General features: G+C 41.0%; 1 protein-coding gene across 4 annotated transcripts; it reads left to right on the top strand.

Annotated features, from left to right (window-relative positions):
* Nucleotides 1–4,143: 4,143 nt before the first annotated feature.
* On the top strand, nucleotides 4,144–39,887 carry THUMPD2 (THUMP domain containing 2). 4 transcript variants are annotated; one of them, XM_006930344.5, is made up of 10 exons: nucleotides 4,145–4,307; nucleotides 12,551–12,686; nucleotides 14,322–14,749; nucleotides 15,906–15,983; nucleotides 18,290–18,342; nucleotides 20,111–20,198; nucleotides 26,983–27,054; nucleotides 27,569–27,683; nucleotides 35,550–35,658; nucleotides 38,624–39,887. In XM_006930344.5, the coding sequence occupies exons 1-10, from the start codon at nucleotides 4,182–4,184 to the stop codon at nucleotides 38,946–38,948; spliced, it is 1,530 nt and encodes a 509-aa protein (XP_006930406.2). In that variant the 5' UTR covers nucleotides 4,145–4,181; the 3' UTR covers nucleotides 38,949–39,887. The 4 variants fall into 4 exon arrangements, with proteins under 4 accessions (XP_019683205.2, XP_006930406.2, XP_006930407.2 ...); XM_003984301.6 differs by having other exon boundaries at nucleotides 4,146–4,307; nucleotides 14,322–14,731; XM_019827646.3 differs by lacking the exon at nucleotides 27,569–27,683 and having other exon boundaries at nucleotides 4,144–4,307; nucleotides 14,322–14,731; nucleotides 38,624–38,761.
* Nucleotides 39,888–59,186: the final 19,299 nt, after the last annotated feature.

Consider the following 59,186-nt stretch of genomic DNA (forward strand, 5'->3'; position numbering starts at 1 on the left):
GTAAATTAAAGAAAATTGTATATTCAGTCATTTGTTCAGTCAGCAAATGTATCAAAGAAATAACTTCCATACCCCCTTCCAGATGGGATGTTATAAAGGTCTATCAGATGTGAATACAGTTTTATGAGCTCAAAATATATTTAAACAAATAAAATCACATCAAAACCCCTAGTGTTTTGAAATATGCGTTAAATGCACGTCACATTTTTCCAAAAAAGCACTGGATACCTAGACTCTATTTGGACATCAAAATAATAATGAAATAATAAGTTCATGCATAACTAAAGCAAGATAATACATATAAAGGAATTTTCCCTCTAGATCACAACACGGAGATTACACTTTTTGAATTTTGATGTTACATTAAAACTACAGTGACATAAACACTAATGAATAAATAATGCTCCACAGGCAGTATTGATATACACAAGGCATTAATGTTCTGCTAAATTTTCTCTTTTCTGACTATGTATCTCAAGGAAGCACCACTCCAGGTGGTTACCGTGTGCACGTAAGTGACTACTATACGGCCCATAGCTTGTTCTCACACTGCGTTTGCAGTTGCCGCCGTAAAAATATGTTGTTTCCTTCTTTCACAATCCGCACTGACTTGGTTGGAACGTGTGTGTCCAACAGACTTCTGTGCCTGTATCTGAGGTTTTACCACAATGCCACAACTCCATTGACTTCTAAAAAAATCGTAAGATCCTAAAGTTACTACGCTGGGTTGTGTGAGCAAAATCCACTGTATCTCCACCATATGCACAAACCTTGGGCAGGGAGCTTCAGAAGACAGAGAATGTCCTGATTTGGCAAAGATGCTCAGAGGGAGATGAGAAACCACAAACATAACAAACGTTCACTGGACTTCAGGATAAGTTCACTTATTCAACTTCATTTACTTACTAAGTGCCTACCATGTGCCAGGCTCAGCTGCTTTCTTTTGCTCACCATATATCACATTTTATTGTCATTCTTTGTATGTCTCTCTCAGCAATCCAGCACCATCACCATTACCACCCATTAAACTGAACGTTTCTCACAGGCTGGAACCTTGTCGTATTAACAGACATACTGACATGGAATCAATAAATATTTATGAATGAATAAATAATAAAGGTATAAAATATTATGTAAACGGAAGCATGCTAGAAAGGCAGGAGAGAGCATTCTGGAAGAAGTGGCATTCTGCCTCAGCCTTAAAGAAAATAAATGGAAGAGAGAATTCTAGACAAAGGGAGCAGTGGAAGCAAAAGCCTGGGAGGAGGGAAAGAGTGGGTGTTTCAAAGAAGTTGGCAATCGAATCCATTTGGGATACAGCAATGGTTCCTGTTCTCCTTAGGAGAGGGGCCTGGCTCAACACCAAACCCACTCAACTGTACCAGAATACAGGGGTAGGGGGCAAATATGACATCGAAAAGACCCCTAAGGTCATTCTGACAAGTATTCCTTGTTAAGTGATATTATTTATAAATTGTGTGGGGAGGGATAGAGAGAACGGGGTCCCTCTATCCCCTCAGTGCCCTCCATTGGCCTTAGTCCTCCACCCTTATCCCCATATGGCACTCACAAAGGCCCCTGCTGGTGTGGTGGTTATTGCAATCCCTGCCAGCTGAAGAGGACGTCTTTAGTGAGTGGGTTTCCAACTAGTTACATTCCATCCAATTCAGCACACATTGATGGAGAGCCTACCATAGGCAAGCCAGTGTGCTCTTTACGGATGCCTAGATCAATGAGATCATCCCATCCTCAAGGATCTCACAACCTAAAGCATTTGCATTTTAATATCTAAGTACATGCATCAAACGCTTTTAAGAATGAAAGGAAATGCCAATTGCACCAAAACATGGAGCTCTTGAAGCAAATAATCAAGCCCTAAATTCCTTAAACACTCCCACTTAAAAGTATATCTGTTGTAAAATTGTTTCTGCCAACCACCAGCTTCCTACCCGATGAATATGCGATATTGAAACTGCAAAGCTCAGCTGGATATGCAAAGCGTCTATAGGGATCAGTGGTTCTTTTCCAGTAGAGACATTTTTTTAATGAGAAGCAGAAATGATGGAGGAAAGAGTATTTGAGTCACACAGAGAGAATTCCAGGCAACTCTCCTCTCAGGGAACCAATTATTTTCTCCCTAAAGAGGCAAAACTCCACCTATTTCCTCTCATCTCCAATACTGTATGATGAAAGGCATTCCCGGAAGCGCTGTGCTACAGCAAGGCCCAAAGATGAGCAAATGCACTTGACTCCCCGACCCCAACTGAAACAAGAGTAGCTCCAGACTGATAGTGCTGACCAAAGGTTCTGGGTGGGGGAAAGACCACAGAAGAAGAGAAAAGAGGATATAAGGGGGAGATTGGCTCTGCAGGACTGAGCCTCAGCTCAGCAGTGGTTTGGCAGGAGAGCATGTTGCTAGCCAGCCCTACACTGGAGAAGTCATTTCTTCATCCTCCATGGGCAGTGTTACCATAACATTAGCCCTACCACCTGTCTACCTTGATCTCCATCAACTTCCCAACTCGTGTAATTATGCTCTAATAGCACCTAACTGCTGATGGGGCCTTCCTGTCTGCCCCCCCCACCCCCCCCCCACACACACACACTCAAATACTCACTTACATCTGCATCTGAGTCTGGCAGAGAGTTGGTATCCAGTATTTGTTGAACTATATGTCTGGGTGCTTACTATCTTGGGTACAGAATGTAGGAAGTACTAAGGAGGTTTCCTGGGTGTCCCCAGACATACTAGAGTACCAGGAATCACAAAGCATAAAGCTAAGTCAACTGCCAAAAGAATGAAAACATAAATATGGAGGCAAAAAAAAAAAAAGAATGAAGGAAACTAAAGAATGTGCCAACATGAAAGGTTCTGAAAAGAAGTTTTAGGACTGAAACTTTGATACAGTCATGTTACATGATTCCATAAGAATTTTCATAATACTGTCCAAGTAGACCATGAGCTGGGGTGAGGTGGGGAGGAAGAGAGGTAGTATCTGCCATTCATCTAGGTATCCCATTGAACCACGTAAGAGGCACTTGCCAGAAAGATAGCCAGCCATTCATTTAATAGTTTCTATACACTGTCTCTTCATATAACTACATGTCAACTTCTATACAACAACAGAGCTTATGTAATGCTGTCCACTTTGTCATATGGATTCTATTCCCCCCAAGTAATATTTTCATTGCCAATTCAAAATTCAAAATTGGGCACCTGGGTGGCTTAGTTGGTTAAGCATCCCACTCTTGACTTGGGCTCAGGTCATGATCTTGCGGTTTGTGAGATTGAGCCCCAAAAAGGGCTCTTTGCTGCCAGGGCAGAATCTACTTGGGATTCTTTCTCCCTCTCTCTCTCTCTCTCTCTCTCTGCCCCTCCCCTGCTCTTTCTCTCAAAATAAATAAATAAACATTAAAAAGAAAGAAAATTCAAAATTAGAGTAGTCCCTTCAAATACTGTTAAGACAGCCAATTAAACCAGGTGGCCCAAACTAGACAGTGCATTCATTACCTTCATGGTGAATGAACGTAGAAGTGCAAGAAATGTGAACATAAAAGCATTCCACTGGAGAGTGACAATTTCTGCTCTTGGTCCTGAGGATTCCCAACTTTGGCCCAATTCTTGGTGAAGACAGAATAGGGCTCCTTATGTCAGGAGAGTAATGGCGAGTGATAAAGAAGAGGGGAGGAGAAATTTGGGAGAAACAGAAGCTCGTTATACTGGCTATCAAGACAAACCTCAGCTATATGCCACTTGTCCCTTGGCCTGTTTAGGAATCAACTTCCTCAATCTCAAAAATAAGACAAATGGATTAGATGATATATAGCGTTTATATAGATTCCAACTCCAGATCCCAACTGTATGCCTTCCATGTGTGACTCCAAATAGTTCCAAATACCTAATCAGGGAAATTCCGAGCAGTTAACCAAGGAGCCCCACAGCCACCCCTCCGAGCTGACCCGCTCCCCCGCCCCCCCCACCCCCCCACCGGCCCCACCGGCCCCACCGACCCCCACCGGCCCCCACCGGCCCCCACCGTCACCCTGGGTCTCCCTGACAACCCTAGCCTCTGACTCCACCCTGCCCCGCGGCCCCAGTGCCCGCCTCCGGGAGAGCCGGGACTCGCCGCGCGCGCCCCAGGCCACGTGACCCCGAGCGGCGGGGCCGCGCCCGAGCCGCCATGGCGGCTGTTCCTACAGATTCCGGTTCGCGGCCTGCAGCGGGCGCCCGGTTTTTCTGCACCGCGGGCCGCGGCCTGGAGCCCTTCCTGATGCGGGAGGTGCGGGCGCGGCTGGCGGCCACGCAGGTGAGTCGGCCTCGCTGCGCGCCCGGGCGGGAAGGAGGGCGGCCCTGCCCCCGTCCGCGCCGGGTCTCCCTCCCAGCCAGGGTCCGTGTAGACCCTGGAAAGCAAGAGCCTCGAGCCCCCCAGCTCTCAAGCCCCCCAGCTCACAAGCCCCAGGCCTCGGAGTTCTGACACGTCCTTTAATTACTGCAGGAAAGAATCGCCAGTCGTTCTCCCTTCCACATTACCGCGTATCTCTCATGCCTGTTATTTTTTTTTTTAAGGCGGGAAGGAGTTTGAGGCAAGGTATTTCCTAGATTCTTTACAAGAAGGTACTGGATAGTGCCAATAGTTAGACCCATCACAGAAGCCTTTCTCCAGCCTTTAAATACAAGTACAGCCTTCAGGTTGTTACTGGACTTGTCAGTTTCCTGACAATGATGGTATTTACCCCATGGGATTGATACAAGGTGCGTAAACTACACCTTAAACACCGAGTAAATAGTAGCTAGAAAAATAATAGTCTTGGAGGCTTCGTAGTCCAGCTTCTGGAGGGAAGTAACAATTCCTGGTGTTAATTTCAATGACATGAACAAGGTTTTAAACTTGAGTTTAGGTTCTAGAACATGCTGAGCTGGCTTCTTGAAAGCAGAGGGAAAAGATGTAATAGAAACAGACTCCACTGACTTGATGGGCTGTATATGACAGTGTGAATCATGTGTTTTTGGAAAAGGAAAGCTTACTAAATGAAATTGACCACGTCAGTCTTGCAGCCCCTATAGTGTTGGAAGCCACAAAAGGATTTTCTGCAATGAGGGAGTTGGGGGCATGGGGGATAGAGGGGGGTCACGAAAAATGACATCAGCTTTATTAGATTACCAGCCACTTGTGGTTTTGGTCGCAGAATTTAATAGAGCGCTGAATACGGCTAATCTAAAAAAGTAACAATGTAAGAATTGCCCACATTGATTAAGCATGTTCTTAGGTCCTCAATCTGTACTCACCTGCTTAATTTTTACAACACTGTGAGGTAGGCTCTACATGTAACAGAAAAGGAAAATGAAGCACAGGTTAAGTCCAAGAAATTATTCAAGTCATGTAAAACGGCAGACCTGGGATTCAAACCCAAGCTGTGAAATCAGGCATGAGTACATAATCGTGTTTAACCCAGGCAGGCCAGTACCCAGGTCCAGTTCCTTCCATTACATCATGCTACACTGGTTTTTTGTTTTTGTTTTTGTTTTTGTTTTTTAATATTAACCTAGAGCTCTTAGTATGAAAAATAGAAGCCTTCACCCAACTGCAATACGTCAAATTACCAAAATTATCTTCTCTGCTTGTCCTCCATCTTCTCTAAAGACAAAGTGAGATGTGAGGGGAGGGGGTCTCCTCACAGCAAAAAAGTTCAATTAATTATAGGGACAAACTTCTTGGCAATGAGAGGAATCAACCACAAGATTTGGGGATTTCCATGTTTTGATTGTGCCTGTTTTAAGGACAGATATGCTTGGAAATGGGATCTGAACAAATAACTTCTGAAATGTCATCTCTAGTTTGCTCTCAAAGTTAAAGCAATCCCGAAAGAACAATGATAGCATCTAACATTTATAAAGCACTTAAAATGTGTCCGACACTTTTATGTACATGATATGATTTAATCCACAGAAGAATCCTATGGGAGACGTCATTTCCCCCATCTGTTTTACGAAGAAATAAAGAGAAAACTGATGCTCTGTGGTGGAGCTGGGACTTGCATCTGGATCTTTATTGCTTTGAAGCCCAGGTGCTTTACTAGTACACTAAATTATAGTGCGAACTTCCCCGAAGCTTGTAAGTTATTTCTGTGACAGCGTGGAAAAGAGTATATGTAGATCTCAGAGGCAAAAAACGTGTGTTCAAATTTTAATCTTCCTTTCATAGATTTTTGAATTTGGGGTAAATACTCGAATTTCTGAGCCTCACTTTCCTTGGATAGAAAATGGAGAAGATTGTACCTACTTTAAAGGATTAAAGCAAACCTTGAGATAAAAATTGATAGCACGTGTAGCACAATGTCTTGCAATTAGTAGGTGATCAATGAATGTTCCCAAAGAATGAGTTGCACAGGAATACTTGAAACCATTCGTGCAGTAATAAGAGTGTTAGAAACTTTGATTTGCTTCAAGAAAATTAATATTGTAAAGTCCGCATTTATAAAATGAATTTAGAAGTGATTGTTTCCTTTTACAGATTAGTCACGCCTTTCTAATCGGTGTTTTAGTGGAGGTAAGAATCACGCAGGGAGCTTGTTGAAAATGTGTGTCCCTACTTGCCACCCCCCAAAACTTTTCTTTTGGTAGGAATGTACGTAGCTCAATCGTTTGCATTTTAACTTGCAAACTCTCCCTCCTTGGAGGACTGATGCAGGTGCTTCCTCCAACATGCAGCTTGCAATAGAAAGTGTCCTGTGTATTCTGTTAAGCTTTTTATCACGGAGAATTTCAAACATACACGAAGTAGAATAGTGTGGTGAATCTCACGTGCTCACAGACCCGCTGCAACACCGATCCCACGGTGAATTCTGCTCCATTAATGCCCCTCCCGCTCCACCGATGTTAGTTTGAGGCAAGGCCAAGATATCACTTCATCTGTAAATGTTTGCCTGTATAGTAGTCGTTCTTATCCATGGGAGATACATATTCCAGGACCCCCAGTGGATGCCTGAGAGCATGGATAGTACCAACCCTATATATACTGTGTTTTGCTATATATACATACCCATAATAAAGTTTAATTTTTAAATTAAGCACAGTAAGAGGTTAACAATAACTGAATAGGACATTATAAAAATATACTGTCATAAAACTTACGTGAACAAACATGTTTTCTTGCTCACTCTCCCTCTGCCCCTCTCTCCCTCTCAAAATATCTTATTTGTACTGTACTCACCCTTCTTGTGATGATGTGAGATGACAAAATGATGAGACGAAGCGTGGCGCATGACGTTAGGCTACTATTGACCTTCTGACAATACTTCAGAAGGAGGATTGTGCTTGACGTAGCCTTAGGCTGTTGATCTTACGGGGCGGGGTCATCTGCTTGGGAACCGCGCAGTTAAATGCAGTGACTGGTTAAATGCAGTGACGGCAGGAGGCTATACTGTGGATAAGGGGGCTACTGTATATCTATAATGAGAGGACTCACAGCATAATATATATAGTATAATATAGAAGACATCATACAATGGCTGTTTTTAAAAATATAGACCACAGGGGCGCCTGGGTGGCTCAGGCTCACAGCGCGCGGAGCCTGCTTCAGATCCTCTGTCTCCCTCTCTGTGCCTCTCTCCCGCGCTTGCGCGTGCGCGTGTGTATGCGTGTGCGCGCGCTTGCGCGCTGTCTCCCTCTCGCAAAAAAATTTAAATTAAAAAAATATAAACCACAATATCATCACATCTAAAAATAATTCCTTATAAAATATCTAGTAAGTGTTTAAATCTCAACTTTCTCATAAATGTCACTTTTCTTTTTAAGTTTGTGTATTTGAATGAGGATTCAAATAAGGACCATGTATTGGGATTGATATTCTTTTAAATCTCGTTTGTTATAAAAAAAATTTTTAAGTCTCTTTTAATCTGTAGATTTCCCCTCCATCTCTCCCCTGCCCCCCCCCACCAGCAATTTATTATTTGTTAAAGAAGCAGGGTTGTTTGTTTATCCCATAGTCTAGAGCAGGGGTTGGCCAATTTTTTCTCTAAAGAGCCAGATTGGGGTGCCTAGGTGGCTCAGTCGGTTAAGCTTCCGACTCTTGATCTGGCTCCACTCTTGATCTCAAGGTGTGAGTTTGAGTCCCATGTTGGGCTCTGCACTGTGCATGGAGTCTACGTGTAAAATAAAGGCCAGATAATAAGTATTTTATGCTTTGTAGTTCACATGTGGATCACTTGTTGTTCATCTTTGTTGTTATTGTTTGTTTTTACATCCCTTTAAAAATGTAAAAACCATTCTTAGCTCACCAGGCCTCATTTTCTGAGCCCTAGTCTAGAGCTGTGGTGTCCAAAAGGGTATGGTGGCTATTTTAATTAAAATATATGACAAAAAAATTCACTTTCTTAGGCACATTAGTCACATTTCAAATGCTCAGAAGCCATATGTGCTGGTGTTGACTGCATTGGACAGCACAGGTTATGGAATATTTTCCTCATCACTGAAAGTTGTTGGACAGCACTGCTAGAAGTTCCCCTGATCTAAATATTGCCAATTGCATCTCCATGGTGTAGTTTAACATGTTTCTCTGTCCTCTCTATCTCCTATCAATTGGAATCTTGTAAGTTGTATCTAGAGTTTGGTCAGAGTCAGATTAGATTTTTTTTCCACTTGGTGGTAGGGCAAACTTATTTATAGGTTCCTGGGTATTTTTAAATATTCAATTTATATTGTATAATTACGTATTTTTATATGTATAAACTATTTTATATACATACATATGTTTATTTTACCTAGATTGCTTTAAAATTAAGAAAAATTAAGCTATAACAATGTATAATGTATTAAATACTGCTATTATAACAATAATAGCAAGAACAGTTATTTTTAAGATAAAATTCAGTATAATAGAGGTGTGCCTAATACCAGCTAGCCAGAAAGGCCCTGTCAATGGATTAATTGGTCTTTATAAACCCACATAGCAAAGACTTTTAACCCAGGACCTGAACTTGAATAAGCCAACCAATTTTTAATTTTTTGGTAGGGTCATGGTGATAGAAGGTAGTGGGGTAGAGCTAACCAGATAATTGGATTATTTCATAATTATTTTATTTAAAGGAGTAAATTGCGTAGGTTGATTTTTTTAATATCCTATGCATTTCTTGCAGATTGAATGCTTTTTTAAAAATCAATTAAAATATATTTTTTAATCCTTTCTTCTAAAATGAACCAAAAAAGCTCATGTACCACCTCAGCTCTTCACTTAGCAATGTATAATTAATTCTAAAACTAAATGGCATTTGTAGAATTAGGAGAACTTTGGTATCTCCATATCTTCCTATGCATTTTGCCAAGACTTAAACTTGTAATTTTTGTGTTAGACTTGAATGCCTGAATTTTAAAAGAAAGGCAAAAATGCTAACTGCTTAGATATTCTAGCTGATAACAGAAGTGTTTTTACTTTAATAAAGGCTGTTATTTCATCTTCGAAAGTGTTAGACATAAAACCAGCTGGTTTTAGACACTTCGTTATGATTTCATTCCAAATGGAAAAAACAGATTGTATATATAAATAAATTTTCAAGTAACAAATATTAGGGTGAAGTATTCTAAAATGCCACATTTCTCCCCTAAGTATTATAATTGAATATGATCAGTTACAAGCAACAAAGAAAAAGGTTAACACCAGCTTCAGCAGTTTTTGAAGTCATAAGCACCAAAATTCACTCTCCCCACTGCTTTGAGATATCATACTTCATCTTCACAAAGGGTACAACGTTATAGTGCTTTCATGTATATGATTATTTGATTCTCATAGTGACTGTCTAGCAATTTAGTAAACTACTTTTGATTACATGCTTATTACTTGTAAAAGGAATGTAGGCCTTACATTAATTTTTAAAGAAAGAAAATGTTGCTTTTGGTTTTGAGAGTATATTTAGCATTTTAATGCTTCAAGACATTATTCTTATGATTTGATTCCCCCAATAAATTAAACCTTTTAGGTCCTCTCAATTAACTTGATTTTCAATCATGTTCTTTATTTGTTCTTCCCACCACCCCCAAATGATGATATTTTTAAAGGAAGTTTGCTGTGTAAATTGTTTCCCTTCATATTTCAAATAAGTAAGAAAAGATCTTTGTACAGTTAAATAACTATAAATTAATATCTAGATCATTGACTACTTAGATTAAAATCACTGGTCCAGATGTTTGCATCAGTTTGTTTATAGGACTTGAATCTTAAAACCATACATCTTCAGTAAAATACTTATTTCAATTACCCCATAATCTTGGCAATGTATTTCATGTCTGTTAACTTGTTTTGTGATGGCTTTAATATCAGCTATATTTTTATGTCAGGTAACATAAAATCTAAATTTTTTAAAAGTTACTTTTTAAGGGGAGCCTGGCTGGCTCAGTTGGGTAAGTGGCCAACTTCGCCCCAGGTCATGGTCTTGCGGTTCACGAGTTCAAGCCCCATGTCAGGCTCTGTACTGTCAGCTCAGAGCCTGGAGCCTGCTTCAAAATCTGTCTCCCTCTCTCTCTGCCTGCTCTCATTCTGTCTGTCTGTCTGTCTGTCTGTCTCTCTCTCTCAGAATAAACATTGAAAAAAAATTTTTAATAAAAGTTACTTTTGAATATTTTGTTTTCAAGTTCTAAGCATTTTGAGGTATGTATTTAGTTTTGACTTCATGGGAAAACGTCACCTTTGTAATGAGAAAGAAATAAATTCTAGAAGCCAAAAGTTCTTATTTTGGTTACTTCCTTATGACCTTAAATATTGATTCCTAAACATTCTTCTCATTCCCTGCTTTCTCCATCTATCTTGGTCAGATGCATTGCTGGGGCTTTTATTTTTATTTGTTTCTCTGGCATTACTGAGATATAATTGACATATACCATTATGTAAGTTTAAGGTGTACAACATGTTGATTTGATACATTTATAAATTGCAAATGATTACCACCAGAGCATTAACTAACACCCCTATCCAGTCACATAATTACCATTTACTTTTTTGTGGTAAAAACATTTAAGATCTATTAGTAGCTTTCAATTATATAATATAGTATGAGCTATAATCACCATGCTGTACATTAGATCCCCAAAACTTGTTAATCTTATAATGAAGTATCTGGGCTTTAATTGGTGTCAACCTAGGGCTTCCTCTACAGATTCTTCTTCATCAAACTAGAATGGTAACCCCAGAAATTACCATCCCCAGAGCTTAATTAGACCATGTCAGATCAAAAATACAAAAACACTTGGAGTTCAAGCTCCCATTGGACGGGAGCTGCCTAAACACATGGGAAACCCCAAATTCCCCATTACCTCAGTTCTAGGAGATAACTGAGAACCATATTAATCAGCTGATGGCCACTGCTAAAAGGAAAACTTTAAGGCATTCCACATCCATCCTGAGCTTGAGAGGGTTGGGTTGACTCCAAAAGTTTTAGGACTCCATTGGTTTTGAGATCCATTTCCCATACCTCACTAGACTCTATAGTTAGTGCATTTTTCATTTTCTTTCTTCGCTGGCTTTTACCACATATCCATCTTGCCTCCAAAACCTCTTTCTGGTGATGCATATTTCTTGCTCTTATCCCTTTTCCAGTTCCACAGCCAAGTTTCATTATTTCTACCTTGGTAGTCTCCTTCTTCCTCTGACATCACATTCTACACTCAGTACTTTATGCCTCTTCCAAAGTAATTTTTTCTGCTAGCTAATTCAGTGCTGTCATAGCTTTCATCAAAAGTCTATAATGGTTGACCATTACCATCTGGGGTACTCAAATTTTCACGACCATTTATCAAGCTGGTCTGAGCTACACCATCCATCCACCTGACACTATCAATCAGTGTAAACAGCAAATTTTGCCATGCTGACTTACACTTTACTTCAGCCAGGCTGTCACTCCCAGCTCTGCAGCTTGCCCTTTGTTCTTCTGTTAGAATCTCTCTTCTCAAATCTTACAGAGTTCTTTCCCAAGACTTTTACTAATGATGGTTCCATATTCAGTGCTACTTATTGTACATACAGCTTATCAATGCATTTACATATTAACTTTTTTATTTTGGGTTTAATTCAAGTTATTTTCTTGTAAATATTATATTTTAATTTGTATGTCAATATGTACGTGTTACATTATTATTCATCTTTAGGATTTATGTTGCATGTTTCCTGGTAGACCACAAGGTAGGTGTTTAATAAGTCCCTACTGATGATGTTAACCTTGGACTAGACGCCTGATTTGTCCTAGAAGTGTACTTTACAAATGGTAACATGGCACAGATTATGATCTTAGTCACTTTGTGACTTCATACCGGTTATTTAACCTATCCAAGCCTCAGTTTCATAATCTGAGAAATGGGGGTGATAAAATCTACCATAGGAGTTTGTTATAAGGATGAGGGGGAAAATGTATTCTGAGTGCCTAGTAGCATGTCTGACAAGTAGTACATCTTTCAGAAATGGTTGTTTATTGTTAAAATAGATGCTATGTTTTAATTCATTTAGAGGGGAAAAGGGAAATGATTCTTACTCTGACACAGGACTACATTAATCTTTTCTGTCTCTAGGTTGAATATATTTCAGGAAAAGTTTTCTTCACCACCTGTTCTGACTTAAATATGCTGAAAAAATTAAAATCTGCAGAAAGATTATTTTTGCTGATTAAAAAGCAGTTTCCACTTAATGTTTCTTCTGTAAGTAAAGGTACAGTATATGCCTATTGCTTTTACCCACATGATATATTGTACTCCAAAGTTTTCTGCTTGATAATTAATTTGTATCCATTTCATATTTTTAAGATTCATTCATACCTGTGGAATCATCAATTATGTATTTTTCTGTATTTCCTGAATATTATCACCATATTAATCATGTTATCACCTAATTGTGTCTCTTTGCAACCTGCTACCTATTTTCTGAGTCACATTTCTTCTGTTTTAATTATGATCAGACACCTTCTCTAAAGATACATGTGATCAGTTGCTTCTGTTTAGATTTAGAGGTGTATAATAACCCGGAATGCATGGTTTTAGTAAGTTGATCAAAACTATCACTTCGTACTTTTTAACTGATGAATTATATAATTGGAAAAAATACTATGTTATAAAATTTCCTGTTTGGGTGACCTTAAATTTAAAGTTTTGAATAAACTTATGCCCATTAATAAAGCATTACAGCTTAAGGGAGTTAAGAGATTCCCTCTTCGCTCTCTAATTTTATACACATGCTGCTAAAATAATTTAAGGATCTTAATAGAAGCACCAAAAATAGTCAGATACTGCTAGACTAAACATTGCCTTAAACTTCATTTTAATTGCTGATCGTGCACAAGAGATCATGTAATATTACAGTCTGCACTAAACTGTGTCAGTAAAGATATAAATGGTAAGAAATCAAGACAGGGCAGAAATGTGGTTTTAAAGCAAATCCTAAGGTGTTATACCATGGGGTCGATATAATTTCATCCCAGCATTCTACATTCTCATCTTTAGAGAACACTGTAATTATTGTTGGGTCATCTTGATGACCCTTCTTCATCGAAAAAAGATTACATTGTGTTGCGCGTGCTGACAGTCCCTAACTTATGAATGGGTTGTGTATCTGAAATGTTGCTTTATGAAAACTCATTTTATGATGTATGCTAATAGTGTATGGTTTAAGATAGTCTCAAGATTCATTTGCTCTTGTTTCAGAGCTTTGTTTTGTACTTTATTCTGTTTTTTAACTTAGTTTTTATAGGCAAGATCTGCATTATTTCAAAGATCAATACATACTCTAGGCCTATGCTTATATTGAAGATATAGATATATATTATCATAAGACAACTGATCTTGCTAAAATACATGATAATTCTATAGGATTTTAAAATAATTTGATATTAATTATGAAATATAAGAATGAACTTTAGTGCCACCTGGGTGGCTTAGTCGGTTAAGCGTCCGACTCTTGGTTTCGGCTCAGGTCATAACCTCACAGTTTGTGATTTGGAGCCCCACGTCGGGCTCTGTGCTGCCAGTGCTGGGCTCTGTGCTGCTGGTGTGGAGTCTGCTTGTGATTCTCTCTCTCTCCCCCTCTCTCTCTGCCCCTCCCCGCTCACGCGCTGACTTGCTCTCTCTCAAAATAATAAACTTTGTTTAAAAAAAAAGAATGAACTTTATCCTGCACAATATTTTTATGTTAAATTATATAAACTCCAGGTGAAGGTGAATTCACTATTCATGTAGCAGTTTAATAAAACTGATTTTAAAGAAATAAAGGTAATGGAATTTGGGGGTGATGGATGTAATGGACTGTCTTTAAAGCTTCAATAGAGGATTAACTGACATCTTACTTATTTAGGAAAAATATTAAGTGAGATACAGAGACTTATAAATGATGATCCAGAAAGTTGGTTGAATGCCATCTCAACTTGGAAAAGTCTTCTTGAACTTGATGCAAAAAAGGACAAACTTTTTCAAAGAGCTGCTAACCCACCAAAAAGAAAAGTGGAGGAAAATGACATCATCAATGCTAAGAAATTAAAAACAGAACAATTGCAAGAGTTACAAGAGAGTGGGGAATGCCCGCTGGAAAAGCAAACGGAAGAAGAAACACAGGAGCAAGGAGATTTTTTCACTGAAAGAGAAAAATCTCAAGAAGCATTTCAAAACGATGTAGTAAAAGCAGCTGATGCCAAAAACCAGAGCAACCTGACGTTCAGAGTTTCCTGTCGCTGCAGTGGAGCTATTGCAAAGACCTTTACTGCACAGGTACACTTGCCTCCCAAGGTGGGGTTCCCTCAAAGAATTAACTACTCCTTAGCTTTAAAATGAGATGACAGCCTTTCACGGAACAGTTAAGTAGGCCGAGGCACATCACTAGGCCTAATGTCATATAATTAAATCTCTTTAAAAAATGCATTCTTTTTTTTTTAATTTTTAATGTTTATTTATTTTGAGAGAGAGCGCGGGAAAGGGGCAGAGAGAGAGAGAGAGAGAGGGAGGGAGAATGCTAAGCAGGCTCTACGCTGCCAACACAGAACCCAGTGCAGCGTTCAAGCTCTCAGAAGGTGAGGTCGTGACCTGAGCGGAGATCACGAGTCAGACACTTAACCGACTGAGCCACCCAGGCGCCCCTAAAAATGCATTTGCCTTTTTAACTTCACCTCAGATGCTTTAAGGGTAATAGTATGCCATTCCATGTAATCACCTCCGTTTTTTCCTTTCTCGCTCAAAGTTTCCCTTAAACTCATAGGTATTCTTGACGTTTGGAAATCCTGTGTTGTTGTCCTAACCTTTTGGGTTTTCTCTTCAGTTCAGTCCTGTGTTTATTAAATGGCTGCTCTGCGCTCTGCCTTGTGTGTGTGATTGTCACCAGGACCCAGACTGCAAATACACAAATACACAAGACACTCGAGGTCTCCGTGAGAGCGAATACCACGGTTTCCTTCAAAACACTTTGTTACTCGGCCCTTACAAAGTTCAGTGATGTCAGGGGGCAAAGGTCTGAGTCCTTTCACCAGCCTTAAAATCAGATAAACCCTAAAGTTTGAGTCTAATGCTACTGTTCTGGTAATTTGTAAACATACAGGATTGTAGTTGCTGAAATAGTTCATCTTTCACTTTGCATTTGTTTGCTAAAACCCACAATGACCATTTTTATCAATTCACAATCTGGTTATTTCAGCTCTCTAAAGTTACAAGAAGACAGATTACACATGAGGAAGCATCAGTGCCATAAGATATTTTGGGGGGTGAAGAGGTCAAATGCAGCCTGCTTGCCTTGAACAGAAAATGCTTTAGTGTCATATTCTTATATTGCAGCCCTAAGTTACCATCAAATAGTCTGACCTGATTTTTCTGCATGCTCTCTTAGTTTTTGCTTACATTTAAACATAAAATTTTCAGTTTTAGTGCTCCTTTCTGTAACTTTCTGCTTTTCCAGGAGGTAGGAAGAATAACTGGAATTGCTCTTATGAAACAGTTTGGATGGAAAGCAGATTTGAGGAATCCAAATTTAGAGGTACTGCATGTTCATTTTATCCTCTGTGCCTATAACCTAATTGTTTAAAGACCACGTCAGCTATCCTTATTGTACTTTTCAGTTTTTCTTCGAGTTTTTAAAAAGCATGTCTGCGTGGATCCAGCAGTCTCTTTTCTCTTTAATAGTGGAGTAGTGCAGATAATTTTCCTAGTATTTTTCACTGTAAAAATGTCTTATCCAAATAAGATGTTTGGGGTTGGAATTACTTTGCCACAGTTGAATTTTAGAGATGACCTCTACAATCACTAGAATATGTAACAAATCTCTAAAATAGAAAATTCTATAAATAAATAAATAAATCTAGCTAATGTTAAAAAAAAAAGGAAAATGAATAGAAAACAAAAATGCCCACTCAAAATTCAATAGTATGTTAATATGGCTTTGTTAGGATTCTGGGATTATGTTTTTCTTTTTTTTCTCTATTTTCAAAATTAATTTAATTAGGTTTCACTGCTTTTCATTGGAAGAAAGTAAAACACTTATATGGGGAAACCAATGCTAGCCATAAAAAATATTCTTCACTTTTTTGAAAACTATCTGATAAATTTGACAGGTGGTTTAGTCCTTTTCATGATTCATTGATTCATAAATTTATTCTTATATAGCTTTAAATAGAATAATAGCTGGCCATATTAGAACATTTTGTGTTGTTTCATTTTTTAATGTTTCTATTTGGTATTTTCACTTTTACAAAGTAATGCCTGGTGTATGTCCTTCATTACTGTCATGAAAAATATTTTGACCCCAAGAATGTTGTAACATGAGGGGGTCCTCCTCCCAGTTCCCCTCACCAGTTCCCTTATCTTGTGCTTTGCCAGTTTCAGTCTCCCCATTTCCCCTTGGCCCCATCTCACTGTCTGAGAATTAGTTTCCTCATAGTTTTAGCTCCTAAATAAATATAGCTAATTTAATTCCTATCAGTATTTAATGTAATTAATAATAGCTATTATTGGTAGAAATAACACAGAGCAAAATTGACAACAGTAAAAATCACACAGTAAAATTTGTGAACAAAATTAACAGAAGAATCAAATCTTAACAGATTTTATTTGATAAAATTAATAGAAAAATTATAGTGGGAGAAGCTATTCTCAATAATATTTGATATATAAAAATATCAGTATATCTTACCTTTAGTATCAATTTTAAATAGAAAAGAATCCTAATAAATACTTTTGCCAAAATGAATAATGCATAACATTGGAAAGTTTACTTTGCTGATCAAGGATTTAATGGACTAACTGGAGTCCACTCCAGATCATTCGGTATGTAATAAAAATTTGTCAATATTGGAGTAATTCTAATTAAACTATAGAGTAAAAATAACTTTAGGGTGAAAGTATCAGGGATCAAATGCTCTTGAGATCAAACAACGAAGTTAGAATATTCCATAAACTTCATCAAACTATACAAAAGTAAGATTCTAACTTTTAAAATTTAATTGGGCTACTAATTATAACTTGAGACATTTAAATCCTCTTTGTGGCCTAACAGAGGAAGGGTAATGGAGAGAAAGAAACTCACCCACGGATAGCAGAGAGAGAAAAGATTACCCTTGCTATAATATCTTTGGCCTGAAGAAAATTTTGTTACCCTGGAAATATGTGTAGCCTATGATGATCCTGTGTGACCTCAAGTCTCAATTTGAAGTTAAAATTAAGGTGGGAAGAATTAAGGTTAGAAAGTCTTCTCTAACCCCAAATGCTGAAAAGTCTGACCCAGTCATAGTTCAGAGAACCCCAGGGAAGAAAGAACCCAAGATGTCTTCAGAACATGATTCTCCATATATAATACCTCGTATACTGAACTATCCTCAGAATCTTCCTATGGAATGTACTGAAAATTTACTTTGCCTCTGCCCAAGAAAAAATATTATAGTGGGGCACCTGGGTGGCTCAGTTGGTTAAGGATCTGACTTCGGCTCAGGTCACGATCTCACAGTTTGTGAGTTTGAGCCCCGCATCGGGCTCTGCACTGGCAATGCAGAGCCTGCTTGGGATTCTCTCTCCCTCTTTCTCTCTGCCCCTCCCCGACTTGTGCTCTCTCTCTTAGAATGAATGAAAAAATAAAAAAATTTAAAATATATATATATATAATGGGACATTTTTCCATATATTATAAACAAGGCCTTAGAATTTTTTAATATAGATTATTTAAAAAATTAAAAGTAAAATAAAAGATAACATTTAGATTATATACAGCTTCAGAATAGAAGTTTTCAAATTGTCAGTGCATTTGGTAATGCATTTCCTGTTCTGTTCTAACTTCTCTATTTGTTCTTTCAGATCTTCATACATCTAAATGACATTTACTCTGTGGTGGGAATCCCTGTGTTCAGGTAGATACTGTTCTGTAAGCTTCTGGTTTGTCCCTTAGAGTTTGTGAAAATAAGAACTTTATGCTCTTATTTATAGTATAAGACATCGATGTAACAGAGCGGGGCTAAGGACAAAGCATTGGAGTTCTCTACTTGAGCCAGTAAAGTGTTTTCTTAGTACGTAACGCATATGATTTAATCTGGCCAGTTAGAGCTCTAAAAGATTTGATTATAATCATGCACTGATTACATGATTCGTACTGAAAAATTATATCTAATTATTTCTATTATTAAATGATTTTCACAGGCCCTTCGTCTGTTGGCATCTGGAGTTTTTATTAAAATAGAAAACACAGCACATTTCTTAAAATTCACGTTTACACATTCTACAAATTTTATTGCCATTATTCTTTTATCGTGGGAGAGTATTTCCAACTTTTATTTTTATTTTTTAATTATTTTTTTAATGTTTATTTTTGAGAGAGAGAGAGTGAGTGGGGGAGGGGCAGAGAGAGAGGGAGACACAGAATCCGAAGCAGGCTCCAGGCTCGGAGCTGTCAGCACAGAGCCCGATGTGGGGCTCGAACTCATGAACTGTCAGATCGTGACCTGAGCAAAGTCAGACGCTTAACCAACTGAGCCACCCAGGCACCCCTGTTTCCAGTTTTTAAAATCTACTGCAGGTATCTCTCTAATCTTGCAGGGTACTATATAATAATAAATGCAAATGATTCATTTCCTTATTTCAAAATATCTGTTGAACACTTACATAACAGGTATTTTTCTAGATGCTTTAAGAAGAGAGAGCTAGTTGGATGAAAACAGTGATTTCCAGTTCCTTGGAAGCATGTAGATATTGTTGGCATCTTAATGAAAAACATTTTATATGCACATCCCTGTTTACGTAGTATAATGTGATTTAGATACCCTTTTTCTAGATTCTAGGCATGGAGTATTTTCAAAGATTATAAAAATTCTATAGGAATACCCCATTTTCCCTAAGCTCACATTTATGCATCTGTAAGCCCAAAGCAGGATGTAAAAAAAGAATGCTTAAGGTTATTGTAATAGCTTTTATCAAGCTTGCTTTTTCATTACATTGGAAAGATAGAAATAATATTTTGAAAACCTCCATCAAATCTGGAAACATTGATAGTAGCAGTAATGAAGCAAAGGATAAAGTATGCAGTGGTACATAATGGAGGCCAGTGAACTCATCTGGGAGATGTCTGCTTCAGCCCTTCATTCCATAAATTATTTTAGACAATGCAATGTCATGCTTCATTTCATCTTTTGAGAAAGATGCAAATGAGCAAAAAGCAAACTTACAAAAGGGATTTTTTTCTAGAAAACAGATTTCAAGGGTTAGCATCCATTCAGCCCTACTTCCCATACCGCATCTCTATCACAGTATGTTCTTCTTGATGACTCCAGCAAGAAAAGGTCTATTCCACATGGGAAGACAGGGAAGTATATTAACACTTGAGAAATACTTCCCTCATATGTGATTAGATTTTTCTAAGTTAAATACCTAAGAGTTTAAATTTCAGTTGTCTTACAAATGTACCTTTCTGAAATACCACACTGGCTGGTCAGACGAGGTGCCAATGAAAAAAGGGATTTTTGTCGTAAGGTTAAAATATTCTGTAACTTAGGGCAACTTAGTGTATGTTAGATGAATATATAAGGAGGAGGTCACAGATACAACAGGTTAATCAGTTTGTTTATATCACACTTTTCTTTAACATACATTAATATTGGGTACGTCATCAGGTTCTTTTCTTTGTAGGGTTCCTTTGGCCAGCCGAGCTTACATCAAGACAGCAGGCCTGAGGTCTACCATAGCATGGGCACTGGCCTCCCTGGCTGAAATTCAGGTGAGGAAGTGTTTTCATCTTATGATAGCAAGGTCCTTTCTGTAATCAACTGATTGATGGGCATCTTGGTTGCTCTTTGTTTTTCCCTTCTTTTCATTTCTCTTTTTCTTCTACCCTTCTCTTTCTCTTGCCATTACACTTCTGAACTGCTACAGCGATATTTTTATATATTGTTGAACTTCTGAGAGTGTTCTGGCTATGAAAATGCTGAGTCCAAAGATAGCTGCGTTTTTATGATTCCTAATCTCTTATGTCACAATCATGTGGTCTGTAAATCCTCCACTTCTTAAAATTTAAGTTTTTCTCTGTGACCAAGATCTTGATAATTTTTGTAAATGTTCTGTGGACATAAGAAAGTAATTTTATTTTTTAGTCAACAAATGTCTGCTATATTAATGTTTTACTATCTGCACAATTCTGAAAGAGGTATTTCAAAATCTCATCATGTTAACCGTATTTGCATTTTTGTTAGTCGTCAGCTGTGGTCTAGTTTGGTATATGCACATTTATGACTTACTGCTTCATCAGGAATGGTGCCTTTTCATTGTAACATAAAGTTCTCTTTATCTTGATTAGTGAGTTTCAACTTAAATTTCATTGTGTCTTATTAATAGTTTTTTAGTCCTTTCTTTTTCTTTGCATTTGCTGCATTTCTCTGCCATTGCTTTATTTTCAGCTTTGCTTTCAGTATGTTTTTTTGTTTGTTTGTTTTTTGTTTTGTTTTTTATACGGATACCCAGCTCTGTTTTTATCCCATTCGATGGTCCCTGTCCTCCAGGGAGGGAATTCAGTGTTTATGACACACACTTGATTGTGTTCCTCCTATTTTACTCTGTTTACAACTTCTGACACTGTTTGTTTTTACTGGTTTGATCAAGTTACTTGATAATCATTTCATTGCTCTCCTTGAGGTTGGAAATTATACTTTATTGTTCTGTTCCACTAATGGTTCAGGTTGCCAGCTCTCTTAATTAGACACGTGGGACTCTGCTGTTGCTTTAAAACAAGATATCAACTCTTTCCTGTGTCAGGACACTGTTTTTACCACCCAAATCCTCTAAGCTTACCCTCTTCCCTAGCACAGTATGAGGCCTCTCGAGTGCTTTTCTTCTCTTCTCCTGACCCCCCTTTACTCCTCCCTACAATGAGACCTTTGAAACGTTTTTGCACCCTTCCACTATCAGCCCCCAACTACTAGATTGTAGTAAATTATTTATCATGTGTAAGAATTTTCCTTGCAATACACCCCTTGTGTTTCAAAAGTTCTTATTTAGCACTTATATTACACAGCCTGTCCTTAGTCATTAAGGTATCACTGTGCGCGCGCGCACACACACACACACACACACACACACACACACACACACACTTTTTCGTATAAGCAAAGACGTGTTGCAAGGTGTATCATTCCTCCCCACTGTTCTTCCCTGTTTGAGGTCTCTGCTCTGGTTTATTTGTCACTTGGTCAAAGTCTTTTCTTAGGCAATTTCTTCAAGTGTGGTGTCCAAGTAGTACATAGTCAGAAATTCCTATACAGCCTCAAATTTGTGTTTCATCCTGGGGTACAGACCCATCTCGGCTGGCTTTAAGAGTTGTGTCAGTCCCCTGCCCTCAGAGGTCTGTAGACGCTGTCCCTTTGTCATTTAGTTTCCTGTGTTCCAGGTGAGCGGTATGTGCCAGTAGGATTTCCTTTTCCTTTAGAGCTGCTTAGGGGCTTGTAAGACTTTTCTCTTTAATCCTCCAAAGTGTGGGAATATTAGCAGGATATACTTACATATGTGTGTTTTCTATTCAGCCCAAGCTGAGTTCTAATTCTGGTTACACCACTTCCTGGAAAACTTTGGGCAAGATATTTATATTTAACATCTGCGTGCCTCAGTTTCTCATTTGCAAGATGAAAATAACAGTCTCCTAGGATCATGCGAGGATTAAGTGAATTAGCATGAATTAAATGGTTTAGAACAGTGTGTGATATATAGGAGGTGTTTAAGTATTCGCTGCTGCTATGCCAGTAGTAAGTGTAATAATTACAAAAGTTATTGTTACTATTTCTCTGGCTCAGGCACTCTTTCTTTCATTATTTAATTATTATTGTCCCGGCTGTTTTGCTTTAGTGGCTTTTACCTTAAACTACTTTCTTTTCCTGCTTCCGAAATTATAAACACATTAAGCCTCCTGGAGCTAGTCTCCCAAGTTGCCTATCCTCTCTCCAGAACATGGTTTCCGTGTTTCCATAGTTTGAGTCGACGTTTTGACTTATTCTTGAATGTTATCTTCCAGGCTATAACAGGAGTCATAGAATTATGTTCTCCTTTATTCATTGGAATGTTTTAGCTTGAAAATCATTGTTTTTTGGCTTTGAAAAGTTTTGTGTGTGTACTACATCTGAATATCTCCAGAAGCCCTTACCTCTTTTCTTCAGATACTTACCTATGTCCTGCAGGAGTTCTGTTTCATTAGATGTGTGTTCAGATTGTTCTGCCTGTCTACTCTCTCACTACTGGTAGACGCCTACCCTTTAGATTTACCTTTTTTTTTTTTTTGGCTCACTGGGAGTCAATTGTGGTTACTAAAATATTTGAAATGGCTAACATCCTAAAAGTGCTACAAGGCAAGTGGATCTGTGGCACTACCGGGCTTGGCAGTGGAAGGAGAATCTGTCAGCCGTGCTGAAAACTTTTTCTAGGTGAACACTTTTCTGTTCACTGGTCTCCCGGCAGATCTGTAGATCGCCGAAGACCGGGTTCTCCCCGGTTGCAGTGATTTCCCCGTCTGGGCTCCAGCGCTCGTCTCTAATCCCCCATCCAGCCTTGGCAAAGAGGCCTCATGGAGTTCCTTCTTCCAGGACCCAAACCAAGCCCAGGGCTTCTCTTGGCATTAGTTGCCTCTAGGTCTGAGCATCACTTGGGCTCAGGGGAAGTAAAGAGCTTGGAGGTGAGAGAAAAGAAGAAAGCTGCTTTAAGATTATCATGTTCCCAGAATCCATGATTTTCTTTGTTATTTGATTTTAATCTTTAGTCCAAATCTCTTTTAGTCTAAGGAGAGAGTTACCAAAACGCCAGTGATCTCACCACAGTTTATATAACAACATGTATATGTGTGTGTGTGTATTATATAAATATAAATTTATATAACCACCTACAAATTTGAAATGTTACCTTTATCTTGATATAAACATCCATTTGTCCGAAAAGTAGAAAAGTAAATTAAATATATCCAAAGATGATGCTTGTTAAAACTTTCCCTTACTGTCAGTTTGCCTTGCCAGAACCGAGAGTAAGGAATGTTTCTCTAAATGTGACCACCAGCATCGGAATGTTAAAACATGTAAGAAGTTGCACAGCACAGTTGTTTTGGAGGAGTTTAGTCAAGACCCACAGTGTAAACGATCCCAGTACTCAGCCTTGATCCAGTCCCCTCTAGGGAGCATGGTACCCAGAGCAGCGCGTAGACAGCTCAACCTTGGGTAAGCCAGTGCTGTTAGCAGTGGGATCTAAACATGAGGATGTTAGATATTTTTCATGTTTACCACACACTGTCCTCCTTCCTACATATCCTCAAAAGGAAGGGGCCCCTGGGTGGCTCAGTCAATTAAGCGTCCAACTCTTGATTTCAGCTCAGGTCATGATCTCGTGGTTTGTGGGTTTAAGCCCCACATCAGGCTCTGAGCTGGCAGTGTAGAGCCTGCTTGGGATTCCCTCTCTCTCGCTGCCCCTTCCCCACTTGTGCTTTCTCTCTCAAAATAAATAAATAAAACAAAAAAAAAATCCTCATAAGGAAAACCAAGTTCTGTAAGTTTTAGTTACTAATATCAGAAATGCTTGTCTGCTTCTGCCTGTGTACCCAAATGTCACAGCAAGACAAGGTCCTATGATAACGTAAAGACATTTATAGATACTAAGGTCAGATTACCTCATTCAGCGAGAACCATGTTGGAGAGGGGAAGAGCACAGTGTTTGACACACATCAAAATCTTAACAAAAATTAGTTCTCATACCATTGTTATTTTTGACTAAATTTTAACTAAATTCTTTCTACTTGCCGCCCCTTCGTGGGGGCATCCATAGGATACTCTCCTTAGAATTTCCTGCTGGAGCTTTCCCTCTCCTGAACGACATTGTGCTTCTTTCCATTAGGTGTCCTCTGGCTCTGACCGAAACCTGGCTGTCCATTGAGGGCTCTGCTTCCTCTATAGACCTATCAAGGGACCAAGGGCCTGGAGGTGGTAGGTGTCCTGCTTGAGCCTCTCTGCTCTTCTGCCCAGAACCTCTCTGTGCCTTTGAAGCACGTGCCGGGAAGTTATCCCAGTCGTAGGCAGACCTCTCTTCTATCATTTCTAACAGAGTATGGGCCACTATGCCTGTCATAGTTCTTCATGATTTCAGAATCCGCTCTGTAACCTGACCCTTTAGTCTCTTGGCTTCCCTACCTCTGACGATCTGCCCTGCTCAGATCCTGTACCTCATCGTGCCCAGAGGCTGAATCTCAATTTCAAGAATCCTGCTCTTAGCACCTTCCTCCTTCCCGTTCAGCAACTCTGGTGTCCTGCCACACAGTTCCTTAGCCCCCGCAGGGGGTTAGTCATTTGCCCTCACCACCCTCCATCGCTCCTCACCCGTCCTCATCGCTGCTTCACGGCTTGGATTCTGCGTTCTACCATGACAGTCATTTCCTTGCCCACGCTTTTCACTCTCCCGCTCCTTATTTAACTTAAATACTGGAATCAGCAGAGAACGTCAGCGGGTTCTCCTCGCCGAATCTACCAGCATGCTGGAACCTGCACCCACATGCTTTGCCTCATCGCCATCACAACAAGGGAGCTGTCCTTGTTTCACTCCAGTGCTTGGGGGCCGGACTCCATCGCCTCGTGCCCACTCGAGGACTTTCTCTCTGCTGCGCATGCCCATCAGCACATATACTTGATTTAGTATCTTGTAATTTAAGAAAATAGCCCTTTCCTGAACCCACATGCTCCTTCTCTGCTTCCCTTTACAGAAAAACTCTTAAAAATAGTTGTCCATATTTGGTGTCGCCACTTCCTCCCATCCCCTGTCTCCTGGGCCCGCTGCCGTCAGGCTGTCATCACCAACACGCCACTGACACTGCTCATCACACTTACCTGCTAGCACTTTGATACTGTCATCACTCTCCTTGTTGAAACATGTTTCTCCACTTTTTTTGGAACACCGCTCTGGCTCTCCTCCTACATCAGTATGTGCTGCTGTCAGTATGCAAGGCTGAATCTTCATCTACCAACATCTATACTTAGGAGATCACCAGGGTCCAACCCATAGACTTTTCTTTTTTAACTTCTCTCACATTCTCGATGACTCATGTAGTTCTGATGCTTTAAATATCGTTTATGACTAACACAGAGTGTTCCCAACTTCATGTCTGTAGCCTGAACCTCTCCCCTGAACTCCAGACCCATATGTTCAACAAATCACTTGACATCCATACTTGCTCTAAGAGGCATCTCAAAATTTAACTTGTCCGGAGCCATACTCCTGTCTCCTTCAAAGCTTCTCCTCCCCATCTCTTCCCATCTCAGTAACAGGGAAGTCCATTCTTCCAGTTGCTCAGGTCAAAACCTTTAGTCATTTCCAACTATTGTCATTCTTTAACATTCCACATCCAGTCCATCCCATTGGCTCCACCTTTAAAATATATCTAGAATGTAACCACTTCTCATCACTTGTACCAATACCACTCTTAATTCAAGTCACCATCATCTCTTGCTGGTGTCCCCTAACTAGCCTCCCTTTTAACACTCTTACCCTTCTCTGGTCCATTCTCAGCAGAGCAGCCAGAGTGAGCCCTTTGAAGTGTAATGTCCTGTTACTCCTCTGCTCAGATCCTTCCAGTCGTTTCCCATTCTTCAGAAGGCAACCAGAATCCTTACGGTACCTACAAGATGTGACGTAATGAGACATCCCTCCCCCAGAACAGGAAAAATTAGTTTTTTCTCCAAATTTCCTGTTTTCCCAGGCACAAGTAGGATTACACTTTCTTCGCCCCTTCAAACTGCGTGTGTCATGTGACTGACATGCTTTAGCCCATTAAATGTTGGTGGAAGTAATGTGTCTCATTTCTAGATGGCACCTTTAGGAAAGTACACGATTTGTCATGCTTCTTTTTCCCCTCTGATGGCAGTGCTCTGGATGGTGACCACTTCATGAGTTTGGCTTCCAGAAGCCCAGATGTCCTTCTGTGGAGATGTAGCATTAGCTATGTGTTGTTTTCAACCTCTGAGATTTGGGGATTGTTACTACATGCAGCATAACCCAGTCCATCTTTTTTATATATATATATTTATTTTTGAGAGAGAGAGACAGAATGTGAGCGGGACAGGGGCAGAGAGAGAGAGAGAGAGAGAGACAGAATCCGAATCAGGCTCCAGTCTCTGAGCCTTCTGCACAGAGCCTGACACGGGGCTCAAACCTACAGACCACAAGATCATGACCTGAGCTGAAGTCGCGACACTTAAACGACTGAGCCACCCGGGTGCCCCATAACCCAGTCCATCTGGACGGAATAGCCTATCTCTAATGTGAACACCACATTTTCCATCTCACTCACTGTGCTTTGGCCACACCAGTGACCTTCCTAATCTTCATACATGTGGAGCGTACACCTACCTTATGGCTTTGACCACCTGAAATTCCTAATGAAGTGTAAAAAGGAATCTCTGCTCTTGAAATGTTGATTCCTCAAGTTTTAGGTTTCTTTTATAATATATATTATGATAGACTAAATAATAACAAATCAGTATTTCTGTCTGCAGGCTGGTGCATTTGTTTTAGATCCAATGTGTGGACTCGGAACAATACTTTTGGAAGCTGCTAAAGAATGGCCCGTAAGTACTCACGTTTGGTAAATCAAGCAGTACATTTACTTTAATCATTATATATATTTTCACTGACCAGTTATTTATAAGTAGATTGTCTATTCAGGACTATTGGTTTTGACTACATGAGTTGCTATGTACTATTGTCAAAATGGATTATGAAGGGTTAATTAAATCACTGTTTCATTTCTTAAACAACTATTTAGGAAATCGTATTTTAGGGAATTTAGGAAAATGTGAGCAATTTCAATAACTAGTCATGGCAGATTATGATAATCCCCAAATTCTTTAGGCATTTGTTACTGGAAAATATACTAATAGTTTCTAAAAATTAACAAAAACTTCTAATTTTTTACTATTGAATATCATTTTAAAGAAATACTACAAATTTGTTTTAACCTGAATTAAGAAATCTATTAAATTCATTTTCATTTATTTGAGAAAAAGCAAGTAGGTTTTCTTAACTATGTAAAATGTCTGATAGTCTTATTTACACTTAAAATATGAATTTCTTTCCTCATAGGATGTATATTATGTGGGTGCTGATGTCAGTGACTCACAGTTACTAGGTGCATATGACAATCTGAAAGCTGCAGGCCTTAAGAATAAAATTGAGTTACTTCAAGTTTCTGTTATAGGTAAGATATAAAAAATGCAAACATTTGGGAATATGAACATATGTAAATATACTTAGAATCATAATATTAAACAAAATTCACTTTCCATATGTAAATGTTTCCATATGTTGAATTCTTTGGGGCTAATACTTGGTTGATTTCCAATACTATAATTATAACTTATTTTTCAAAAGGTTATTAGTACCAACATTTATATAGTATCCCTAAGCATTTAAGTGAAAGGCCCTTTTTTTTTTTTAATGTTTAGTTGATTTTGAGAGAAAGAGAGACAGAGTGTGATCAGAGGAAGGACAGAGAGAGAGGGAGACACAGAATCCAAAGCAGGCTCTAGGCTCTGAGCCATCAGCACAGAGCCCAATGCAGGGATCCAAACCACAAACCACGAGATCATGACCTGAGCCAGAGTTGGACACTTAACCAGGTGGCCCACAAGTGCCTTTTTAAGATGTGTTTGTTGTATGTGAACTGTTCTCATATCATAACCACAGGCCACTTAATATAGGGATAAAATAAAGAGGACAGAATCATCATCATCATCATCACCTTCTTTGGATTTCTTTCAGATAAACTGAAATGTTCTGAATTGTCTTATCTTTCTCTTGCCTCACATTGGACAGTAGTCCTGTGGTATATAGGAATGAGGTAACCAGCCATCCCTGTCTGCTAAACCAATACTTCCAGGGCTAAAACTAGGCAAGTCTGGGGCAAACCAGGATAGTTGGTCACCCTGTGAGGTAGAGGGAAACCTGTTGGGGAATCAGCAGTGACAAACAGACTAGGAATCAACTCTACTGAGTCCAATCAAAATAATATTTCCCTAAGACCCATCCATCTAAAATGGTGTTTAGACCATTTTAGACAAGGCTTACATTCCTTATTTTCTCCCCTTCCCCTAGTACATCTTTCTCCCTTAGAAACGAGCACATTTAATTCCCAACTAAGAAAATGGCATTCTCTTAGTAGATGGTCCCAGTGTTAAACCTATAATCTGGAGGAACAAAATAATTGTTTAGAAATTTTTTAATGTGGGGGTGCCTGGGTGGCTCAGTCGCTTGAGCGTCCGACTTTGGCTCAGGTCATGATCTTGTGTTCTGTGAGTTCAAGCTGCACGTCGGGCTCTGTGCTGACGGCTCAGAGCCTGGAGCCTGCTTCTGATTCTGTGCCTCCCTCTCTCTCTGCCCCTCCCCCACTCATGCTCTGTCTCTCTCTGTCTCAGAAATAAATAAACATTAAAAAAAATTTTTTTAAAGAAATTTTTTAATGTAGTGGAGGAATAATAGAGTATCAAGAAGAAGATATTAGGGTAACTATGGGTAAAAACATAGTAAAGCAGCCCCAGAGGAGAAGGTGTATTGGGGTTTGGGTTTTTTTTTATTTTTTTTTAATTTTTTAAAATATAATTTATTGTGAAATTGGCTGACATACAATGTGTACAGTGTGCTCTTGGTTTTGGGGGTGGATTCCGATGATTCATTGCTTACATACAACACCCAATGCTCATCCCAACAAGATGGTATATTGTTGATTGAGATCTCAGAGTTGTTTGCTGCCAACGACTGTTTTTTCAACCTTTCTGTCGATGTTTTTAATGGGATAAGACGCAGGTTTCCAGAGGAAACTAAGGGGTGATGAGGCCGAAATCAGCTTTCATGAACTCTAATTTCTTTTAGAAAGCTATTTGGGGGAGGGGGGTACTTGCAAGAGGACTGGACTGGCTTCATCAGCTGTTGCAGCGCGGTGGTTTTTCAAACCCTTTACTATCTCCTGAGCCTCGGGCTCGTTGGGAAGGAAGTACTGAGCTGTCCGTCTGTCCTCCGCCACAACTCCATTTTTATCTGTTTTCATGTGGGGGGCTTTTCCCACAAGATTTCACTTTAAAAACAAGCAAAAGGCACAGTTGTCTTAAAAATAATAATAAAAGTGTTAAAAACAACGTTCTCTATGGCACCAAGGAGTCAAATAAATTGTAGTTTTTGGAAGGATCAGTCTAACTGCCATGTCAAGAATAGACTACAGGGGCGCCTGGGTGGCGCAGTCGGTTAAGCGTCCGGCTTCAGCCAGGTCACAATCTCGCGGTCCGTGAGTTCGAGCCCCCGTCGGACTCTGGGCTGATGGCTCAGAGCCTGGAGCCTGTTTCCGATTCTGTGTCTCCCTCTCTCTCTGCCCCTCCCCCGTTCATGCTCTGTCTCTCTCTGTCCCAAAAATAAAATAAAAAACGTTGAAAAAAAATTAAAAAAAAAAAAAAAAAGAATAGACTACAGCAGGGAGGATGGAAAACGGGAAACAAAGAAACTAAGTACAGGATGGAAACAGGAAACAAAGAAACTAAGTACAGGCTAGTGCGATAATCTGGTAAGAAATGATGGTGGCTTGGCCCAAAGTGCTATTCCTGGGGGTGTTGAGAAGAGGTCAGATACATAATTTTTGAAGGTGGAGTGAGCAGGATGTGTTGTTGGATTGAATGTGGCATGTGAAAGAACAAAAGTGACGACCTAAGCAGCTGGAGGGTGGGGTGGCCAACCTCAGAGTTGGGCAAATTGCTGGGGAACCAGTTGGAGTTTTGGAACCTGTTTAAATTCCACGTGATCACTAGGCACCTAGGGGAGAAGATGTCAGGTTAGTAGCCCCACCCCCAGATCTGGAGTTTAGGGGAGAGGTGAGGCATCAGCAGCATAGTAACGTTTAAATCCAGGAGATCACCTCGGGAATGAGGATAAATAGAGAAGGGAAAGCACTTGGGAATAGAAGTTGTGCGTGGTTTCTCCACACCAGCTGCTGCTGTAAGTGCACATTTCCCTAAACCATTGTCAAGACGAGGTATTATCATTTTATTGCAGTGTTTTTAAACTGCAAATTTGATACATTTTTCAGACTTACTTTTCCTTAATTACTAGTGAGATAAAACATTTTTCACATTACGTCATTTGTAGATTTTTCTTTTGCAAATTAATTGTTTTCAGGGTAACACTCTGGAGGAAAGAATAAACCATCTATTTTAAGTTGTTTCATCATCCTAACCTTTTAATGTTAAATTTCAGTCTAGAGGGAACCATATATATCTTGTGTGCAAAGGGGCCAATATTAACTAATAATTCGCCCTTCCTAACACACCTCTGCTTGAGAGATGGAATTGTAGCTGGATCCAAGTGTTCATTTTTCTTCGCTAATTTGGTTTTACGTTTCAAAGCTTTAATCATAAACACAACTTAGAGTGGGGAGACCCATGAATTGTTCGACGTTCACAGGTGTGAGGATTTCACATCTTTTTACTATAGTAAGTAAAAGCATGTAAAGACTTCAGAATCAAACAGACCAAGTATAAATCCTGGCTCCACCATTGTTTCTTTACTCTGTGGCCTTCAGCAATATCCTGGACCTCTGTATTTTATCATCTAGAGTCTGAAGGTAATCCCTGCTTCATAGAGCCTGTGGTGAGGATTTATCACATAAGCACACAGAGCACATTGCCTAACACGCAGCATGATTAAGAACCTCTGTAAACATGGAGATGTCTGGGAAGTTAGTAATATTCCCGTTGTGATTTGTTTCTGCAGAATCACTATCTTTGTTCTCTTTGTGAGCTTTAATGACTATATCTTTTCTACCTTTTTAGTAACTTTCACCTTACAACTTTCTACTAGTATAAAAAGAGATGATCCTTTAATATGCAGGAATTGCATGTGTTTATTCCTAAGTTTTACTTATGAAAATTTGGAACCAAATGAGTATTATGTTGCAGGCTATCTTAGGAACTAATTAGTCATTGGCTAGGCTTTGTTTTCTGTTAATCTACAGATACATATACATTCCTAGGATAAGATGGAGAGCTGTAATATATACAAATTTGAGCAAAAGAAACACGTATATAAATTAATTAAAATGACAAAATTGTTGACAGGTGAGAAAAGGAATGTTTTCACTCCTTTCAGTTAGACATTCTATAGCCTGTCACACATTACTTCAGTGAGAATTTATAACAAGCTTATTGCCAACAACTGTGCTTTGTTCTTAGGTGTTATTCATTTCCACCCTTGTAGGAATAAGGCATGCTTTTTCAGTACACCCACAAGCTGCCCGTAATGTAGTGGCTGCATTTTCTTTCATATCAGTGTGTTTTTCTCTAATTCCTCTCCTGCCCTTGCTGGCCTGGGCCCTGGTGTTCCATCCACATGTCTTGTGGCCTGTGCCGAATTTTGCAAGATTCATGAAGCTGCCAGGCTCCGTGTTTGGGAAATCAGAAGGAAATGTGGGAAGTGATGAGTTAGGTGTATGTAAAGTATGTTGAAATAGGGGATAAGAAGCCTACCATATTGAGTGATTGAGTGTTTTCTTTGGTACAGTGGCCTTACAGTTTATTGTAAGCTGATGAACACATATCTTAAGTAAAATGTTTGTTGACATTTATCATCCGCTGGGAGGGCCATGGTGATATCACTGACCAAATGAAACAGATCTGTGTATAGAAGTGTGTAGCATTTATTTCAAAACATTGCAGGTATTTTAAGGGGACAGAGCCCAAAGACAGCCATTTATCAAATGCAGCTAAAGAAAACACATTTAACTATCACTCTGTAAAGCATGACTTTTCATTTAGATCAAATGACTATTCTAAATTAATTTTGCTCATCTTCAATACCAAGTTTTCTTTTTTTTTAATTTTTTTTTATTTTTTTTTTTATTTTTTTTTTCCAACGTTTATTTATTTTTTGGGACAGAGAGAGACAGAGCATGAACGGGGGAGGGGCAGAGAGAGAGGGAGACACAGAATCAGAAACAGGCTCCAGGCTCCGAGCCATCAGCCCAGAGCCTGACGCGGGGCTCGAACTCACGGACCTCGAGATCGTGACCTGGCTGAAGTCGGACGCTTAACCGACTGCGCCACCCAGGCGCCCCAATACCAAGTTTTCTTATGTACATAAACAAAATGAAGCTATAGCTATTAATTTGTTGGTTCCATTAGTAGAAGACCTTTCCAGACAGTTAAACGTTGCCAGTTTTGTTTCAGGGTTATCAGATGCTTCGAGAAGAAAATCCATAGGGGTACCTGGGTGGCTCAGTTGGTTGAGCATCCGACTTTGGCTCGGATCGGGTTCTCTGCTGTCAGTGCAGAGCCTGCTTCAGATCCTCTGTCTCCCTGCCTCTCTCTCTGCCCCTTCTCTGTGCACGTTTGCTGTCTCTCAAAATAAACATTTAAAAATAAATAAATAGGGGCGCCTGGGTGGCTCAGTCAGTTAAGCATCCAGCTCTTGGTTTCGGCTCAGGTCACAATCTCATGGTCTCATGAGTTCGGGCCTCATGTCGGGCTCCACATCAGGCTTTGCACTGGCTGTGTAGCCTGCTTGGGATTCTCTCTCTCCCTCTCTTTTAGCCCCTCTCCCATTCACACTGTCTTTGTCTTTCTCAAAACAAATAAATAAATAAACTTTAAAATAAATGAAGGCACAAAAAGATATCCTGAAGGCTCTTGAAACCTATTGGAAGAAAATATATTAGAGCCATAATTCTGAGTTTTAAGCAGTTCTTACCTATTTTTCTTCTGGCAAGAGGGAGAAATAGAGCAGTTCTTTTGTTCAAGATACACCAGTATTTTACATTTTTTTCATGTTCTTGAGTCATCCTGCAGAGTCGTACAAAAGGGATGAGTTTTATATATTTGTTTTGAGCTATGTTTCTATTTCAGAATCTTATCTCCTTAGCTACAAGCAAACTCTTTGTTCACAGGCCGTTCAAGGCATTTAATAATTGAAAAGATTTAATGTGTTGAAAATTATGGGTCAGGTGTTCATGATTTCAGGAGTTTCCTCATCAGAAACTCAGGAGGTAAGGCCAACGGTCTGTGTTCTACCAACCCTCCGGTCAGTTCTGATACGCACTACATAGTAGGTTTGGGATGAAGGGAGCGAGACTTTGCACTTATGGTTCCCAGGAGATTCTGATGCTGCCGGTGTCTCCTGGGGATGCTGCGCAGGAGGGATGGCTGCAGCCTTGAGAACCGCTGCTGGAGGAAGAGCAGGAAAGAGGCCCACCTGGAAGCGGTGGCCCTGCTGGGCATTTGAGGAGCCGTGAGAAGGATTCTGCAGAGCTGCTTTGAGGGATTCTGGCCCGCCGGTCTCCACCTGGCCGTCATCTGCCTATACACCCAGAGAGGACATTGTACATAATCACCACAGTCATCGAGTGCTCACTGGGTGCCAGGCACTGTCCTGAGTGCTTTCCATAAGTGACCTCACTTGTTAGGACCCTGAGATAGGTACCCTTACCTCACTTTACAGACGAGGAAACTAAAGCAGTCATTTCCCGAAGTCCCACTGCTGGTTAGTGGCAGAGCCAGATGCAAGCCGTCTAATAGCAGGGCCTGCCCGCGCTCTCAGACACATCAGCAAAAACTTGCTTTATGCTCTATTGTAAGATAGCATCACTTAGTTCTAAAACTTTTTGAAAAAAAATTATTCCATTTAAGTTTATTCCTTCAACTTCTAAAATTATTTAAAGCAGTTTAGCAAATTATATAATACAGAGTAGGAAAGTTGCAAATAAAAATAGAGACTGACAGAAGAAAAAAAAATGTTACCAAACCTGACCAAACTGGGCAGCTTGTGTGTGTGTGTGTGTGTGTGTGTGTGTGTGTGTGTGTGTGTGTGTGTATGAATGCAAAAGAAAGATGTGGACTCAAACTCTAGAGCCAACTACTGCATGGTTTCTCCGGTATAAAACATCTGATAACCATGATTGCCTTCACTGTACATTTACCTTGAGTAGCCCTGCATAAAGTATAGAAATGGTATTTAAATGTACGTGTCCTGTAGCAACATCCTAAAACTAAGTGCATGAAGCTAAAATATGACCTGGAAAAAAAAAGAATTCATGTCTAGCTTTAAAAGAATATTATCCTGAGACTTTTTTTCTGACGACCTATTATTTTTTCTACTAATCTCAAGTAAGGGTTAGAACTAGGAAAGATCATCAAGTGTTCCTTAGACTTTCCCCGATAATGGGATTTTTTGTTTTGTTTTTAAATTTCCAGCCAACAAAAATGTATATGGTATTTAGAAGAGCAAAGGTTATTTAAATTGTATTCTGTTCTTACAAAGTTAAATGCTATTCAAAAAACGAAAATTGGGACATCTACCTTATGAATATACAACTAATTTACATGATGGGTGGGAAGTGAAATAAGTAGAAAGTGAAAAGTACACTCAGAAAATGTGGAAGTTAAGATTATGTGTATGACCTGGGAAGCTAATTTCTGAGAAATGTAAAGATGAGAAAAAAATTCAGATTCAGTAATCAAATACTACCTTTAATCTTGTTTAGTAATAATGTTCATTTTGTTGATTATTCGCTTTTTAGCCTTTTCTCTAGCCTTAGGATTTATGTCAATGTTCTTAACCTTTGGGTCTCCTTTAAAATTTCAGTGAAAGCTAAGATCATCTCCCTTTTAAAAACACACAGATATACACATGCAAAATTTTATATGTAAGTATGAAGAAGGAAATGAAAGAGCATATAATTTGTAAAAGTTTTTTCTAGACAATTTAATGTGTTTCTTCTTGGGTCTGGCAACTTTGTATTCATGTAATATGTTTAGAGAATTCAATTTTGTGATTAATTTAAGATTTTGCTTAACTTATGTCATATTTCATCATAACAGAAAAACCAATTTTCAAAGAACAGAATCTAATAACTTTATCATTTATTTTTTAGTTGAAAAGCCTTTCAGGAACTTATAATTTCTTAGAGACAATGTTAGCAACCCTAAATTGTACTTAATATGCAAAAATAATTCTCCATACTTCAGTTTTCTCATATTTAGGTTGTAAATATTTGAACTTAATGTAACGGGTTTCTCTGGTTTTTGTGTTTCAGACTTGCCATTGCCTTCAGAAAGTGTCGATGTTATTATTTCTGACATTCCATTTGGGAAAAAGTTTAAGTTAGGGGAAGACATCAAAAGCATTCTACAAGAAATGGAGAGGTAAGTTTTGAGTTTATTTTCATGATTTTTGAGTTATTGGTCATTTAACTGAAATATATCCTAGTTCTTCAGCTAAGATTTGATTGCATTTTAGTAATTTCTCAGAGTTTTTGTACTTAAATTTTCTAAGGTTTCAAATCAGAAGGTTATCATTGAAATAGTTATTCTGTATCATCTTATACTATATTAAGTTTTATTCCAAAAAAGGTACTGAGTTTTCATTATTGGCTAAAATTCGAGTATCTGGATTAGTGACCTATATTTTAATCACTGAGGTAGGTAATTTACATATTATAAACCTCACCAAAACCCTGCCTCCTAATGTGTTAATCGGCCACACTTTACAGATGAGAAACTGGGACCCAGAAAGATGAACTTTCTCAAGATCACAGCTACTAAGCCCCACAACAAAATTCACATGAGGAGCATTCAGTATCATAGAGAGGCTACAACACTGCTGACTGTAAAATGAAAATTTAGAGGTGTTATTCATGTCAGGGTGTCTAAGGTTGGCCTCAGGGAATATAATTCAGGGAAAGTATTTCTTTGAGAAGTTCAAAGAGTGAAGCCTGAATATATATTTTTCTGATCATTTAAGCGGGTAAAGGAGAGAACCTAGAACACATGGAGGAATAATTAGATATGACCAAGAAGTCAATTCATTAAATTGTCTCTGTTGCACATTTGATAGAGCAAGACAATGTAAATGGTCAAGAACCTGTATATAAATAATGTCACCAATAGAAAAAATGAGCCATGGGTTTTGGATGGAGAAAATTCAGTGTCAAGGCTGACATTCTGTAGGGAAAATTAAAGACTTAACTTTATATGAAGACTTGACATGAAGTCTAAGTCCAACTAAAAACCGTCTCACCTCCATCTGGTGAACTGGATGCTCCACACTTTTTTTGGATTATCTTATTTCTAAGCAACTTCCCCTGTCACACAGTTACCTAACCTGAGATCTCTTTCTGGGCACCACCTATAATTCAGGCCTGCACTCCCTTCTGCCTGATAACACCTTCCCCTCAAGCAGATTTTGCAACCCTGACTTCATATTAAAATCATTTCAGGGGCTTTTGAAAAACAGTGATGCTCATTCTCCATCCACCTCTCCAGTTTAATGGGTCTAGAGTAGAACGTGGGTGTATTTCTTAACCACTCCCAAGGTGATTCTGTCCTGCAGCCTGTGTTAATAACCACAGCCTTTGTGCCCAGTAGGTAATTCACCAGCCACACTATTAAGCCAACTCATAGTGAAATACTAATATGTGTAAGCAGTGACTTATATTTAACCTGAAACTTCCCAGAAGATATTCAAGATTCCCCCCATAATTTCAATGCCTCAGTAGGATCAGTTGAAAAGTGTATGTATTTGAACATAAGGAACTCCTAGGACCACGCTTCCTTGACACCTGCCCACGGCCTTTATGGTTTGATTTTTCAGTTTTTATAGTTGGAGGTTTTATATAGGCAGTGGAGCCTGATATAGTGGAGTTCGGAGACAAACTTGTCTTGATTCACTGATTTTTTAGATGAGGGAAAGCTACTTAAGCTCCTGATATCTTTGTTGCGTGTGGGGGAGATTCCCTTTAACTCTTGACCCTCTAGCTGTCACCTTGTCTCCTTACCTATACAACCAAACTTACTGAAAGAAGAGTCTACACTTGACATCTCTGCTTCCTCACCTTCCGGTCCCCCTTCGATTCTGGCAGACCAGCATTTTCTCGTGTCCTCAACTAGGATTGCTGTCCCCAGGTTCACTGAGGACCTCTTGTAATCCTAGTCACCTGTTCATCCTGTAGCATTAGACGCTGTGGAGACCATTCCCGTCCTGAAAGTGTGCACCTTTCGCTTCCATGCCATCACTGTTGTCCAGACTTTCTCCCGGGATTTTGTTCCATGGCCCGTCCCTCCTCTCTCCTTCCTTAACTGTGAAGCCTCTGTTCCTGGGCCCTTTTTCTCTTCTCACGCTAACCTGCCTCCCCAGGTGATGTCATTCACCATCACAGCTACATCTACCGTGTGCTATTGACAGCTCCGAAATCTCTACCTGGAGCCCTGGTCTCATCGCCTCCAGGCTGTATATCCAACTGTGGATTGGAGCTCACGTTGCCCTGTTCCTGAGGTCCCTCAGCATATTCCAGACAGCCCTCTTTTCCTCCCTCCTCCTCCCACCCCTCTGATTCACCCTCACGCTGAATTTCTTTCAGTGCCTCCTCCTCACTTCTTCCTTTCTGCTGCTTTTCTGCCTCCAGCTCCCTGCCTCGCTCCAGCCCCTCGCTGTCACTTGGCCTGGCTTGGTCCCGCTTGTCCTTAACTCATGGTGCACGTTTGGGACCCAGCTCATGTGTTCCCAGGGGACCTCGTATTTGCCTGGAGGGTGGCATCGCCAGCCTCTGTAACTCTCCACTCGCCTCTCTCCCGCTTTCAGTAATCTCTTTAGCAACTCCGAGGACTGTGGTTGGTCATCACTTTTTCCACACAGAAGTGCTCTGCAGAATTTGGTCAAGTGATTGAGCAATTCCCCTCCACAGGCTGACATTCTGAGGCCTCCCCTTTTCCCTTTCTGAGCTTCCCCGTTGTCATTCCTTTGTCCACGTCCTCACTCTTTCCGGTGCTTTTCTTCTGCCATCAGCCTAGTGTATGCTGATTCTATAGGATTCTTTCATCCGCCTTTTCCTTTGTACAATCACTTATTAGAATGTGACTATGAATTACTTTGAGGCTTGCCTTTTAAGTAGAGTAAAAATAGATAATTAAAGCAGATTTGTGCTCATGATTCCATAATTACTATAATGAATATGCATTATGGAAGATACTACCTAATTATCAAAATCCTTGTGTTTAAATAGATAAAATTAAATTTCAAATTAAAAACCCCAAATATTTTAAATAAAGTGGGATTGTTTGTTGTCTAAAAAGAAAGAAGTACTCATACCAATTACCATTTTTTTTGTCACAGGGTGCTTCACGTTGGCGGAGCCATTGTATTGTTGCTTAGCGAAGAGCACCACAGGCGCCTTAAAGATGGTGAACAGAGCAGCATCCCTTTGAATTCCGAGGGCAGCCACACAGGTGAACCTTCAATCAAAAAGTGCTTGAAGCCTGGAGGAAAAACTGGCACATCAGAGGCAGTGTCATCTTCATTCGAAGCCAGTAGCCAGGAGTGCTTAGACAAAACACCACCCTTTGGCTCTTTAGTGCCAGTGGAATGCCACAAAGTTAGCCTTGGGAGAACAGATGCATTCATATGCAAATATAGGAAGTTGCACTCTTTGGGACTCTAGCAGCCTCGCTACTGCAAGCCGGTTGGAGTCCTCGCGTGTCAGCCAGCCATACAGCTGCGAAGGTAGTTGTCATAGGATCTTGATGGGGTCACAGAGTTCCAGGGAAGCAGACTCCCCTGGGGTCAGGAGGCATGGCTGCTGGACGAGTTCCAGCTTCATCCTGGAAAGAGCTGAAAGTTGCCAAAGACCGGTGAATGAATACTCCTACTAAAGAACTCTCAAACTTTGAATTCTGTTGGAATGTGAGGAGTTGTGCCCCGCCTGCAGTTTCTGAGAAGGAGCTGCAACTTGGAACACAAATTTTCAGAGGTTCACATAAAGTATATTGCACTCATCACAAGGTTGATGATATTTTAACTATCAGAGTTTTTAAAAAAAAATTTTTTTTTAACATTTCTATTTATTTTTGAGAGACAGAGAGCGAGGGAGACACAGAATCCAAAGCAGGCTCCAGGCTCTGAGCTGACAGCACGGAGCCCGATGCGGGGCACTCACCAACCGTGAGATCATGACCTGAGCCGAAGTCGGATGCCTAACTGACTGAGCCACTCAGGCGCCCCCAACTATCAAAGTTTTTTAAATGTGGAAACTTTGATGTGTTACTTCTTTTGATATTAAACTTGATTTTTAAGCCGGTAATTTTCTTCTCCATTGGAATGAAAATAATTTTTATTTGCAATACCTTTTATATGTCCCATTTTATAATGTAAAACATTAATGGGAAAAATAGCAATAAGAATCCAGCCAGTATCCTCCAACATGATAGAAAATAAAGTTTGCTCTTTTTCTAAAAACTAATAAATGTTTTTAAATGTCACCTCTCTCTTAGTTAAATGAAATGCATTCCTTGTGTTTACAACTTGAGAAGAAAATCTTCTTAATAGAAAGTTGATGCAAATATGGTTTTCATTTTTTTTTTTAATAAAGTAGTGACTTGGGTTTTTGGCTGCTTTAGTACTGTTTGAACAACCTTTCCATGTTTAGGCAATTTCTCACCTTGTGCATCCCACCTCTCCAAAGCAGAAGCAGAAAACTTCTTTTCCAGCTAGGGTGTGGCATGTAACCTTGGCCCAGTATCAAGCTAGGCCCACCAATCAGTCTGGGGCTAGTGGAGCACCTGTGATAAATGAAATTTACTTAGTTACTACCTTACTGATCTGAAAGCAATTCACAGTAACCCCAGCAGGACCTAGCCTATCACATACTCATACAACAAATATTTATTGCACAGCTATTATCTGCCAAGGCATTGTTCACATCTGTGAACCAGAGATACTTGCCCTCAGAGGACAACACTCTAGTAGGGGAGACAGGTAAGAAACAGTAGACATAATGAATAATTTATTTGATGGCTTAGAAGGTGATATGTGTGGGTTTGGGGGAATGAAAGTAGAGCAAAGGTTTGGGAAACACAGGAGGATGGGGATAGAAGTGCCTTCCATTTTTAAATAGATCAAGCCTCGTTGAGAATATGGGAGTTGAGCAAATACTTGAAGGACATGGAAGAGTGTACCAGGCACATGGAACAGCCAGTTGCAAAGGCCGTAAAACAAGAGCCTGCCTGATGTATTTGAGGAGCGGCAGAGAGGAAATTTAACCCGAGCAGAGTGAATGAGGGGGAGAAGGAGAGGTTGGAGATACGTGAGTGGCAGGTGGTGGTACCAGGCTGGTTAGACCAAAGGGGGTCTTAAAGACTTCTAGCAGGACTGACTTTGACTTAAAACTATTGGAGGGGTTTGAACAAGTAGAAATCTAACCTACATTTTACAGAATCACTGTGACAACTGTATTGTGGACAGGCAAAGGTGAAAGTAGACCCATTGGGAGTTTTTTGCAATAATCCAGACAAGAGAAAATGGTCACTTGCCCCAGGGCTGTGGCAGTAGACGGAGTAAGAGGCAGCTAGATACTGAATATATTTTGGTTCTTAAGCCAGCAGGATCTGCGGATGTGTTTGATGTGTGGTGTGATAGGTGGAGAGGAGACAGGAGTGGCTCTAAGATACTTGGCCAAGCAACCTGAACAGTGCAGTTTCCATCAACTGATGGGGAAAGGCTGCAGAGGGGGCAGGTTGGGTGTGAGAAGGCAGAAGCTCATTTTTAGACTTGCTGACTTTTGAGATGCGCATTAAATATCCCAGTGGGGGTGTTGAGTAGGCAATTGAATACAAGAGTCCAAAGTTCTTAAAGTTCTGCCCTGGAGATACAAATTTGGGAATTTTTAGCATATTGGTGCCATGAAACTGGATGGGATCGCTGAAGGACTAAATGGAAGAGAAGGAAGAACAGGGGTTCCTCCAACACTAAGAGGTCAGGAGAAGGGAAGGGGTCTGCAAGGGAGACTGACAAGGAATAACCAGTGAGGCAGGAGGAAAAGGAGTGGTTGCCTGGAAGGCAAATGAGCAAAGGGTCTGGAGGAGGAAGTGACCTATTAAGTACTACTAGATAAGATACTGGAAATTGACCCTTGGATTTAGCAATGGGACTTTTGGTGGAGTGTGGAAGGAGCAAAGTCACCCTGGGTTGGAATTAAGAGAAAATAGGGGAAGAGCTGGAGGTAATGAGTACAAACAACTCTTGCAACTAGTTTGCTGAAAAGGGAGCGAAGAATGGAGTTAGTAGGTGGGTTAGGGATGTGGAATCAAGACTTTTTTTTTTTTTTTAAGATGGGAGAAGCAGCAACATGTTTTTCATATTGAAGAGACTGCTCCGAGAAAGGCAAAAAATTCATGAGGTAGGAAAAGGATAAATGCTGGAGCAGTGTCCTTGAAAAGGGGGTTGGAATACATTCCACACATGGGGGAATTAGCGTTCGATAAGAGCATGAATAATTTCTCCATGGTTACGAGTGGGAAGGCGGCACACAGGCATTTCTGCAATAACGTGATAAATGTGCTCCTGAAAATTTCTTATTCTCAAATTCATGCACTAAAAATAACAGAATTCACGGAAGAAATATGGGGCAGACCATTTCAAACCTGTCCAACTTTGGAAATTGCATACCAACAAAAACACCAATTAACATAGTTTAAAAGAACATGTTACATTCCTAATAAAGTTGACCCTTGAACAACACAGGGGTTAGGGGGCCCTGACCCACACACAGTCAAAAATCCACATATAATTTCTTCCAAGTCCTCCACAACTTAACTACTAATAGTCTACTGTTGAACTGAAGCCTTACCGATAACATAAATAACTGATTACCATATATTTTTTTGTGTGTATTATACACTGGATTCGTATATGAATATAAGCTAGAGAGAAGAAACGTTATTCAGAAAGTCATAAGAGAAAACACATTTGCAGCACTGTAGGTGTGTTTATTGAAAACAAAGTATAGGCTGGTTGGGTGAGCAGGTCAAGTGCAGTGGCAGCAGAGGGTCGAAGCCTGGTGGCCTTGGCTCAGCAGCAGCAGCCAGAGGGCAGGCCTGTGGGTAGCGACACTGGCCAAGTACAGTACAGCTGCCCCGTCTCCCTGCAGGTGTCCTCCACCCTGTGACCGTCCCGCAGGGAGGGGTCTGCACCTGGCCCAGCAGAGGCCCCAGTCCTGGAGCCAGGTGCCAGGAGCACCAAGGTGAGACATCCCAGGCTAAGCTTCTGCAGCATTCTCCCCGCCTTCCGGAAATGGTCTTCTGCTTCAGCCCAGCCTCCTGCCCACCAGCCGGGGCCCTTTGCCCAGCCACCCTGTCAGCACACGGGGGACCAGCAGCCTTGCCTGGTCCTGGGTCCCTGGGGTCTGCTGATGGCCTCGATGGCCTCACCAAATACTCAGAGGGCAGCAGCCATGACCTCTGTACCCTTCGCCTTTGATTTGCTCCCAAGGAGACCGAGGTGGGCAGTTGTAAATAAATGCCTTGTGGCTTTTACTGTCACGTAAAAGTGGACCCCTGCTGTTCGAACCCCTGTTGTTCAAGGGTCAACTGTACATCAGTAAATAAAGGATTTCGCCTTTCCAAGAAGAAGGCAAAGGCAGCCTGATAGAATTTGGCAGAAGGAAGGGTAGAAGCAGATAAGTACACAGTAAGCACTTCCAAGACGGAACCTGTAGCCCAACGGCCCCAATAAGAAGATGCAGTGAAAAGGGCTCACGTAAAGCACCTGATTCTTCGGCAGTTTGCTCATTCAGCTCATTCCACTGGTGTCTCCACATTCAGCTGCTCTTATCTGATGGCACAAAATATTAATGGGGGAAACATCACTTAGGAACCGACCCAATTTCCCCATTATAGTGACATCATCCCCCACCTAGCAATAATATTTGAGTTAATGCCTATTACAGAAGCACGCATTGTAGAACAGACTGTAAGTGGGAGCAGATGCTGGGAGGGGGGCGGATGTGGTGGTGGTAGGGCTGTGGAAGTTCTCTTCTGCATGCTTCAGTTTTCTCAGTGAGAAATTATGTGGTAATTTCCCCAGATCCTGCCTCTGTGCCTGGAACGGTGCCCTCAGCAAATGCAGAAACCCCACAATGGCTTCCACAGTATGGGGGTAAGCATGGCGTCTGTTAATGGAGGGCCAAGATGCCATCCTCCCGGGGCTCCCCCTTCCTGCCAAAATGGCCAAACAAAAGCAATAGTTCTTCCTTTGTAGGAACTGCAACGATTCGTGCCATTAAGGAGAAAGAAGCACGGAGGCCTCGTGGAATTCCTTGGCAACAGAAGGCAATCGATGTCACCCTCGGGTTTGCTGCTCTGACTCATTTACTTTTAATGGAGCCTCGCGCAAGGGAGGGAGCTCTCCAGCTGGCCCAGGCCCCCTGCGAGCAGCTCTGCATACTTGTCCTTACGACCCGTGCTCAGAAAGCCTGTGACCCACCTGGCCGCTGTGCAGAGCCTGCAGCAAGTCCTAATAGGGGAAGCATAGCTGTCGCCTCTTAGCTTTTGGAGCAAAGCCAAGCTCTCCCATGCAAGTAATTATTCTCCTTTCAGAAAGAACTCTTGGCTGGCCCCTGAGGGCTTGACCACGGGGCACTAGGTGACCCTGGGACCTAAACTGCCCATGTTGAACTCAGAGGAATTTTTTTTTGAATGTGTATTTTGATTTGGGGGGAGAGAGAGTAAGAGAGCATGGGTGGGGGAGGGGCAGAGAGAGAGGGAGACAGAGGACCCGAAGCGGGCTCTGGGCCAACAGCAGAGAGCCCAACGTGGGGCCTTGAACTCACGAACCGTGAGGTCATGACCTGAGCCAAAGTCGGACACTTACCCGACGGAGCCACCCAGGCGCCTCTGAGAGTGATTTGACCCGCCAAACCAGAGTTCGGTGAGCCCAGCCCACCAGCACGTTTGCATCAGATGGAAGGGGTGTATACGAGCACCATGGCTGATGGGCCTTATGAGCCACAGGAACAGCCGGTGCCTTATCCTGCCATGTGCCTCCTGACTTCTGCGCCGCTCCCCTCCCTCACCGCCGTGTTCCCGTGGGGGAATCCACACCGAGCCGTTCGCCAAAGAGGAAAAAAGTCACATCTGGTTTGCAGACGGTCCTGCAAATTTTGCTGGAACCTACTGGAATTTAACTGCGGGGGCTCTTCAGCCCCACTGGGGCTGAGAGACAATGGGGAAAGGAAATGTTCTCAGGGAGCCGAACTTGGAGCAGTCCACCTGGTACACTTTTCCTGAAAAGGAGAGAGAGCCTGAGAGGCAGATGCTAACCATGTCGTGGTAGTGGCTCCCAGGTTGAAAGGACGGTCAGCGTCACGAAAGAAGGTCTGGGAAAAAGGAACGGGATGGACGTCTCCGAGCTGGGCCCAGTCTATGGGAGAATATTTGTGTCACACTGGAATGGCCACAAAAGCTACCACCGTGGAGGAGGTTCTGAGTGCGCAGGTGGGAGATCGCCTGTCCTGTGCCTTCCCTTTTTCCCTGGCCACCCTTGCTCAGTGGCTTCATGGACAAAGTAGCTGTGGTTTCAGGCATAGAGAGAGTTCATTGGCCCACCAAGGACTTCTCTTCACCAAGCGTCTGCTGCCCACTGCTGATTCACTTTCAGGAGCAGTGACCAGCCCTGAGATTTGCTGTAATACCACACTCAGCAGGAAGATTACAGTGGAGACCCCTTCCGTTGTGGAGAGGGCAATAACTTGTCCCCACTGGAATAACGATGCATCTGGGGTTTGGATTCTCCAGGCCGGCAGCACGTCGCATGGACTTAGCCAAACTATCTTCTTCAGCATCGTTTATTTCCGGGCAGCAATGCTTCTCACCAGAGTTCAGTTACAGCGATGGGAGGGAGACGATAAGCCTATGCTCAGAGGATTTCTCACCGTGTCCCCCACCACCTAAAACAGAAGGTCTCGTGGCCTGGTGGTACAGCCTACCGAACGCTCCATTACTGTGCTGGCAGAGATTATTCCTTGAGAGGGGGCAATGCCTCCCTGCAGGATGCTGTGTGTGCTCTGATCCAGTGACCAATAGATGGTGCTCTTTCTCCCAAAATCAGAAGACAGAGACCAATGGGTGAAAGTGGGAGGGGTGTGTGTTACCATATCACCTCTAATTAAGCAAGCACCAAAATGGAGCACTTTCTGGAAGGGTGGTAGAATAAGCATCTGGTCCCAAGGGTCAGCAGGGACAGAGGGCAGCATTCAGGGCCCAACATCGATGGTGCAAGCCATGGTGTGGGTGCTCAGCGGAGGTGTCAGCGGTAACAATCCCATCATACAGTTTGGATGGTGTTCCCAGTTGTAGAGCCAGCCGGACAGGTTTTCTGGCCCTCTTAAACACCTTAATATATTTTAAAATAAACTCCTTTTCTTCTAAGTCACCTAAAGTAGACTCTGTTGGTGGCAGCGGGGAACTCTGTCCCACACACCTCGGTCACTAAGCACATTCCTGTCGTGCGGGCGCGGCCTGTCCCAGTCTCACTGGAGTGCTGCGTATGGTTTGCATTTGCCCTGTGGCCATATTTTCCAGGTTTTGCGGCCCCTCCCCAAATTACTTTCATAATGTTTTGGCCTCCTAAAGATTTTGAAAAATACAGCCTTTTTTATTCTGTGTCTAAGCCTTATTTTCATCTTGAGGAGAAAAAAAAAATACATGTGGGGGTAGACATCTTTGTGTGTGTAACCAAGAGGCAGCAAATGACAGAGAGAAAAATGTGTTTCTTCATTGACTTGAATGACAGCAGCGGAGATCATTGGAGGCAGTGGTTCTAATGATCTTAGTGTATTTCACAGAATTAAATCATGGTTTCAGGTTCTGCTAAAGCATCTTTAATATCAAATGCATAAGGCAATAAAGCCTTTTGAGGATTTTCCAAAATTTGAAAATTATCTTCTAGTTGGGAATATTCTGTAGTATTTTTTTCCCCTTTGGCACAGGGCATAGCACATGAGAACACTTAATATTTCTTGAACTACATTGCACTGGCTCCTGTTAGAGGGGAACAGATAAATACTCGTGGATCTGAGGACAGTGAAGGGACATTCAGAAAGCCATGCAAGAGATAGACAGCTGTCAGGGGGATACCTACTTCCTATAGAATCTAGGAAGCTAAGTCTCATCAGGGATTCAAGATATATTGATTTTCAAGAGGAACCACTCACTTAGATGTAAGGTAAATATGATTGCTCAAACCACTATGCAAGAAAGCCTTTGGACTAAAATTAGGTGAGATGTAAACTCGTCACAGAGAAATCCTGGTCATTATGAAATCTCAAGTGTGGGGCACCTGGGTGGCTCAGTCAGTTAAGCATCTGACTCTTGATTTCGGCTCAGGTCTGATCTCACGGTTCATGGGCTTGAACCCCGAGTTGGGTTCTGTGCTTCTGGTGTGGAGCCTGCTTGGGATCCTCTCCTTCTTTCTGCCCCTCCCCAGTTCCCTCTCTCTCTCTCTCTCTCTCTCTCCTTTTCTCTCTCTCAAAATAAATAATTTTTTTTTAAAAGAAAGAAATCTCAAGTGAATATTTTTATACATGTTATACCAACACTATTTCCTACAGTGTATGTAGCTTCTTCTATTCTCCTATTCTTTTGCTCACTTATTTACTCCTTTTTTCACTGAGCTATCAAGCATTTCCTGAGTACTTGCTATGTGTCAAGCTCCAGGGATGCTCCTTGGTAGACTGGCCTTGCCTGAAATGCTGCCACAACAGCTCTGTAGAAAGAAAGGCAGGTGGGGAGGGAGGTGGGGTGCCGGCTGGAAGTCTGAGTATATGAGAGAAAAGATTATCCCCGACTTCTGGAAATGGAGGGATGAAACCACTCAGAAAAAGCTTGACCAAGAAAGAGGAACAAAGTCCAGGAAATGTTTGAATGACAAGCAATGGATTCGTTGGGAGTTTAAAGAAACAACTGAAAACATGCCTAGATATAAGAAGAGCTCAGCTTTCTTTGTCTTTCAGTTAATTTCCATGAATCTATTATGTTCAAAAGAATCCGGAGATTTGAAGTATAATTTTGCCATCTGAATGCGACAATCATTTAATATTGTCAGTTTTCATCAAGTTCCTTCAACGAGTAACTGCCTTCTCGAGGGTGTAACAAAGGAAAGTAATTACTCCAGGTCCCCTCCCTGCCCACCCTCCTCTCTCTTACTAATTCTTTCTACCACTTCGTGGTCATTCTTCCAGCTGCCATTTTGTACTCTGCCCGTGATACCTCCACACTATTTGAGATTGAGTTCATCTTGGAAGAGCGGATACATTAACCATGTGTTCTGCCTGTGTGCTCCAAATACCCAGTACTGGCCTCTGGATATTAACATGGAAACCAAGGAAAATTTAATTCACTGAGCCAGAAGTTTTTTGTTTTTATTTTTGTGTGAGTCAGACATATCGCTCTCCTGCTCAAAACCCTCCAATGACATTTCCTTTTACTCAGAATAAAACTTGGCGTCCTGATGTGGCCTCTAATTTCATCTCTGACAGTCGTTCGTTCTGTCCTCTTGCTGGCCATGGAATATGCAAAGCTTCATCCCATTTCAGGCCTTTGTCCTTCCTGATCCCTCTCCCGGGACATTTCCTCCCACACCTGCATTGCTCAGGCTCTCTGCTCAAATGTCCCCTTATCAGCGAGGCCATCCCTGATCTCCCTACCTAAACAAACCACCACCTCACCCTCACACTATTCTCCTCACCATCTCTATTTCTTTTCCTAGCCCCTAGCCCCAGCACAAGGGACATGTTTGTTTGTTGTCTGTCTCTCTGGCTATTACTGCGACAGCTCCTGAGGGGAGTGGCTTTGTTGATAGGCTCACTGATGATTCCCCACACTGAAGTCAGTCACTGGCATATATTAGTCACTCAATATAGATCCGATAAATAAATGACCACACACAGGTTACTTTTCAAGGTCATCTGCCCAACCAAACGAACAAACCAGAAAGTTCCAGGATGATAGACCAAGTCCCCCCTTGCCCGAACCAAATCCTTGCATTCCCAATGTCACAAAGGGAAAAGGAAAACGTTTTTCAACTGTTATTCCCTGAGGGAAGATTTTTTTTTCCTTTTTTTCCTTTGTGACATTGGGATGTATGGAATCATGCAACACAGAACCTATCGTTCCTAGGTAAAAGCTTGACATTTTCTGTGACACCCTTCTTGATTATGTAGGCGTATCACAGACCCACAGGCTGATTGCTTTAAAAATAATGAAATTGCACTAAATTCCATCTTAACCCGTTGCATTCTTCACTCCTCTGGCTCCCTGCCGGAACTGGTATTTTTCACAAGGTGGAGAGAGGGGTGCATCCACATGTCCTGCGTAGCATGGCTGCCTGTGGCTTTCGAGGCTCTGTCCCTCAACCCACCTCTCCTCACTTCGCCTCCGACCTTCCTCCCTCACTTTGCTCCAATTCTCTTGAAAACCATTCCCCATTCCTGTGAACACTCTTTAAACTGTTACTTTATTTGGAAAACTCTTTGTTTAAACTGGCTCATCCTTTGAATCAATACTGCATTAATCACTCATGTTATCTCCCCCAGATTACCTTTCACAGTTGGTTTAGTTTCAATTCCCACGTCCATTTTATTTGAGAAACGTGTTGGCATGAGAGCTATTTACTGTAGTCACCGCAGAGGCATTTCAAGCAGAGGCTAGTGGTTTATCTACGTGTTTGCAGGAATACAGATACTTAGCTATGTGAACTTCAAAACCTACTTAGCTCACTGGCTAGGGAGTTCGACACCTTGCCAGAGACTGGCCAAAAGACTTTAGGTTACTGTTCAGAGTCTCAGTTTCCTCTATTTTTGACAGGAATGGCAGTCAGAGCCTCCATATACTCCCAAGGCTGTCTTAAGGTTTGGTTTTGAAGTCAATGCACAGGGACAAACCTCTCAAAGAGAAACAGAAAATGAAGTACCTTTCTTGATGTGTAATAAGAAATGTGGAAGATATCCTTGTATTGACTCAACATCAGATAGCTTCATGCCATTGTTTCTGTAATTTACACTGTAGGTTTTCATTTATTTTTAAATGTTTGTTTATTTATTTATTTATTTATTTATTTATTTATTTATCTTTTATTTAGTTTTGAGAGAGAGAGGAAGACAGAGTGCGAGCAGGGGAGGGGCAGAGAGAGAGAGACACACAGAATTCGAAGGAGGTTCCAGCCTCTGTCAGCACAGAGTCCAATGCAGGGCTCGAATTCATGAACCATGAGATCATGATCTGAGCCTAAGTCAGACACTTAACTTACTGAGCCACCCAGGCACTCCTATTTATTTATTTTTTACGAATTAAATTTTTAAAATTTTTCACAGTGAAAACATTCACTTTATTTTTTTAATTATTTAATTTTTTTTTTTTAATTTTGGAAAAGTATTCATGTCTTTCGCCCATTTCTTCATGGGATTATTTGTTTTTTGGGTGTTGAGTTTAATAAGTTCTTTATAGATTTTAGATGCTAACCCTTTATCTGATACGTCATTTGCAAATATCTTCTCCCATCCCATCGGTTGCCTTTTAGCTTTGCTGATTGTTACCTTCACTGTGCAGAAACTTTTTATCTTGATGAGGTCCCAAGTGTTCATTTTTGTTTTTGTTTCCCTTGCCTCCAGGACGTGTCAGTTGAGAAGTTGCTGCCTGCCAGTTCAAAGAGGTTGTTGCCTGTTTTCTCCACGAGGATTTTGATGGCTTCCTGTCTTACGTTTAAGTCTTTCATCCATTTTGAGTTTATTTTTGTGTATAGTGTAAGAAAGTGATCCAGGTTCATTCTTCTGCATTTTGTGTCCAGTTTTCCCAACATCATTTGCTGAAGAGAGTATCTTTAGTCCATTGGATATTCTTTCCTGCTCTGTCAAAGATTAGTTGGCCATACGTTTGTGGGTCCATTTCTGGGTTCTCTACTCTGTTCCGCTGATCTGTGTGTCTGTTCTTGTGCCAGTACCATACTGTCTTGATGATTACAGCTTTGTAATACAGCTTAAAGTCCGGAATTGTGATGTCTCCAGCTTTGGTTTTCTTTTTCAGGATTTCTTTGGCTATTCTGGTTCCATACAAATTTTAGGATTTTTTTGTTCTAGCTCTGTGAAGAATGCTGTTGTTAATCTGATAGGGATTTTATTGAATATGTAGATTGCTTTGGGTAGTATTGACATTTTAACAATATTTGTTCTTTCAATCCATGAGCATGGAATGTTTTTCCATTTGTGTGTGTGGGTTTGTCTTTTTCAATTTCCTTCATAAGCTTTCTATAGTATTCAGTGTATAGATTTTTCACCTCTTTGGTTACGTTTATTCCTAGGTATTTTATGGTTTTCAGAGCAACTGTAAATGGGATCAATTCCTTGATTTCTATTTCTGCCGCTTCATTATTAATGTATAGAAATGCAACCGCTTTCTGTATATTGATTTTATATCCTGCGACCTTGCTGAATTCATGGATCAGTTCTAGCAGTTTTTTGGTGGAGCCTTTGGGTTTTCCACTTAAGTTTTATGTCATCTTCAAAGAATGAAAGGTTGACTTTCTTCTCGCTGATCTGGATGCCTTTTACTTCTTTGTGCTGTCTGATGGCTGAGGCTAGGACTTCCAACACTATGTTGGATAACAGTTGTGAGAGTAGACACCCTTGTTGTGTTCCTGACCTTAGGGGAAACTCAGTTTTTCCGCATCGAGGATGATATTAGCGGTGGGTCTTTCATATATGGCTTTTATGATCTTGAGGTACCATCCTTCTATCCCTACATTCTTGAGAGTTTTTATCAAGAAAGGATGTTGTATTTTGTCAAATGCTTTCTCTGCATCTATTGAGAGGATCATGTTGTTCTTGTCCTTTCTTTTATTGATGTGATGTATCACATTGATTGTTTTGCAGATATTGAACCAGCCTGCATCCTGGATATAAATCCCACGTGGTCGTGGTGAATAATTCTTTTAATGTATTGTTGGATCCAGTTGGCTAGCATCATGTTGAAGATTTTTGCATCCATACTCATCAGGGAAATTGGTCTGTAGTTCTCCTTTTTAGTGAAGTCTTTGTCTGGTTTTGGAATCAAGGTACTGCTGGATACATAGAGTGAGTTTGGAAATTTTCCTTCCATTTCTATTTTTTGGAACAGCTTCAAAAGAATAGGTGTTAACTCTTCTTGAAATGTTTGGTAGAATTTTCCTGGAAAGCCATCTGGCCCTGGACTCTTGTTTTCTTGGGAGACTTTGATTACTAGTTCAATTTCTTTACTAGTTATGGGTCGGTTCAAATCTTCTGTTTCTTCTTGTTTCAGTTTTGGTAGTTTATATGTTTCTAGGAACTTGTCCATTTCTTCCAGATTGCCCATTTTATTGACGTATAATCGCCCATAATATTCTCTTATTATTGTTTGTATTTCTGCTGTGTTGGCTGTGATCTCTCCTCTTTCATTCTTGATTTTATTTATTTGGGTCCTTTCCTTTTTCTTTTTAATCAGATTGGCTAGGGGTTTATCAATTTTGCTAATTCTTTCAAAGAACCAGCTTCTGATTTCATTGATCTGTTCTACTGTTTTTTTGTTTTGTTTTGTTTTGTTTTGTTTTTTGGTATAATTGATTTCTGCTCTAACCTTATTTTTTCCCTTCTTATGCTGGTTTTGGGCTTTATTTGCTGTTCTTTTTCCAGTTATTTTGGGTGTAAGGTTAGGCTGTGTATTTCAGACCTTTCTTCCTTCTTTAGGAAGGCCTGGATTGCTATATACTTCCTTCTTATGATCACCCAGAGGTTTGGGGCTGTCATGTTTTCCATTTTCATTGGCTTCCATGTGCTTTTTTATTTCCTCTTTAATTTCTTGGTTAAGCCATTCATTCTTTAGTAGGATGTTCTTTAATCCCCAAGTATTCATGGTCTTTCCAAATTTTTTCTTGTAGTTGATTTCAAGTTTCATAGTTTTGTGGTCTGAAAATACGCAAGGTATGATCTTGATCTTTTTGTACTTGTTGAGGGCTGATTTGTGACCCAGTATGTGATCTATTCTGGAGAATGTTCCATGTGCACTCCATGTGTATTCTGCTGCTTTTGGATGAAATGTTCTGACTATCTCTGTTAAGTCCAACCAGTCCAGTGGGTCATTCAAAGCCACTGTTTCCTTGTTGATTTTCTGCTTACACGATCTGTCCATTGCTATAAATAGGGCGTTGAAGTCCCTTGCTATTATGGTGTTATTATCAATGAGTTTCTTTATGTTTGTGGTTAATTGGTTTATATATTTGGGTATTTTCACATTTGGAGCATAAATATTTACAATGGTTAGATCTTCTTGGCGGATAGACCCCTTAATTATGATGTAATGCCCTTCTTCATCTCTTATTACAGTCTTTATTTTAAAATCTAGTTTGTCTGACATAAGTTTGGCTACTCTGGCTTTCTTTTGATGACCACTAGCATGATAGATTGTTCTCCATCCCCTTACTTTCAATCTACAGGTGTCTTTAAGTCTAAAATGAGTCTTGTGTAAGCAGCATATAGATGGGTCTTGTTTTCTTATCTATTTCTGATACCCTATGTCTTTTGATTGGAGCATTTAGTCCATTGACATTTAGAGTGAGTACTGGAAGATATGAATTGAGTGTCATCATGTTGCCTGTAGAGTTGGTGTTTCTGGTGACGTTCTCTGGTCCTTTCTCATTTTTGTTGCTTTTGGTCTTTTTTGTTTTGTTTTTTCTTTTCTCCACTTAAAGAGTTCCCCTTAAAATTTCTTGCGGGGCTGGTTTAGTGGTCACCTCTGCCTGTGGGGAGGCTGTATGGCCTCTACCAATTGCTCTCCAAGCAGGAGAACTGCTTCTCCTTGTGTGCACACAGACCCCTCAGACCCGGGGATTCGTTCTGCTTCCTCACCAGAGCACCACCAGGCATTGAGCTCTGGAACTTCAGACTCTCACTCCACTGTTTATAGAATCCTGGTGGTATTGAAACGCTCTCCTTTCTTCCCATCAGTGGTTTTGGGGAACAGATTTCTTGTTCAGTTGCCTGTGAGTGTTTTTACTCTGTCTCTCCAGCTACTTTCAGGGGAGTGTTTTTCCTGCACTCTCCCGAAGTGCTGCACTCTCCCCCTTTCTCTGTCCTTCCTCTGCAAAAACAGCTCCCTACCCTCCATGGCTTTTCTCTCCCCCAGTTCACCTCTCCCCCAGTACACCTGCACCGTGTACCTGCCAAGTTCTCTGTCTCAAGTTATACAGATTGTTGTGTTAATAGTCAGATCAATTTCCTGGGTATGCGAAATGTTTTGGGGCTTATCTAGCTGTGTTTCAGGGATGAGAAAAGCGGAGGGTCTCCATGCTGCTCCACCATCTTGATCACAATCCAGTGTTTATTTATTTTAAGAGAGAGAGCATGAGTGGGGGAGGAGCAGAGAGAGAAAGCGGAAGAGAGAGAATCCCAAGCAGGCTCCACGATGCCAGGGCAGAGCCTGACGAGGGAGTCAAACTCACACACTGTGAGATCATGACCTGAGCCAAAGTTGGATGCTTAACCGACTGAGCCACCCAGGTGCCCCTACATGCTGTATTTTTAAAATTCGTTCACATTACAAAAGATTAGTTCACATTCAACTTGGAAAAGAATATAAAAGTTTATAGAGGTGTTCAAAGTATTCCACGGGCTTCTCAAACGTGTGGTATTGCCAGAGTCCCTGGAAAGCCCATGAGCTCCTGAATGTCTCCAGAGGTTCAGGAGAGATGATTGACTTTGTGGAACATAGTCACAAAACAAAGACTAAAAGTCATGTGCCTCTGAGTTCCTATCCTATCTCTAACCACAAGACTATATAGCCTCCTTTTTTGAGTAATTGCTTTCATTGAATAATTTTTAAAAAGCCACCAGGGATGCTTTCACAGGACAAAGTAAGGAGGATCTACCCATTTAAATATTAATCTTTGAGCAGTCCTGGTGACATGGGAATTTCTCAAAATGTTCTGTGGGAACAGTGCCAAGAAGGTAATTAAAATTGCTGCCATACCTTTAGGCTACTGCAGAGGACAGGGGCTCCTGAAGGTCAATCAGTAAGGAAAGGTTCTGTGCTTATAAAAATAGGTCTGGCATTCTTTACAGAATTACAAAGGGTAGTGTGTGCTCTGGTTTAGAAATGCAGCTACCTGATTAAAAACTGTAGAGCAGGGGTGCCTGGCTGGCTCAGTCAGCAAAGCATGCGACTCTTGATCTCAGGGTCAGGGTCCAAGCCCTATGTTGGGTGTAGAGATTACTAAAACATAAATGAATAAACTTAAAAAACTGCAGAACGGTAACTTCCAAGGGGAACCACGAAAACCATGGGGGAATGTGAATCTATCTAGATGTGTATAATCGGGGGAAATAAGCTCAGATATGGTTAAAGATGCACTATTGCTGCTTGTGCTGGGTCTCAGGTAGGATGCTATGTGGGAAAGCAGAAAAATTCACCACCAAACCCTGGCTCTGCCACTTAGGATCTTAGGGAAGGTTCTTTAACCTCTATGAAGCCTTGGTTGTGCCATCCATAATGTAGAGGCGATAATAACAAGATAGAGTTTGGCACTGAGGAAATGCTGAATCAGTCCTACATGTAGCATCTCCTCAATGCCAAAAGACGGGTCTGGAGAGGATTTTGAAAGTCAGAGCTTTCTTTTCCACTTCTTGTTTACATCCAACATTTACATGAACGTAGGAGACATCCAGATTGGCAGGAATGGAACTCCAGCACCATCCGTTTAGAATCGGGGACTTCAAAGAGAGAGAGGTGGGGTTTTTTTGAGCACCCAGTAGAATCCAGAAGTAATGAAAGGAAGCCCAGGGCTTCAAGAGAAATGAGAAAGCCTCAACAATCTCTGCAGCTTTCTGGGTTCCTTTTGTCCTCTTAGGCTCAACAGTTTCAACCCGTGTGGTGAGACAGGATGTGTGTCACGGGCAGGGAATGAGTTTGAAGCCCGCTGAAGCCACTGTTGAGTGAAATTCGGTTCAGGCAAGTTTGTAAAGCAAGTACTCATGTGCTCATCACAGTCAACTTGACTGGCAGGCAAAACCATGAGGATAAAAATGAAAGGTGTTATATGATTCAAGAACTAAGCACCCTGATTTTGACATCTGGCTGGGATTGATGGGTACCTATTGTGTTCTGGGGATGTAGTCAATGGAGTCCCAGTCCAGATTCTTGTCCGGATCTAGTAGACCCTCCAGGAACCCCCGTTCTAGCAAGGCTTCCGTGTACTTTCCAGAATTCCCAGAGGATGTCACTCCACATCTATGCAGATATTGGGGGAATTTACCTCTAAGGTCCTTTGTAGATTGAGGACATTCCCTAAGAGCCTGAGGTATAGTTCATCCATCCGCACAACCTGCACTCGAGGCCATGGTGTCATCAGAGCCTCGGTCATCCAAAATGAGCAGATCATGGGGCATTGGTCTGTGCATCTTGTGCACGTTGGCAATGCCAGTCTTAAGACATGATAGAAACGTAATAAAAGCGGACCAATAGTCTATCAGGTACGATGTACACTGGGGAGGCCCGTGTATGACCTGTCTTTTCCATTCGCTTCCAATCACTACACGCTTTCCCCTTGTGCCTGGACTGAAATCTTCACAGTCACTGCTAATTTCTCAAGTTCACACTCAAACTGATTAGTGGCTTGGGCATAGGCAGCTTCTGGAGAATAACTAGAAATCAAAGAAGATGAGGCTGGTAGTTGGATCAATTAGGGAGAAGGTGCATTGGGGTCATTGGACCATACTCTCACCCGTAGCTTTTCAGTCCTGGGTTCTACTCAGTTAAGGATAAATGCCATCCTAGGTGACACTGGGTTCACCATGAAACTTAGTATCTTTTCCCTGCTTTTCAAACCCGTATCACTTTTTTAATACAAGAATCATAATTTCCTTAGTAAATAACCTAACTCTAAAAATTGCTTAGTTGTCATCCTTGATAATGTCCCTTTATTTCCGCCTCTCCATCCACCCAGCAAGTCTTGTCAGACCCATCTCTGAAATATATCCACACTCACCTTCTTGGTCCGGGCCACCATCACGTCTCCCGGACTCCTGCAACACTCTCCTCCTCAACTGGCTGCCTCACCTCCACTGGCTTCTTCCAATCCATGTTTCACCCAGTGGCCACACCGACATTGGAAAACAACAATCAGATCACATCACTGTGCTTCCTTAAACACTCTCATGGCTTACCGCAGCCAGAATGAAACCCAGCTTCCTTAGGGCAGCCAACATACCTTTGCCTTCTCTCTGCAATCTCACTTGCTCCTCTGCCCCTTTATTCTCACCTTTCCAGCCCCATGGTCTTCTCACAGTTCCGGTCTGCAGAGAAGCCTGAGCACAGCCCCAGACAGCAGACAGCAGGCAGTATTTTACAGTACATGCCATGGCGAGGAAAAAAAAAAAAAAAAAAAAGAAGGACAGAAAAGTATCTTATAGCCGACCAGTTTGTTTTCCTTTTATGGAAGCTACCAGAAGACATATGCTAATAGGTTTTAGAAGAAGTAGAAATCTTGCTTTGAAGGTTGGAAAAATATAGATTGCATATGGGGGGAAATACATGGGACAGCCATGTTCCCAGTCTCCAATGGGGGTGCCCTGAGCATCTTCAAGCTTTTGTGGTTGTCCTCATCTCCTTTGAATCTAAGGACAGGGTCCTGGAGAAACTCAACCAACACAATTTAAAAGGGTTCTTGGTCAGTATAGCTATTTGCATTCAAAGGAAGTCATTTTTGAAGTGTTCCTTTCGGAATTCCAATTAGAGATTTAAAACATACCCGCACATAAATGGGAAAGCTTTAAATTGAGGTGTAGAATCATATTGAGGTTACTAACTTAATAGTATTTGAGCCATCAAGTAAATGTTCCATAGTACTTAGTTCATAACACATTTCAAGTTACATCTGGGCTAGTTTGGGTTAATAGTCCCTTTAATTATTCTAATGAGGCTTACTTGCTTGCCAAGCTATATTCTCATTCCATTTAGCCGATTATACTACCGTATATATTTTGATGAGCTCCCTACAAGTGGTACAAAGGGAGTCACTTCTGTCCAGGAGAGATGAAAGTTTATCTTTGTGCCTCGGAATTCATGCATTTATTCCACAAAGATTGACGAACACCGACTGTGTTCCTCGGCTGAGCACTGGAGACAAAACACAAACAAGACACAGTTTATACCCAGTTAGCATGCAGAGCGTAGCTGGCAAAAGGCAGGCTCCAGGAGCATTGCACGGAAGCTGAGACACAAGGAAAAGTCAGCGTGAGCCAGGCAAAGTTTGAGTCCCCAACGGAGGAAACAGCCTGAGCAGAGACCTGGAGGCAGTGACCATGTGGCATTAGCATCCCAGATGGACTGGCTTTTATTGGGTAGTTCATCTTGACCTTGAAGATTTCTGTGTCTCCAGGATCCTAGATTCCTCTTCATCTTTAGCTTAGGTAACCTTAAATGCCCAAGAACCCGGGTTCCTCAGCTCAGGTAAATTGAGGTTTACCTATGCCAAACATCTTTGTTGTTCTCAGGTTTAAATTTCAAATGGGAAATCCTGGAGAGGCCATGCCCCAGCACCCCCAAAAAGTTAATAATGTACTTTTTGTGTAACTGAGGATAGATTCGATATGAAGTGCATAGCCAATGAAAGTGTAATTCAAAAGAAACTTATTTTAGTAACTGTGTTGAATTACTTTAATCCTGGATTTATGAAATCATTTGGGGCTTAAAAGGGTGACTTTAATTTTTACTTGTACTTTGCCGCATTTTACTAGAATAAGGTTCACGAGGGCAAGAACCTTTGTTTTGCTTCATTGATGTTTTCCAAATGCCTGGAATAGTACTTGGCACACAGTAGGCACTCAATAAATAACTGTTGAAAGATATAGTGCTCTTATAGAGGAATCACATTCTGTGTAAGTTTCCTACATCCTGGACTCTTGACTACCAAGGGTCCATAATACTCCAATGAAAGAGGGGCGGGGGTTCCCTCAGAGTGGGCTGCAATAGTCCCAATGTTGCAAAGAAACCAAGGACAACATTGGTAAAAGGAGAGGCCTGTGGGGCTTATGATTACCTCATCAAGGTTTAGGATAAAGCTCTCTTTTTTGGTAAATGTTGTCTATATATGGCATATGGACATGAGTCTTAATCTAGTCAATCCCAAGTGTTCTGTAAATCCACTGACTTTCTATTCAAAGCTCTATCTTGCAGGAGTGGGGGAGGAAGGCAGGAATTAGCCCTCAGTCTTTATTGGGGAAACACACACACATACACGGTTGTGCCAATGTCCCTGGGCCAGGGGTCAGACTGGCTACGACTGAGAAGCCCATTGTTCCAAGGGATTCAGTTTCCCTGAACACCCTGTTTTCCCTGGACGCTCCACACAGCTATCCTCTCTGTGGTCCTGATACCTTTCGGGGAGGGTACGGTCCAGCCAGTCATGTGATTGTCATGATTGTCTATTTCAGTCTCTGGGATGCCCTTGAGCACTTTGAGCCCACAAAGTCAGCCTGCTAGCCTGACCTCCTTTCTGGATCCATTGCATCATTTCAATGAACTCAACCACCTCTGCTTTGTGCCCAGCAGAAAAATCCCCAAGGCAAAAGAATATAGTCCGGCTACCAGCATGCAGATAGAAGCGGGACAGAGAGGACGTGAAGAGAACAAATAGATCGTCTCAATAAATTATTCTCTTCCATGCAGGACCGAGCGGCCATTTCAATCATTCTTCATTGATAAGCCAATTAAGAAAACACTCCTAAGAGAAGTCCAAGGACTGGGGACCCAATGCCTGACTTTGGCAACATTTGCTCACAGTAAATAGAAAGCAAGGAACCGTTGGGCACATCACTCCTTGCTCTGAGCTCACTTTGGCTGGAAGG

The sequence above is a fragment of the Felis catus genome, chromosome A3 (assembly GCF_018350175.1).
Source record: "Felis catus isolate Fca126 chromosome A3, F.catus_Fca126_mat1.0, whole genome shotgun sequence".
Classification (NCBI taxonomy): Eukaryota; Metazoa; Chordata; class Mammalia; order Carnivora; family Felidae; genus Felis; species Felis catus.

What these genes read in the sequence shown, in the direction of transcription:
- THUMPD2 (XM_006930344.5), top strand. Translation starts at nt 4,182, where the DNA reads ATGGCGGCTGTTCCTACAGATTCCGGTTCGCGGCCTGCAGCGGGCGCC. An exon ending in CCTCCCTGGCTGAAATTCAG is followed by an intron (nt 20,199 to 26,982) that starts GTGAGGAAGTGT and finishes TTCTGTCTGCAG; the next exon opens with GCTGGTGCATTTGTTTTAGA. An exon ending in AAGCTGCTAAAGAATGGCCC is followed by an intron (nt 27,055 to 27,568) that starts GTAAGTACTCAC and finishes CTTTCCTCATAG; the next exon opens with GATGTATATTATGTGGGTGC.